The following is a 72,089-nucleotide window of genomic DNA, read 5'->3' as shown; positions in this document are numbered from 1 at the left end:
CAGAATTCGAACATGAAATGGTAATTAAAGGAAAAACTGAAGAACTATTAGTTAAACAACTCAAGACATATGAAAAGAAAATGAAAGAATTTACTGACTCCATTAAAAGACCAAACCTGAAAATTATGGACATTGAAAAGGGAGAAGAGATGCAAGCAAAAGGAATGCATAATATATTCAACAAAGTAAAAACAGAAAATTTCCCAAATCTAGAAAAAACTATGCCCATACAGAAGCAGGAAGAACTCCAAACAGACCTCACCAAAAGAGAACTATCCTACAACATAGTATCATTAAAACAACAAGTATAGAGACTAGAGAAAGAATACTGAAGGCTATAAGAAAGAAAACAAATAATATACAAAGGTAAACCCATCAAAATCACAGCAGATTTCTAAACAGAAACATTAAAAGCAAGAAGGGATTGGGGTGAGGTCTTCCAGGCACTGAATGAAAATAACTTCAATCCTAGGAAACTCTACCCAGCAAAACTATCATTCAAAATACATGGAGCAATAAAAATCTTCCATTATAAGCAGAAACTAAAACAATATATGACCACAAAGCCACCACTAGAAAAGATTCTTCAAGGGGTTCTGCAACAGAAAGTGAAACCCAACATAATCATGAAAGGTTAAGCAGTACCAAACTACAGAAAAAGAAAAAGCAAGAAATTAGAGAGTAACATCAATTTAGTTACACACAATCAAGCCCTCATAAAACTAAGACATCTAAATGACAGAAATCAACACATACCTATCAATACTAACACTTAATATAACAGACTTAATTCCCCCATCAAAAGGCACTGTTTGACAAACTGGATTACAAAGAAAGATCCAACAATTTGTTTCTTACAGGAGACCCATCTCACTGATAGAAATAATCATAGCATTAGGATGAAAGGATAGAAAAAGACTTATCAAGCCAATGGCTCCTGAAAACAGGCAGAAGTAGCAATGTTTATCTCAGACAAAGAAGATTTCAAATCTAAGTTGATCAAATGAGATAAAGGAGGATATTCCATACAAATAAAAGGGTAAGGAGACCAAAAGGAAATAACAATTATTAACATATATGCACCCAATGTCAACACACCCAATTTCATCAAAAATATCCTGAAGGACCTAAAAGCATATGTTAACTCCAATACAGTCAAGGAGTCTTTAACACCCCACTATCAACAACAAATAGGTCATTCAAATAAAAAATCAATAAGAAATTCTAGATCTAAAACATACCATGGATCAAATGGACCTAGTTGATGTCTACAGAACATTTAATCCAAATTTTACACAATATACATTCTTCTAAGCAGCCTATGGAACCTTCTGCAAAATAGATCATATCCTAGGGCACAAAGCAAGCCTCAGAAAATATAAGAAAATGGAAATTGTACCATGCATTGTATCTGATCACAATGCAATAAGACTAGAACTCAACAACAAAAATAAAGATAAAACATATGCAAAGAGCTGGAAACTGAATAACTCATTGTTTAATGAAAAATGGGGCATTGATGAAATAAAAGAGGAAATTAAAAAGTTCCTGGAAGTCAATGAAAATGAAAACACATCTACTGGAACCTATGGAACACAGCAAATGCAGTCCTGAGAGGAAAGTTTATAGCCATGAGTGTGTATATTAAAAAGACAAAAAGATCTCAAATCAATGACCTAATGTTACATCTCAAACTCCTAGAAAAACAAGAACAAGCAAATCCCAAAATAAAATAAATAGGAGAGAAATAATAAAAATAAGAGCTGAAAACAGTGAAAGAGAAACCAAAAAAACCATAGAAAGAATTAATGAAAAAAAAATTTGGTTCTTTGAGAAAGCAAACAAGATTGATAGACCCCTGGCAAACCTGACTAATATGAGGAGATAAAAAACCAGAATCAGTAAAATCAGGAATGCAAACGAGGAGATAACAACAAACACCATGGAATTCCTAGAAATCATCAAACTCTACTTTGAGAACTTATATTCAAATAAATTTGAAAATCTTGAAGAAATTAACAAACTTCTACATACTTATGAACATCCAAAACTGAAATAAGAGAATATTAATCACCTGAATAGATCTCTAACACAAAATAAATTGAAGCATCAATCAAGAGTCTCCCCAGAAAGAAAAGTCCAGGACTTGATGGATTCTCTAGTGAATTCTATCAGACCTTTAAAGAAGAACTAATACCAACCCTCCTTCACTGTTCCAAGAAATAGAAAGGGAAGGAATACTGCCTAACATATTTTATGAAGCCCATGTTATGCCTATCCCAAAAGCAGGCAAAGGCACCTCCGAAAAGGAGAACTATAGGCCAATCTCCTTAATGAACATTGATGCAACATCCTCAATAAAATAATGGCAAACTGATTTCAATGACACATCAAAAAGATCATTCACCATAACCAAGTAGGTTTCATCCCAGGAATGCAGGGGTGGTTCAACATATGAAATTCAATAAATGTAATATACTATATTAACAGAAGCAAAGACAAAAACCACTGGATCATCTCAATAGATGCAGAAAAAGCCTTTGATAAGATCCAAAACTATTTCATGATAAAAGCTCAAAGAAAACTAGGAATAGAAAGAACATTATAAAAGCTGTATATGACAAACTTACATCCAGCATTATACTTAATGGTGAAAAACTGAAATCATTCCCTCTAAAATTAGTAATGAGACAAGGATGTCCACTATCTCCACTACTATTCAACATAGCACTGGAATTCCTAGCCAGAGTGATTAGGCAAGAAGAAGGAATAAATGGAATACAAAAAGGTAAAGAAACTGTCAAAATATGCCTATTTGCAGATGATATGGTCCCACACCTTATAGACCCAAAGAACTCTACTCAAAAGCTCCTAGACACCATCAACAGCTATAGCAAGGTAGCAGGATATAAAATCAACATAGAAAATTCATTTCTATACACTAATAATTAACAAAGTGAGAAAGAATATATGAAAACAATTCCATTTGCAATAGTTAAAAAAAAAATCAAATGCTTAGATGTAAACTTAACAATGGATGTGAATGACCTCTACAAGGAAAACTATAACCTTCTGAAAAAAGAGATTGAGGAAGACTATAGAAAGTAGAGAGATCTCCCATGCTTATGGATTGGTAAAATCAACATAGTAAAAATATTTATACTCTCAAAAGAAATCTACATGTTTAATGCAATTCCCATCAAAATCCCCATGACATTAACCTAAGAGATTGAAAAATCTACCATTAAATTTATTTGGAAACAAAAGAGGCCTTGAATAACCAAGGCAATACTCAGTTAAAGGACAATGCTGGAGGTATCACAATACTGACTTCAAACTATATTACAAAGCAATAGAAATAAAAACAGCATGATACTGACACAAAAACAGACATGAAGACTAGTGGAACAGAATAGAGGACCTGGATATGAAGCCACACAACTATAACCAATTTATCTTTGACAAAGGCACTAAAAATATACAATGGAGAAAAGACAGCTTCTTCAAAAAAAATCTGCTTGGGAAACTGGCTAGCAGTCTGCAAAAAACTGAAACAAGATCCATGTTTCTCACACTACACCAATATTAACTCAAAATGGATCAAGCACCATAATATCAGACCCCAAACTCTAAAGTTGGTACAGGAAAGAGTATGAAATAGTCAAGGACTTTCTCAATGGAACCCCAGCAGTTCAGCAACGAAGAGATATCATAGACAAATGGGATTTCATAAAACTAAAAAGATTCTGCTCAAAAAAAGAAATGGTCTCCAAACTAAACAGAACACCCACAGACTGGGAGAAAATATTTGCCAGCTATAAATCTGAGAAAGGATTGATAATGAGAATATACAGGGACTGGAAAAAGCAAACTCTCCCAAAATTAATGAACCAATAAAGAAATGGCCAAGTGAACTAAATAGAATTTTCTCAAAAGAAGAAATTCAAATGGCTAAAAAAAGACATGAAAAAATTCTTCCTATCTCTAGTCTTAAAGGAAATGCAAATTAAAACCACACTAAGATTCCACCTCACCCCTGTTAGAATAGCCATCATTAGCAACACCACTAACAGCAGGTGTTGGCAAAGATGCAAGCAAAAAAGGAAGCATTTTACACTGCTGGTGGGAATGCAAACTAGTACAATCACTCTTGAAAAAAACTTGGAGGCTTCTTAAAAATCTAAACATAGACCTGCCATATGATCCAGCAATACCACTCTTGTGGATATACCCAAAAACTGTGACACAGGTTACTCCAGAGGCACTTGTACACCCATGTTTATTTCAGCACTATTCACAATAGCCAAAATTTGGAAACTTCCAAGATGCCCCACTACTGACAAATGAATTACAAAATGTGAAATTTATACCCAATGCAATTTTATGGAGCCAAGAAGAAGAATGAAATCTTATCATTGGCAAGTAAATGGATGGAACAGGAGAACATCATTCTGAGTGAGCTTACCTTGGTCCAAAAGTCCAAAAATCATATGTTCTCTGTATATGTGGACATTAGATCAAGGGTAAACAAAACAAAGGGATTGGACTTTGATCACATGATAAAGGGAGAGCACATAAAGGAGGTATGGAGATAGGTAATACACCCAAAAAACCAAATATCATTTGTTGCCCTCAATGCAGAGAAACTAATGCAGATACTTTAAAGTGACAGAGGCCAATAGGAGAAGAGGACCAGGACCTAGAGAAAAGGTTAGTTCGAGAAGAATTAATTTAGAATGTAACACATATGTACAGGAAAGTAATGTGAGTAAACTCCCTGTATAGCTATCATTATCTCAATTAGCACAAACCCTTGGTCCTTCCTATTTTTCTTTATACTCTCTCTTCAAAAAACTTAAAGATAAGGGAAAAATAGTTTCTGCCCGGTAGCAAAGGAGTAGGGGGGTAGAGGGAGAGTGCGGGGGTAAGGGAGTTGGTAGAAGTCAGGGATTGGAAGGTGGGTAAGGGTGGGGTAGGGGGGAAAGTGGCAGAAATGACCCAAACATTGAATGAACATATGAATAAAAGAAAAAAAAAAGAAAATACCCAATACAGAAAACAGCTGGTAGAGGGGCTCAAGTGGTAGAGCACTTGCTTAGCAAGTGTGAGGCACTAATTTAAACCCTTATATAGCCAAAAAAAGAAAAGGAATGAAAACCAAGAAATTTGCTAAAATCCCCATAGCTATGTGTATATATTTATGTAATTATAACTTCATATACATCTATATATTATATGAGTTATGTAGATATAATATACATAATATATATTGAATAATATATATGTATAAAATATATATTTATGTTGAATAAAACATGACTCTGCCATCGCAGGGCATGAGAGCAGTGGAGAACTTTCTCCTGGATTTGGAATTTCAGAGACATGTGACCTTGAGTGGTGCTTAGGAGAAATGAGCAGTCCTGCAGCTCCTTTGGCATGGAGTGAGGTGCATGGAGTGTATCAGTCCTGTCTCTGTCTGTCTCTCTGTCTCCCATCCCCACATCTCTCTCTGTTAGACACATACCTACATGTGCATGGACACATCACACAATGTTAAAATCTGTTTTCTGTATTGTTTGTCTCACAGCCAGGAAGATTCTGCTTATTTCTGTGATGGGACATTTTCTCAGTTCACACAGGTTTCCATATTATTCAGCTTCTGAAGAACTCATTTTACCCAGAGATAATGAAAATTTAAAAAGTAATCAGAAGAAAATAGACTGATGTTTGTGTGTGTGTGAAGGAAAATATTAAATGAATATTTAAAAAGTAAACATTACATAGAAGCATGACTATGACAAAAAATGAAAATTATCAACCACAAATTTTTAAGAATCATTTTGAAAAGCTAATATATATATGACCTCTTTATCACAAGGTCTGGATGCAACTGTAGAGGACTCAGGAAAAAAATCAGATAATAAAATGAGAGGAAGTACAATGCAAAATTCCAGAGAGTAATGCAGAGTAAAGTAAATTTGTTATTGAAATGTGGACTTCATGGAAAGTTAATAATAATAGTAAAATAATAATAAGTAATATTGAAATTTATAGGCTTATAGAGAACAGCTTGAGAATAACCAATAAAAGAGATTAGTAAAATAAAATATTCTTTAAAAAATACAAACAGGTTTGTAAACAGGCACAGAGGCATTCATATTCATAATTGTTAGCCCCCCAAAATAGAAAACTCTCATCCAAGAAATCTTTTCAAAAACTAAAGACATAAATCTAGAGACAAGAATGGGAATCCATGTTCAGTTAACATCAAAATAGTGACAAACATCAATCAAGAATGAAAATGCTCCCAGTAAAATTACTGAATTTCAAAGAAAAAAGTAAAAAGAAAATAGTCATAGGAAACAAATTTAGCCCATTCTCCAACTACACAAGATCAATTGATTCCAAGACTAAGAGACAATAAAATAATGCCAAGAAAGACTTTAAAAGAGGATATGGCTCTTTAGAATTTCACACCTACCAAGCAGAAAACTATTAGAGATCTAAGCAAATACATTTTGTCATGCACATTCTAAAATTCATAATTCTCATGAGTGACATTTCATTTCATTTTTTTACTGATGATAGTTGTGTATACTTGTAGGGTACACTGTGATTTTCTGATGTATGCTCACTTGGTGATTTGCAACAAGATAGACTGTGGCTCACTACTTTACTGATTAACATGCCATTCTTAGTAATTCATAAAATATAATGTTTATTTCTTCAACAATTCTCATTTATATGTATATATATATATATATACATACATGTGTAGATAGATATGTAGGTAGAGAGAGAGAGAGAGAGAGAGATTTCTTTTTTACTGGTATTGGGACTTCACATCAGGGCCTTCACCTTGAGCCACTGCACTAGCCCACTTTATTTGTGATAGGGTTTTTTTGAGATAGGGTATCGCTAACTATTTGCCCATGCTGCCTTTGAACTGTGATCTTTCTGATCTCTGCCTCCCAAGTAACTAGGATGATAGGTGTGAGCCATTGGTGCCAGCTCATTTTATTTTATTTTAATTTATTTGTTTATTCATTTAGCTGGCTCACTTTAGTAAAATTTTTGATGTTTCCATGGTGCCACATTTACCATTAAGGCCACAGAACATGTTCATATTGTTGATGATAATGGCTGCTGCAGCAACAAGTATTAGGCTGACTTTAATTGAAATAAACAAATTCTCTAAATTCTGTGCAATTGTAGTCTACTGTTTTTCCATTTTTATTGTATCCATAAGGTTTTCAGTAATAGAAAGAAGAAATATGGAGATCATTTGTAGGGACTTTTGTGTGCTTGTTTGTTTCTTCTATTTTTACACATATATCAATACAACATTTTAGAACTTAATGTAACATTGTTTATCATATTTATCTTTATATTCCATGTCAGTCTTTGTAGTTTTAATTTCAGATTATACATATGTAGCATAGAACTAGAAAAGCAGTGTAGTGTGATTGGTCAACTATATATAACCATTCTATTTACATCCTTACATAATGGATTTTATTCAGGTGTCTTCCATCTCTGTATTTCTACTACTAAATGGGAAGTTGTCCTGTGGCTAAGAAACTCACACCAGGGTTAGGTCTAATTGTTTAGACAGTGAATTTCAACTTTGGTTATTTCTAACTCCTGCTAGGTTGTAAAATTCCTGATTCTCGATCTGCACCACAAAACAGATTAAATTTGAATCTCGCAGGGATAGGATGCAAGCCTAAGAGTTTTCTTTTTTTTTTTTTCTTCAAGTTCTGAAGTTCTTTAATTTTCTGGTATTATATAAATCCCATTGAGTTACTGCTCAATAGGTTGGTTTTATTTTATTTATTTATTTATTTTTAAAATTTTATTTATTTATTTATTTTTCATTTTTCTTTTATTATTCATATGTGCATACAAGGCTTGGTTCATTTCTTCCCCCTGCCCCCACCCCCTCCCTTACCACCCATTCTAAGTGGTTACAGCAGGCAGCCAAGCTTCTGCATCTCCTTGCATTGTCAAGTTAAGGAACACAGGCCTAAACAGAATTGATTTGGCAACTTAAATCAAATAGATATTTGTTGAGTTCTTGTGAGAAATGCTGTTTCTCATTGTAATGTATTGGCTTTCAGAAGCAATACTCTTTTTCATTTAATGTGATGAATAATATGTATGAAGTAGGGATCACTAATTTCACTTTACCACAATGAGTTTTTTGGAACATTCACTGTACAAGAATATAGTAAAGTGAGGGGAGAGTCCAAACAAATGGGAACACTTACTGATGCAGCAGCTCACCTTATCTCTGGACTCTCAGTTAAATGACGTGGTGTTCTTATTAGCAATTAGAACAGTTTTAATCATATTTTCTTATACTTACATAGAACTCTCAATATTCACATGTACTTGTATAACTGGATATATCTATATGTCTATCTATCTATCTATGTGGATATATAAGGAAGATAAGATATTTATTTTTTATTTATTTTTTTAACTTTAAAAACATTTTTTTCTCATATATTCACATGGGCATACACTGCCATTTCTCCAACCTGCACCCCTCCCTCACTCTCTCTCCCCAACCCACCCTTGCTTCCAGGCAGAAACTGTTCTGCCCTTTTCTCCAATTTTGTTGAAGATAAGAGATAAGCAATAATAAGAGAGACTCAGAATTTTTGCTAAGGATAACTATACAGAGAGATTCCTAGCATCGCTTCCATGTATGAGTGTGTTATAACCCAAGTTGATTCATCTCTACCAGACCTTTTCACTAGTTCCTAATTCCTTTCCCATATTGACCTCTGTCACTTTAAGGTTTCTGTATTATTGCCTCTGCAGTGGTGACATCAGACAGTTTCATTTTTTGGGTTACCTACCTATCCCCATACCTCCCATATGTGCTCTCTTCTTAGCAGGTGACCCAAATCTAAGAACATTGCTATATTTGCTCTAGATCTAAACTCTGCATATGAGGAAGAACATATAATTTTTGGTTATCTAAGCCTGGCTAACCTTGCTCAAAATGATGATCTCCAGTTCCATCTATTTACTTGAATATAATAAGATTACATTATTCATGGCTGAGTAAAATTCCATTTTGTATAAATACCACATTTTATTAATCCATTCATCAGTAAAGGGCCTCTTTCCATAACCTGGCTATTGTGAATAGTGCCACAATAAACATGGGTGTGCAAGTGCCTCTGTGTCCCATTCCTTTGGGTATATCCCCAGGACTGGGATTCTGGATCATATGGCAGATCTACGTTTAGATTTTTAAGAAGCCTCCAAATTTTTTTCCAGAGTAGTTGCACTAGCTTGCATTCCCACCAGAAGTGTACTAGTGTTCCTTTTTCCCCAAATCCTCATCAATACATGGTGGTGGTGGTGTTTTTGATGATAGCTATTCTAACAGGGGTGAGGTGGAATCTTAGTGTGGTTTTGATTTGCATTTCCTTTATGGCTAGGAATGGTGAGCATTTTTTTATGTGTTTTTAGGCCATTTGAATTTCTTCTTTTGAGAAAGTTCTGTTTAGCTCAGTTGCCCATTTCTTTATTGGCTCATTGATTTTGGGAGAGTTTACTTTTTTCAGTTCCCTGTATATTCTCATATCAATCCTTTGTCTGGGGTATAGCTGACAAATATTTTCTCCCACTCTGTGGGTGTCCTGTTCAGTTTGGCAACCATTTCTTTTGTTGTGCAGAAGCTTTTTACTTTTACAAAGCCCCATTTGTCCATCCTTTTCTTAGTTGCTAAGTTGCTGGCATTCTATTGAGGAATCCTTGCAGATACCTATTACTTCCAGAGTATTCCTTGCTCTTTCCTGTACTTACTTCAGAGTTTTGGGTGTGATATTAATGTCTTTGATCCATTTTGAGTTGATAATAGTATAGCATTATAAACTTGGATCTAGTTTCAGTTTTTTGCCTACAGATAACCATTTTTCCCAGCAATATTTGTTGAAGAGGCTTCTTTTCTCCACAATATATTTTTGGCACCTTTGTCAAAAATAAGGTGGGCATAGATGTGTGGATTCATATCTGGGTCTTCTATTCTGTTCCACTGGTCATCATGTCTGTTTATGTGCCAATACCATACTGTTTTTATTGATATGGTTTGTAATAGAGTTTGAAGTTATGTATTATGATACCTCCCACATTGCTTTTTTGGCTGAGTACTGCCTTAGTTATTCGTGGTCTCTTGTGTATCCAAATGAACTTTATGTAAATTTTTCAATCTCTGTAATGAATGTCATTGGGATTTTTATGGGAATTGCATTAAACATGTAGATTGCTTTTGGTAGCTGTTTTGATAGCCATTTTTACTGTGTTGATTCTACTAATCCAAGAGCATGGAAGATCTTTCCCCCTTCTGTAGTCTTCCTAGATCTCTTTCTGCAGGGGTTTGTACTTCTCCTTGTAGAGACCATTCACATTCTTTGTTAACTTTACTCCTAGGTATTTTTTTTCTTTCTTTTTTTTTTTGAGGCTATTGTAAATGGAATTGTTTCCATATATTGTTTCTCAGTTTGTTCATTGTTGGTGTATAGAAAAGCTAAATTTTTAAAAGTTAATTTTTTTCTGCCACCTTGCTGTAGCTCTTTATGGTGTCTAGGAGTTTTGGAGTAGAGATTTTTGGGTCTTTAAGGTATAAGAATCATATCATCTGCAAGTATGAATATTTTGACAGTTTCTTTACCTATTTGTATTCTTTTCATTTCTTCTTCTTGCCTAATTGCTCTGGTTTGGAATTCCAATATTACGGTGAATAGGAGTGGCGATAGTGGGCACCCTTTCTCATTCCTGATTTTAAGGGAAATCATTTCAGTTTTTCACCATTACTTATGATGTTGATTGAGTCTAATTGGCTTTCTGACTTTTAATCATTCCATTACCTATCTCAGTATTATTAAAAATATGGTATTCCTAAATTATTTGAGTATCTTTATGAATTGTTCTTAGTTACGTTTCCTTTCCAAAGGAATCACTACACTGAAACTGGGATTATGATTCCCTAATATTTTTTTCACAATTATATCTGAGTATAAAACTTTAAACAATGTAAAGTTCTGTTGATTGAGAGTTTTGCTGTATCATAAAAATTCCTTATGTTTTTACATTTTGGCTCATATTCTCTTCAGTCTTTATGCATTTATTTTTTTAATTAATTTTCTGATATTATTATAGTAGCTTTTGTTTCACTATATTTAAGAAAACTATCTGTTTTCTGTATTTTCCAAAGTGAATCTTGATAAATTTTGATGCCATGACATGTTGACAGACTGACATTAGCGAGTGAGATTAAACTTCAATTCTAGTATATGTGATAGCAATCTAGCCAAATACTGTCTGACAATAAGCTGTGGCCTACTGGCAAGCAGTACTTGGGTTCTACCTCTGTCAGAATTTGTCTAAAAATTTCTTTAAAACCAAAGCAACTAATAAAGTCCATTATAAATACTGGGAAATAGCATCAGGGATAGAAATGTGGACAGAATTAATATTTGTAAATTGCTCCTGTGTTTAAACTATTTTATTCTTTACTTTATTTATGTTATTCAAAATAAGATTGAAAACTGAGAACTTCTGATCTTATTAAAAGTGAAGTGACAGAACTTCAAAGATTACTCCAAGAATGCTAGGCTAAAGAAGGGAAGGGTCCAAAATAGATAATAGACTTAATTTTAAATTCTAAAACAATATGAATTACAGGACAGCTTGGAAGTACATGAATGATTGGCATTTATTTTGTTTCAGTCCTTGAAATACATCATTTGATGCATTCCTTGTCTTAGAGCTTCTGCTGAGAAATCTACTGTTATTTTGAAAGATTTGCCTTTACACATAATTTGGAGATTTTCTCTTAAAGTTTTCATTATTGTTTCTTTGTTCTGCACTCTTGTAGTTTAACTGTAATGTTGTGCAGAGCGTTTTTTTTTTTTTCTTTTGGTAGCATCTATTTGGAGTTTTAAATGCCTCCTGTACTTGAATCTCCATATCATCCCCAAGACTTGGGAAGTTTTCTGAAATTATTCCACAGAATAGGTTTTCCTTTTTTGTTCCTTTCTTTCTTTTTTTCAGTACTGGGGTTTGAACTCAGGGCCTTACACTTGCTAGGCAGGTGCTCTACTACTTGAGTCACACACCCTGAACTTTGGAGATTTAGATATATTTTAGCTGGGTCTTACATAGTTGCTGGAGGCAGGTCTTGGGACTGAGATACTCCTACTTATGCCTAGTACATAGCTAGGATCATAGACATGTACCACCATACTGGCTTGTTGGTTGAGATAGGGTCTTGCCATTATTTTTCCCAAGCTAACCTGAAATTTTGATTTTCTCAATCCCCACTTCCTGAGTAGCTGGGTTTACAACTGTGATTGACCATGCTTGAACAAGTGAATTTCCTTTCTGTACATTTGTATAACTATTCTCCTTTATCTAGACTGAATAGTCTTAAGTTTGATCTCTTATTTATGTCTTGGAGGTCTTTCATATTCTGGTCTTACTTCTTATTACTATTTTAATTTGACAATTCATCAACCTTGTATTTAATCCCTGACATTCTGTCTTCCACTTGATCTCTTCCATGGGAGAAGCTTTCCACTCTGTATTTTGAGTTATTGATCTTTTCATTCTTGTTTGTTTGTTTGTTTCTGTTCGGTCCTTTTTCAAAATCTCTGTTTCCTTACTGAGTTTCTCATTTATATCCTGCATTATTTTCTGAGTTTTGATCAACTAATTTTCTGCATTCTCTTGGAATCTTAAAATCATCCTTTTGCATTCTATAGCATTTCATTCACTTCAATATCTTTGGAGTCAGTTACTAGAGTTCTAAACTTTTGGAGGAGACCATGGCATTCCTTTTTCATATTTCTTGAGTTTTTATGATGAGAATTCACATCTGTTGGTATGTATATCTCTTCTACTTTAAGAATCTTTTGTGGGATAGCCTTCACTTCACAGTGTGCCTTGGTATACTGGTTTGTTATGTAGTGTTGAATTCAATTCCAATTGGAATTCAAATGGTGTTTTTCCTGTCACTTCTTAGGCTGTGGTTAATGAGTCATGACTCTGAACACTGTGTCATAAGTTGGAGGACCTGCTTTCTCTATAGCACAAGTGTGAGTGGGGCTGCTTTGGTAGTTGAGGTAGTTATATTGTTGATAGCACAGTATATGAGGTTCATTTTCTGTGGTTATTCCTCCAGATTTATAAAGCACTCTGATCTCATAGAGTGTGGGAGGAAACTATACTAGGTTCCTCAATGGCTAGAGTGACTACAATAATTGTGCTAATTTTCTCTGCTGTTGCAAAGAGAGTAAAAACCAAGTTGTGGTAGTTCAGATCTCTTCTCTCTGTATCCTTTAGATTAAACCATGTGCTACAAGCTTTTCTCTCATGTATTCTGTAATGTTTAAGCAGGACCAGGTCATGGGTGGAATAGCATGTTTTTCCCAACTGGGATATGAGTGTATCTCAGACTCAATGCAAATACCCTATCTGTTCAAAGTCCTATCCTTGATTTCCAGAACCACTTTGGGAGAAGAATACAACCAACCATAACAGCAACAACTTAAAAGAAAATCAGATATAGATGTGCAAGAAAACCTATTGAAATACAAATACCTATCACAGCATTAAAAATAGAGTAGAAATAGAGAGAGATAACATAGAGTAAGCAAAATAGACATACATTAATGAAAGTAAACTTACTATAGGAAGATAGAAATCAGAAAGAAGATAAAAAGTTACAAATAATTAAAATATATGTAATTTTATAAAGGTATAAAAATAGGGGAAACAGAATAAATCAAAAGTATTTTTAGAAAGCTAAGTCTATCCTGCCCGTTTCCATTTCAGATGTCTGAAATGGAAAAAATGGAGCTGCTTCCTTCCATGGCTTCTGGTTTTGAATTCCATAGGTACTGGAATGGAAGTGAATTGCAGGTGCTGCAAATCAGGTGTGTCCTTTCTCAGTCCCAGTCAAATAAACCAAACCTGAAAGGCCAGTGAGGAGGCTGAAGCTCTATCTTAATTGCCAGCCAGAGTGCCTAATACAATATCTTTTGCAAGTTAGAAGTTTCTTGTTTATACATGGGAATGTAGCAATGATGAAAGCCACCTGGGAGACTAATTCACTGGCTGAGCCTATGGATGATTCATGCAGATATTCTCCTGCTCCTGATGCCCTCTGACAGTGGACATGTGAGGATGGCAAATATTCAAGCTACTGAGGTGGCCTGTCCTCAAAATATCCTATGTGTACAGGACATTACTAGAAAAATGTAATCTGTGTTTGAATCTGTTGACTATACAGGCCCAGCTAAGGTACACTCTACTCCAATCTCATGTAAATCCACACACAGCTTGTCTAATTACTCCTAAAAGAGCTTGAGCTGCTGGATGATACATATAACATGACAAAAGTGAACCAAGAAGATAGAAAAAAATAACTAAGCAAAACAATAGCAAGGAATGAGATTGAAGCAGAAATTAAAATTTTCCCAATAAAGAAAGACATGGGACCAGATAAAATCACTGCTGAATTTCATCAGAACTTTAAGGAAAAAGTAACACAATCCTTCTCAAAGTATTCCAAATAATAGAAAGACATGGAATGCTTCCAAACCCATTCCATGTAGTCAGTATCTCCCTTATATCAAAAAATGGACAAAAAAAAATAAAACAATAACTTCGATGAACATAGATACAAAAATCTTCAATAAAATATTTGCAACTAAATTCAACAACATTTTAAAAAGATCATACATGGTGACAAAGTTGGTTTCTTTCTGGTTATGGTTTAATATATGCAAATTAACAAATGTAATATAGCACGTAAATAGAATCATAAACAAAAATCACATGATTATCTCAACAGATGCAGAAAAATTTATTGATAAAATTCAATATCCCTTTACAATAAAAGCCCTGAAAAAATGAGAATAAAAGAAACATGCCTCAAAATAATAAAGGATACAAGTGATAAAACCTATAGCCAATATTATACTGAATAGGAAAATACTGAAATCATTTCCTCTGAAGCCAGGAATTAGACAAAATCATCCATCTTCACCACTCTTATTCAATATGATTTTTGAAGTCTTAGAAAGAATTTACACATTCAAGGATTAGCAGAAATAATACTGTAACAATGTCCATATGCCAAAGGTAACCTACAAATTCTATCTAATTCTAATCAAATAACCAATAATATTCTTCAAAGACTTAGAAAAGCCATCCAAAAATTAATGGAAAAGCAAACAACCATGAATCAATGTTGAGCAAAAAGGGCAACACCAGAAGTCTCACAATATCTTACTTCAAAATGTACTAAATAGTTACAGTATCAAAGGCCAACATGGTACATGCATAAAAACATTGAATAGCACAGAGGACCCAGAAGTAAATGTACACAGCTACAGTCATCTGATAATTGACAAAGCTGCCAAAAACATATATTAAAGAAGAAAACCTTGATCACAAATATTGTTGAGAAAACTGGCTCTACATATGCAGATGACTTAAGCTAGATTTCTACCTCTTACATCATACAAAAGTCAACTCAAAAATGAAACAAATGTTTTAATCACCTGAAGCATTGAAACTACCATAGGAAAACACCAAGGAATCACTTCAAGATGAAGATATAGGCAACAGCTTGCAGAATAGAACTCTAATAGATAAAGAAATAATTGCAAGAATGAATCAATTCAACAAACCAAGGGGATAATACACAGAATTGGAGAAAATCTTTGCCAGCTAATTATTTGACAAAGTACTAATATTCACAGTATACAATGAATTCAAATAATGAAGAGCAAAAAGTTTAAGCAACATAATCAATAATTGGGCAAATGGAATGAACAGGTACGTCTCAATAGAAGCACAAATGTCCAATATTATATGGAAAATTCTCAAAAATCTTTAAGCTTCAGGGAAATGTACGTCAAAACTAAACTGAGGTTCATTTACCACAGTCTAAATGGCAAGAATCAAGAATACAAAAGTAATAAATGCTGTCAAGGATACAGGGGAGAAACAAGAAATCTTTATCACTATGGGTGGGACTGTAAATTGGTAAAACCACAACTGGTATTAATATGGATATTACTGAAAAAACTAAAGACATAAGTGCTATATGACCCAGCTTTTACCACTCCTGGGTATATAACCAAAGGACTAGAAGTCAGCATAAATAAAGATACCTTCAAACCTTGGTTATCATGGTACTAGTCACAATAGCCAAATTATATACTCAGCATAGTGATAAATGGATAAAGAAAAGGGATGGATGTATATATATAATCCATCCAAAAAAAAAAAAAAGGATAAGCTGAAAGGATATTACTATTAGAAAAGAGGAAAGGTATCCACACAGGAATGTGGCAAGGGAGGGCAAAGGACAATGGAAGGATCAAATGATATGCATTCATTACAAATCACAATGAAACACATTACTCTACATAACTAAAGTGAACTAATAAAAAAGAAAAATTAACAATAAAAGAAATACACCACTGGACGTTCTCCTTTGGAAATTGAGGAGTGGGTAATGGCATTGTGTTTATTATTTTATGTAGGGAGCAAGTCCATATCTTGCTTCCAGGTTATCTGAAACAATGCATTTGAAATCATAGATGCCTTATTCTAAGAACTGACTTCACTACATTATAGTCTTGTGAATTTTGCATGTATCATTGAAAATGTATAAATGTTTGCTCTCTCATGTTTTAAATAGGCAAAAAGAAAACCTCATTATGAGATTTTTTTCCAACATAAAATGATATGCTAACTCAAAATGAATCAAGGACATTAATATCAGACCCCAAACTCTAAAGTTGGTACAGGAAAGAGTAGAAAATACTTTGGAACTAACAGGTATAGGAAAGGACTTTCTCAATGGAACCCCAGCAGCTCAGCAATTAAGAGATAAATAGATGAATGGGACCTCATAAAACTAAAAAGCTTCTGCTCAACACAAGAAATTATCTCCAAACTGAACTGCCCACTCACAGAGTGGGAGAAAATATTTGCCAGCTTCACATTAGACAAAAGACTGATAACCAGAATATGTAGGGAACTCAAAAAAATAAACTCTCCCAAAATTAATGAACCAATAAAGAAATGGGCAACTGAACTAAACAGAACTTTCTCAAAAGAAGAAATTCAAATGGCCAAAAAACACATGAAAAAATGCTCACAATCTCTAGCCATGAAGGAAATGCAAATCAAAACCTCACTAAGATTTCACCTCACCCCTGTTAAACTAGCCATCATTAGAAACAACACCAATAACAGGTGTTGGTGAGGATGTGGGGAAAGAGGAACCTTTATACACTGCTCATGGGAATGCAAATTAGTACAACCACTCTGGGAAAAAATATGGAGGTTTCTTAAAAATCTAAACATAGATCTGCCATATAATCCATCAATACCACTCTTGGGGATATAACCAAAGCAATGCAACACAGGTTACTCCAAAGGCACTTGCACAAACATGTTTACTGCAGCACTATTCACAATAGCCAAGTTAGGGAAACAGCCAAGATGCCCCAGTATCGATGAATGGATTAAGAAAATGTGATATTTATACGCAATGGAATACTACTCAGCCATGAAGAAGAATGAAATCTTATCATTTGCAGGTAAATCGATGGAACTGAAGAACATCATCCTGAACGAGGTTAGCCAGGACCAGAAGACCAAAAATCGTTTCGTCTCCCTCATATGCAGGCTTTAGATCAAGGGCAAACAGAACAAAGGGATTGGACTTTGATCACAAGATGAGGCCAGAGCACACAAGGGAGGTATGAGGATAGGCAAGAAATGCAAAAAAAAGATCGCATTTGATGTCCTCAATGCAAAGGAAATAATGCAGAAACTTTAAAGTGACAGAGGCCAATAGGAGAAAGGGACCAGGAACAAGAGAAAAGGTTAGTTTGAGAAGAATTAACTTAGAATGTAACACATAAGTACAGGAAAGCAATGTGAGTAAACTCCCTATATAGCTCTCCGTATCTCAACTAGCAAAAACCCTCATCCTTCCTATTATAGCTTATACTCTATTTTCAACAAAATTAGAGATGAGCAAAATAGTTTCTGCCTGGTAGTGAGAGAGTAGGAGGGGAGAAGGAGGGGGAGGGGTGAAGGAGGGAGAAATGATGCAAACATTGTATGCATATATGAATAAAAGAAATTAAAAAATAAAATAAAATAAAATAATCTATTCATATGGTATGCCTAGTCATATTAATTACTTCTCTGAATGATAAAAATCTTTCCAAGAAATAATTTGCTAAAAGGTATCCAAATCTTGAACATAGGTATAATCTGATTCAAAAATTTCATTTCCTGCTATTTGTTCTAGAAATATACACAGCTACATACATAGAGAAGCATACAAAACTAATTCAAAATCGGTTATAACTGCAAAATGTTAAAATTAACTATGTGCATAATATTATGTCTGTGAACTCAAGTATGATACAGTTTTCACAAAACATAAGAGTGAAAGATTTGCACGGCCACACATATTTTTCTAAACCTCTACTTTTGAATGGAAAATTCTTCTACTTGTTAAAAGTAGACGTTGTCCCATGGATTCCTTTTGCCTGAATTAAAACTTTATTATGAATTTGCCTTTATCATGTACCAGAATTTTCATAAGATATATAAAAATATGTAAATCATCATAGATTTTTATTCATGAAATTTCAGATATTTTCAGTTATAATGTCCATTAAAATATTTAAATACATCCTTATAATAAATGAGAAAAGTTTTGATGCACTGTGCTTCATAAATTAAGCCATCTAGTACAAAATCTCATAAATCATATAGTAAGAAAAAATTCTGAAGTCTCCTGGGTGCAAACCTCCATGTTGTCTGAAAATTTACTTTACAGTGTCTGTAAGAAACGCAGGCCAAGCATCAACATGAATGTCAATTACACAGGCAGCAAAGGAGCCAGAGAGTGTGGCATGTGAATCCAATAACTGCCATACAGATCCCCATCTGTAGCTAAAACTGTTAACTCTGCTTTGGGGGAGAAAAATCTGAAATAAAGAAGACAGTTAAATTCTAAACCATGCCAGGAATAGCAGAAGGCAGGTTACACTCAGTATTCAAATTACGTCCCTAGTCCAATTTGCTTTTAAACATCTTGAAACTATGTAAACACTGAACTATGTTAACTCCAGCTATTTAGAAAGATGAACACATGTAGGTAGGTCAGTATCTTTGGATACATAGATCACCTGAAGAAAGCTGATATTGCAGCAAAAGTTTAGTTCCCTAAGTTTTTTTATATTGAGGAATTAAGCATAATATCAGTGAAATGTATTGCTCCTTTGACCTCATATTGCTATTAGTATACATTATTCAATCATTCTTTATGGTACATGATTTTAGGTTCTTCAAATGTTTGAAATTTAAGAATCCTTTTTGAAATTTTAATATAATTTCTTTACAAGTTGTCACAAAATTAAATATTATATTTCCTATATCCTTCACTGATACTCCTGAAATTTTTGCCCAGCAGATATTTGTAGGAAAGTTACAGGGAGCACTAAACCTTTGCTAAGTATATTCTTCTTTATTTGCATATGAACAATTAAAGTAATAGCCTTTAAATCTTCTTCACTTGCTATACATACTATTTTGTAAATTGCAATACATTAACAAGTACATGATTAAAGGTTTCATCACTCACATGATGTTACTCTAGCCTTATCCATGCATATATATTTGAAAACAAGATAAATATATTAGAAAATAAAAAGTAATGAAATTAGAATGCACTACATATCAAGAACCAACCTCAATACTTTGTGGACAGAAATTATTTTGATTATTACTATGGCCCTAGGAGATATTGTCATTATTAATTGTATTTTGTATGTGAGAAAACTGGAAGTTTTCAAATGTAAAGTAAACTGGTTTACTGCAAATCACACCATTTCTAAGAGATAGAACCAAGCCTCGTATCCAGATGCTGTGAACATATAACTCTTTTCCTCTCCTTTTCTTTATCTTTCTCTCATTTCTTAATTTTCCATTACTCATATTACTCCCTCAATATGAATAATGTAAAATATAACTTTGTAGAATAATTTCTGTAACAGCAGATAAATAATTTCTGAAAATACTACTTTTCTGGTAAATAAAAATTCACAAGAACACTGGCAAATATAGTTGAAATAAGCTTAAGTGCAGAGGAGGTGAACTGAATATATTTAAGTAAAATGATTGAATCACATAAGCATAGCCACCTTTGTGATTGTTTCCCTCACACTATTTTCATTTTCCTCTCCCCACTTCTGTGATAGACTAGAAAACCAGCATTCTAACTATGGTGGTTGTGAAACCAGCAATCAAATAGCTACTAGCAGAAAGTATGGGTATGGAGCTCTTCCAAAAGACCCTTCACAAGGAATGTCACTGTTTCATTGGTAAGTAAAGAATTCCATTCTCAGGGATTGACTTTACTTCCCTTGACTCATAGCACATTCTGTCATTCTATTAAAGAAATCCTTATATCTAGGTGAAATGATCAGAGAAACTCTCCTCTTCCTGAAGAGCTGCAGCAGGGATTAAGCATTATTAAGCATTGTTAAATACTACTAAGTACTGTTGAATGCTGTTAGTCATATTAATTCTGTGTGGAGAATTCTTTAAGCCTTTATTATGAACACCTTTTTAATACTTTTGAAAATGATTAAACTTCCAAGAGTGGGGCTATTTCACCAGCTTCTCCCTTATTCCTGGTAGTTTTGAGCACAGAATTGTCAGCCAAGCAGATTCTCTACTGACATGTGATTGGGCTGCCTTCATGGTAGCTTGGATGTTGCGGACACTGTAGCAGCTACAGAAGACCACTGAAACCATGGCTGAAGACATTCTCCTACTGCAACCACTCCAGACTTCCTGAACCAGTCTTACAAAACAGAACTCTGACCCTGTTTACCCCACAACTATTCTGACTAGGGCCACAAGGGAGACATTTCCCTGTAGGTCCAGGAGAATGCCTACAATTGGCACAAACACAGTCCTTCATTTCCATGATTGGTGCAAAAAACTTGCCAAACCTTCCTCCTGGCTATAAGTATAGAATAGGACTTGAATCTAGTTTAAAAATTGTTGAAGGCATGCCTCCAAGCACCCACCCCAACACATCCACACACACAGAATTCCTCAATAAATTTTGAAACACATGCCAGTTTAAAGAATTTAATAAACACCTGTCAAATTATTCATCTTAGCTTACCATTAATTCAAGGAGAGACTTACCGTCTTCACCTTACAATTATTCCAGAAAAACACTAAACAAATTAATAGAAGTAACAGCACTAAAATAAATATCAACTGGTAAAAAGCATGATCTGATTTCCACACTTTTCCATATTGTATTATTTAACTTGTTGAATAATCATATAAAATTAAGGGCTATACAAAGACAGAAAAGTTTAATCTATGCACAGGAACAAATGAAGTCAGAGGAAACTGTCCATGGAGCCTGGATAGTTGAATACATTGACAATGACAGTATGTCAGCTGTACTAAGCTTGTACAGAGATAAACAGAAACCATATGCACATAATTAATGTAAGAATGAGGTACATGTCTTACGAAATAGACTATTAGTAAACAGAGAAGTTGGTAAAAACAATAAAAATTCTATATAGAAAAGTGAAAAACTGAAATAAAACACTTTGGTAAATTGAACTGTTCTCCACTTTTTCTTGAAACATGTGTCAGAGTTCTCCTGATTAACTACTGACTTGTAATTAGAAACCTAATAGAACAAATAGAATTTGGCAACATGAGAAAAAGAATTGTCTGCCTCAAGCACATTGGATTTATACTAAAAATGAAAAGTGGATCTAAAACTGGAAACTCAATGAATTAATTCCACCATACTATTAGCATGTAGGACAAAGAGCACATATCATTAGAGCCAATAAATCATATAGCAACATTGTTTTCATTAAAATCAATAATACTTGAAAAACTCAAAGTAGGAAAGAACTTCCAGATTTTGTGTAATATTATACACTAAATAAATGAAAAATTATGAGTTCTAAGTCCAATATTTCCCCACAAAATATCCTTGGGTAATACCATATTTTTTTTCTTTGTCTTTTTTTTGTTCTTGTAGTTGTTTTGTGGTCCTGATGCATGGTTGGCAAATTAATACTTAATGGTGAAAGACTGTACAATTTTTCCTTAAAATTAAGAACAATATAAGAATATTCATTCTTGTCCGTTTTATTCAACATTGTACTAAAAGTTGTCTGGGCCATTGGTAGAAACAAAAAAATGCACAATATTGGAAAAGTAGTAGCAAAGCTATCTCTACACTGGCAGATACACAGAATCATTCACAACCCATCAGAAAGTATTGTAACTTAGAAGTTCAACAAAATTGCAAAATACATGATTCACATTAAAAAATTATTAGTATTTTTATACATAAACAATAACAAACCAAAAATGAAATTAAGAGGAAAATCCACTTACAACATCATGTAAACAAATCAAATTCTTAAGAATAAATTTTTGAGGATTTAAGGAATGAATATAGAAGTTTTAAACCTGTTGAAATTGCAATGAAAATGGGACTAAGGTAGAAAGGAGAAAAATAGAGAAGAACCTATTCAGGTTATAATACATATAAACATGGAAATGTCACATGGAAAGTAATGTATAGCTATGTAAAGCAAACAAAAATAGAGAACAGGAGGGCAGAACAGGTCCTGTCTTGGGGGAGGGTACAAGTGGAAGGCAGGAGGAATATGGCAAAAGTGAATAGGAAGGTAACTATGGTTTAAATACTGAGTACACATGTATGTAAATAGATAAATGAGACCTGTTGAAACTATTCCAGGAATGGAAGAAGGGGAGTAAAGGGGAATAATGGAGGGGGTGAATGCAATTATGAGAAATTTTAAGAAATTTTGTAAATGTCACAATTTCCTCAGTAAAAAAATAATAAAATTAAAATACAAAAACAAAAAAGAAACTACTATAGTTTAACTGTAGTTAAACTAAAAAATACAAATGAAATACTTTGAGTAAGTCTTAAGTACATTGAAAGACATTTCATGAAAATGCATTTAAGGGACTGTTATTACCTTGGCTAATGTTTCCAAACAGAATTCTGTACTTAATGCAATTTCCATTAACGTCTCAGTTACCATTATTTTTCAGATACTGACAAGCTGTTAATAAAATTTGTATGGGAGTGTACAAATCCCAGCATATTTCACATAATTTTAAGATAGAAAAAGATATTGAAATTTCAGAGATAAGCCCTTGCATATTTCTTCAACTGATTTTCTTTTCTTCTCCTCCTCCTCCTGCTCTTCCTAATCCTTATCCTTTTTCTGAATTGATTTTATTTTCTCCTCTTCCTCCTTTTCCTTGTACTGGGGTTAGAACTCAAGACTTTCTGCTTGCTAGGCAGGTGCTCTACCACCTGAGCCATGCCTCAATCCTTTTGTCCCGTACCTATTTTTCAGATAGGGTCTTGTGTTCTTGTTCAAAGCTGGCCTCAGATGGCTACCCTCGTACATATAACCTCCCATGTAGCTGAGACCACAAATTCACACAACCATGCTCAGCTTGATTGAGATGTGTTCTTGCTAACATTTTGCCTGAGCTACCCTCAAACTTCAATCCTCCTGTTGTCTGCCTCCAGAGTAGATGGGATTACAGTTGTAAGCCACAATGCCCAGACTCTTCAATTCATTTTAAAATAGCATGCTAAGAAATGTTAATGTGGAAAGAATGGTCTTAAAAATAGCTGTGAATATCTTCATGCAGAGGAAAGAATTAGGACCTTTGCTTCATAGCATATGTCAAAAGAAAACTAAAATTTTATTATTGGACAACATCTGAACATAAGAGCTAAAATATAAAGTTCTCAAAAGAAAATCCAGAAATAACTCATTTTAAACTTAGATCAGGCAACAGATTATTAGGTATGACCATAAAAGAAAAACTGACAAAAGAAAACAGATCAGTTAGTCCTTATCAAAATAAAAAATTGCTTATCGCACACAGTATACCACCAAAAAAAAAAGACAAATGCAAAGAATGAGATGAAATAGTTGTAATAATATCTGATAAGGCAGTTGCATACAAAGCGTTAAAATTATTATAATTCAAAGCAAAAATATTGGTAACTCAATTCTCAAATAGACTAAGGATGTGCCGAAACATTGAGCAAGGAAGATATATGTATTTGTTAAACATCTTATCTTAAGGTAGTCAACCTTTTTAATTTTCAGGGAAATGGAAATCAAATGCATATTGAGACACTACTTTACACCTACTAGAAGAGTCAAAATAAAAAGACAGACATCAAATAAGTAAAGACAAGATGTGTAGAACTTGGAACTCTCATACATTTCTGTGGGATTGTGAAATAATATGTTCATTTTGGATATTTCCCTAAAAGTTTTGCAAAGAATTACCAGCACTTCTACACCTAACTTCATAATCAAAATACTTGAACATCTATGTATAATCAAATGCCTGGCTTGTGAATGTTTATAATATCATTATTCATAATCGAAAATAGAAATGCAAAGTAGCCATGCATTTCTGGAAAGAAATGAAGTATTAATATTTGTTACATCATAAATCTTGAAAATATGCTATGAGGGATAAACCAGTCAAAAGAGATCACAGGACAATTCCATTTAAATATAATGTCCAAAATATTCAAGTCCAGATAGTAAATTTGTGGTTTAGGGGAATCAGGGTAATAAAGAAGGGTAAGGGATGACTAATAGTTTTGGATTTCTTTTGGAGTGATGAAAATATTCTAAAGCTTCTGTGTAACAAAAGAAATGGTCTCTAAACTGAAGAGACCAAAAACAGAGTGGGAGAAGATATTTCCTAGCTATCCAGCAGGCAAAAGACTGAAAACCAGAATAGACAGGAAGCTCAAAAAACTAAACTTCCCCCAAATCAATGAACCAATAAAGAAGCAGACAACTGAACTAAACAGAATGTTTTCAAAGGAAGAAATCCAAATGGCCAAAAAACACATGAGAAAATGCTCAAAATCTTAGGCCATAAAGGAAATGCAAATCAAAACCACACTAAGATTCACCTCACTCCTGTTAGAATAACTATCCTTTAAAACTGGATAGTAGTAGTAGTTGTAGACTTTAAGAGTTTGAATCGTATTATATGTGAACTATGCCTTAAAATTAGTATGAAAAAAGATAAATCGGTAAGGGAATTCATGCATAATACATCATCACATTTATATATCGCATAAATAATATGTAAATAGATGACACAGTGAGCGCTCTTCTCTCCTCATAATTTACTAAAGTCCATGTAAGTATAATATTCACATAAAATACATGATATTTAAAACAAGAAAGAAGAAAAATATTCAAAAAATGTACTTCAGCAAAGACTTCTATTTCTATACTGCCTAAAACGCAACACGTCTCATAAATAACGTCAGTAATCTATCAGAACTCTCAGAAATGATGAAATGACTGAGAGTTTGTGCACAATTAAGTAACAAGTCTTCTGACACATCTGTAAATTGAAGTCTTTAAGAGTTTACAATTAGTGGTGTCACAGTTATCTAGAAAGTCTAATTATGCCTCATGAATATTAACATGAAGTGTATTTTAATTAAGCCTTATTGACTTATCTGCTATTTCCTTTTGAATCCTTAAGACCTTTGTATCAAAACAATGTTTTTGTTTAAATAAAAATTATACCATTGGATAATAAGTTGATAATTTACTGTTCTCATTCTATTTGATGTATATTTCTATTATTAGAATAACATTCTTGAATAAATATGACAAAGGTGAGTGATGTGTTAAACAAACATACACACATATCCTTAAACAACCTGGATTCGAATTGTGCAGGTCTATATACCTGGGTGTGGCTTTTGGAAAATTAGAACAATGTGAAACTACTTTTAGATGAACCATATACCCTATAAATATTCAAAAATTAAGCAAATCATAGGTATGGCTTATATGCCTAAAATATATAAAATGTTCTATTTTACAATTCACCACCATAAATATGAAAACATAAAGTTAAAATACATCAAATTTTATGCACGTACTTCCAGACTACATGGCACCATTTACAGAAGAAGGAAGTATAAATAAGCATAAAGCTGCAGTAATGAATCATAACTGTGTAATATTAGGGCTGGAGTATTACTCAAGTGGTAGAGCACCTGCCAAACAAATACAAGGGCCTGAGTTCAAACTCCAATACTGCAAATAAAAATTAAATGTACTACAAAGTGTACAACTGTGATACTTTCATAGTTACTTCCTTCTGCTAGTGTTGTGAAGTCAAGTGCTGTGAGTTTCTTCTTAAAACACTGTGTGGTATTGATTACCTTCATCTGGGCAATTTGTCTCTTCAAAAAAAATTGCATATATTTATGTTATTGATAAGACTTCTTGTGAACAGCAGGTTGTTAACAATTAAGTTTAAGAGATAAAATATTATATGATGATTTTCAACTGTGTATGGAGTTCAAGGTTCAAACATATATATCTCACACATGTGTACAAAACTATATTTGGGAAAAGTAATAATTCATTAGTGATACCTAGGATTCCAGAAGCTGTCCAGCTAGATTTACAGCTAGATCTTGGTATTTTGTTGAACATTTCAACCAACAAATTCTCAGAACAACAATGATAGAGTATAACAAAACTAAACTATACCATAATCATATGTGAATAGAGACAAAACCATAGACATCAACCAAATGGAAAAGGATAACCAAACCATCCCCTCACATGGCTACCATGAGTGATTGCTCCTTGTCAGAAATAATTGACTTTCTTGTTTGCCATCTTTGTAGATAAGATTTATTATGAACAGACTGCAGCATTCTACCTGTTGCCTGACAAGATCCTATCCAGCACAGTGTCCCATTTTCTTAAACAATTCACAAAAAGCACATGGCAGGCTCAAACCTACACCACCTTTCTAGCACACATTTCCTAAGATTCCTGCAGATCTCAAGGGTATGCTTTAGCCCTCACTGCAAGGAGTCATTAATTCAATTTCTTCAATCTCAAGTCTTCAAGAAGGGGATTGCTGATTAACAACAGCATCAACACACACACTCATAAATGATCTTTAAGAATTGAAGACAGCTAAGTGCTAGAAAGTACGCATCAACTTCTCAAAGAAACAGTGGAAATTTACTGTATGTATTAGAAATTGTGATTCATGAAGTTATTTAAGCAAAATAAAATACAGAAAAGTATGACATCTTTATTTATAAGCCATCAAAAGTTCATCATTTATCCTATTATGTAGATGAAGAGGCCATGTTACATCAATTTATGATAACATATCAACTTAAATAATTAATAATGTCAGAAAGATAGCCCTGTATGTTTTCATTTTTGTATATTTTAAATTAATATCAACTGTGGGAACTTGGATTTCTATTATAAAACTTATGCACCTATTTATTATTGTCATGAAAATGCCAATTTCACTATTGCCAGCTATGTCAAGAACTTCCTTTAATGAAGTAAATTACCAACTGCTGCCACTCTGTGTCTTATATCTCACTATGGTCACTCAAAATGAGGAACATTTGTGAAAATCTTTACATGTTTAACATAATCTAGAATTATAAACTATAGTCATTGGACAAAAAAGTACACGAGTAATTTTCCATATTCCTGGAAAATAATCATTTGAGAGTATTTAGATTTTATTGTTCTGCTTCTAGAACAAGAAAAAAAGATTCCTGTTACAGGGAAAAAGATTTTTCATCTACTTTAGAGATATAATATATACTAAACAAATTTTGAAATGAAGGTTAATGACAACACATGCCAAATTGCTATTTGGAGTTTCTTCAGACATCTCATCTAAATCCTACCTAATATAATTTAATTATGGGATATAATGATAACTAGTTTTAAAATTTATCAATAATTTTACTAAAATAATCCAAAGTCATTGTAACATCCAGTTAATAATTTGAATTTTTTAATTTAGGTGGCTGACTCTTTCCTTATCAAGTTGTGACACCTCTTATTTGGAATCAAATGGCCTAAAACAACATTTGGATTGATAAAAACATGTTTTGAAGAAGTAAATGCACCCACAACATGTGCCACATCTAAAAGTCAAATCCTATGTTAAATATCTCTATTCCTTTGTTGACTTAATGTCTGGAATTTGCTATTTGTAAATTTTAAATGACTGTGAAACTGTCTTGACAAGAAATGATTATTAATCTCTGGATGATTATTCAATTAAAAAAACAAACTAAAATATTATCTGGACATTGAGCAGTCCAACTAACTTCATGAAGAAAACTAAAAATGCATCACTAGTCACCAATGGCTTTTGTACAGGTCAGTAGAGTTGGAATTGTTCTTTCAAGAATTCATTTTGCACTCATTGGTTTCTTGTTCACGAAAAGCCCTTTCCCAACCAAATAGGCACACACATTGGTAGCTCTAAGGGAATATGAAAATTATAAATCTGTTAGGCTATTTTTTTCCTTTTAGGCCTGTAAGTATAATATTACCCTGACTCTTTTTGATCTATTTATAATTTTTTAGTTTTTATAAAATGCCCATATTCCTCCAAAATGGCTTTTCCTATAAACACTGTGTGAACTGTATTACTTAGTATCTAATTCAATAAAATATTGTACCTGTTAAATATTTTTAAAGAAAAATAGTGTCTTAGTAAAATGATGATAGTGATGTGATAAAAAGCTAGTGGAACAAACAGGCAACTTGGCAATTAGCTCACAATGTTAAAAAATGTGAACTAAAACAAAATAAACTTTCTGAATGCTATGTAGTATTCCTGACAATGTACCAAGTTCAGTGCTATGTATGGGTCAGCTGAAATTGTAAAATTTGGCATAATATTTTTCTAAAAGATAGAATTGACCTATAACAGTATTTTTTTCTCAAAATATTAAAGTAAACTTTTGCTTTTCCAGTTTGTGATAAACAAAACACCCCCTTGTACCAAGAAGCAATAGCATCTATAAAAAAAATAGAAAGGCTCTTGTAAAAAAATATGATTTAGATTCTTATGTTTAGAGCATATAAACATAGCATTATGAAAAATATTAAATTCAATGTTAACTGCTGTGTAGAGCTTTACTTTTTGATTAGCCATAGGGTCTTGAAAAGTGACTAGTACCAATCAAAGTGGCTGAAAATAAAAAATATCAATTGGGTTTTGAAGATTTGATATGAAAAAAGTAATGTGAAGTATCTCACTAATAGTTTTTATTACTTATATGCTAAAATGACAATAGTTAACATATACAGTATTGAACTGAATATATTATAAACATGAATTGCACCTGCTTATTTTAACTTTTCAAACTGTTGCTTCTAGAATAGATGAATTACACACCTGGATATCATTGCATTTCTGCTGGATAGAACAGTAGCAGATAACGTTGATCCAGTTTCTCCAATTGTGAAGAGTTAAAAAGACTATACAAAGGTGTGCACATACATGAGGAGTATGAGATCTATAAATTAGAGAAAACTCTCACCTAATACATCTAAGTGTCTTGAATAGTCCTGGCAACCTGCTCATGCTTAATTAATGTTTGAATTAAAAAAGAACAAATATGATAGGCATAATTATGTAAAGCATGAAGTTACTCTCAAAACAAATTTCAAAAGGATTCAGTAGTTTTACTAGATAAGAAAAGAAAATTTTTATCAATATTAAAGTGAAACAATGTATTAACCAGAAGAACAAGAAAATTTATGTTGCAGGTTTGTGCACTTAAATTGTGATAATTCAAATACATGAGAAGTTACCTACAATATTCTTTGATTAATGGCTCCAGTAAATTTTAATACCTTATGTACCTTATGAGCAGCTGTGAAGCTCAGGAACGAGACATGCACTGCTATCAACATTGGGCAGCAGTGATTTCCTTACAGTTATGCTCCTTACATTACTAACTTCATGCATGAGTATGTTACTATTTCTGGTTTTCACAAATTATTTTACATTTATTTTTTCTCTCTTCTGTTTTGTAAGCATTAGAAGAAGATGTACAAACATTATGTATCAAGATCATATTTTGGTTTGTGAATGTTTTATTTATGGTGAAAATAATTCTTCATCGGGTAAGGCAAGCTGAGGGGCCCCTATCATATGGTCTGAAATTCCACTTTTTAAGAGATATTTGTATTTTCTATAAAAATAAAAGCATAACACATAGCTGTTTTTTTATTTTAAAACAAACTTAGTGAGTCAAAAAGCCAATTAAATTTCATTCTCTACAAATCTATATAGTCCTTTAAGGTTAATAATCGTTAGCATTCTTAATTTCAATAATCAGTGGAACAGTTTCATCTACTTTAAGATGAATACTCATTAAAATATCACGCACCACAGCAGTGATCTCTAGATGCGATGAAATCTAGATATTTGACATACAAACATAGAACATTAAAGAATGAAGGAAATAGAATCGAAAGACCTTTAACCAACAAAAATGTTGAGCAGAACGGAAATGAGTACTAACTAGTACTAACTGCTACAAGTCGTTCTATTCATCAGTGCCTTACTTCATTAACAAGCACATTTCTGGATTTAGGAATTCTTTCTGCAAAGCAGTTTCCCAGACAACATTGAAAAGCTAATTCCAGTAATGCTAAATAATAATTAAAGCAAAATACTTTTTAAAAATTTCTTTTATAGTGGGTTAATGATAATAATTTTAGCAGTTTGGGAAGAAGAGGGAAATGTATTTAAAATATGTTTACTAAAGTGCATAAACTTTATAAGCTTTATGAAACTGGACTCTAATCATTTTTACCTTTTGTTACAAAGTAAACATTATTCTTCTTGCAAAATACAGAGAAAACCCTAATTGCAACTTAAAAATATGCACACAAGAAGGCAAAAGTGAATACAAAGATAATAAAAAGTGAACTATGCTTATTAAAGTGAACTTCATAGCCACTGGCACAAAAAAATAAAAGGCCTCCCGTTAGATTTGATTAGCTAGCAGTAGTACATTAGTGTCTGAGGTCAACAGCCAGACATTTGTAAATGTGTGCTGTGAGTAACAAACCTCACAAGGTAAGAAGGGCTGCATGATCACACGATGCACTTTGAAGTTAGAGAGTTTGCCATCTTTGCTGCCTTTTCTAATATTAGCTTTCTATCCATGAGTAACAATTACCACTCTTCAAACAACATAAAGGTACTGTCTCACAGTTTCTGGGTCAGTGTGCAGAGATAAGTAACTTACATCCTATGCTTAGGCACACAGCAGGCTGAAATAAAGGTCTTAACTGAGTTTGAGAGATCATTTGGGGATTGGTGTCTTTCAAGTTCAGTGTTTGCAAGTTTCATTTCATTGTGCCTGCAAGACTACTTCTCCATTTTCTTGTGAGGTGTCAGAGGAGGGAGGCACTCGGCATTCAGAACTGTTCTCAGGACCTTGCCTCCTCCTGTGACAGCAAGGCAGTTTGTTTCTTCAGGACCAACCTCGCCCATCCACTGATGCTTGGTTTCTCTTCAAATGCCACCAAATTAAGCCAGCAAAGTCCTGGGTAATCTCATGCTGATGAAATCAAAGTCACCCTTAATTGCATCTGTAAAATTTATTTCCCATATAATATAACATAGTTTGGAAGTAATTTCTCAAAATAGTCTCACACTTCACTCACACTTGAAGGGTGATTATAGGATAAAAGTAATAAGAGGTAGGAATCCTGGGGATCATCTTATAATTTTGGCTATCATAGTTGCTTAATTTCTTTAAATAAGTTACTCAGGTTCTCTAAGTGTCAGTTGTCTTCATATGTAAATCTTAATTTTGAGACTTATACATGGTAATGGCTATAATGTGCTTAAACAGTAACAAATAACTTCTACAAATCAATAGTAGCCACTATCTCTAGGCATAGCAGTCTATAATTGACAATGTCAAGAGAAAACTGACAGAAGGAAATGCAGCCATATCAGAACTATCCATCTATGCATTGCAGCAACAAACTTAACCACCAAATAAAGAATGAAGTTTATCAGGCTGGGAAAAAGGAAGAAGCAGAGAAAGCAACAGATTCCAGCAATGTGAAACTTACAAGGCATAAACTTAGGTGAAATGGACAAATGTGAGAAAATATAAATTGGTAGACATTATTCAAGAAAAAAAGAAACTCATGCTAAACTATGATCTCATAATGATCTAAAGTAGAAAGACAGGTGGTAGGTTCATGCGACTCTCTGAAAATTATGTCCAAGTTTTTACTTTTTCCCTATGCCACACTCAGATATACAGAAGAGAAGACAAGAGGAAACTCTTCACCTTATTTTTTAAGACTAGGGAAACCTCACTATCAAAGTCTGTCAAACATAAAACAAGCAATGAAAACTCAATCTTAGTCCTGATTTTAAAAGTAAGATATAATATTTATTTATATAGTTAAATCAAATAATGTTTTTAAACTACATTTCAAAATGAGCTAATATATTTTTCAGAGAAATAGAAGTATATATCAAAACAAGTAAATCTGTTATGGAAAGAAAAATGATTTGCTCATTTCTGATAAAGAAAATTATTTTACATAATTCAACAAAATCACATGAAAATTATATTAGCAAAGGAGAACATAAAAATGGGAGTATCCAAATCTTAATAAAATTATGTAAAAGATAACCATACAAGACAAAAAACATGCCACATATCAACTTATGAAAAGCAACTAAAGAAATCAAATAAAATATCTAAAGCAAATGTTCAATTCCAGGATAACCAAGGCAGAGTAGATCTAAGTTTTAGAAAGAAGAGAAAGTAATGGAAGACCACACTTGACTCTGCTTTTCATGCCAAGGCATTTGCTGATTTGCATCCACATAAATATAAGGTACAAAAAATAGCTAGAGTTTGCTGCAGTCTCTGAATGGAAAATAAATAGGAGCATTCAATTTGGTCAGGGAGACAGGTCCAAGAAGAGAAGAGCAAAGAAATTTGCTCAAAATGTAGTGCAACAGATACTAAGACATCTGTCCCCTTTAATTTTGTATTTATATGTCGAAAATTACTCAGAAGCAAAGCTTCTGAATCCAGTGCTGCTCAGAAGACAGAAACTGGAGTTTAGGGCCAGGAAGACAAAATGATCGTATTAGATATATTTGACTTTCACTTGAGATCCTCAGGGTTACAGACTAAAAGAAAAGATAAATCCACTGCTGTGGTTGCAAACTGAAATGTCTCCCAGAGTCTCATTCTTCAATGTAGCAATGATCAGAGGTGGGACTTCCGAGAAATTAATGGATCATGAGGGCTCTGACCTCATCATGGATTAATTCATTGATGAGTTCATAAATTTGAAGGGTTATTTATAGGTGTTGGAAACTCAGGATGTGGGACCTAGTTGAAGGCAATGGGTCCTTGGCAACATGCCTTTGGAGAATATACTTTGGTCCTTGCTGCTGCCCCATTCTCTCTCTACCTTCCCCTGTCCATACTACTCCTCTCTCTCTCTCTCTATCTCTCTCTCTCTCTCTCTCTCTCTGTCTCTTTTTCTCTCTCTACTAATTCCCTCCATCCTTTCCTGCCTTCCTATCCCCCTCTGTCCTTCTCCCCCTCTCTTCCTCTCTCTCCCAATCTCTGTCTCTCCCTGTCTCCTTCCTGGTTCCCATGTAGAAAACAAGCCCCTTCAGGAGATACTCCATACCTTGATGCTCTGCATTGCTATAGGCCTAAAAGAAATGAAGACATTTTATTATGGACTGTAACCTCTGAAATTGTGTCAAAATAAATGTTTCCTAATTTAACTTGATTCTCTAAAGTTATTTTGTTACAGTGATGAACTGAATAAAGTGTACCCACATGTTAATTGACTCAAAGGAAGTAACTGTTAACCTAGAAGTCTCTATCTAGAAAAAATACCCTTTAATTATGAGAGAAATGTTAAACACATTTTCAGGAAAACAAAACCTGATAATTTTCTGCAATACACAACATTGTAGGAGTTTTGTAACAGCTTAGATTTAAATCATATTCCACAAATTTTTACCTATACACTGTTAAACATGCTACTTATCTCAAGGAACTTCAGAAACAACAGCATATGGCTGATGAATGTGTAAAGACTAGAGCACTTAGTGTGTAGAACTTAATATGTCCTCTGAATTAAAGTAAGGTAACAGTGAAGTTCAAAGTATTCTGGTGTATTCTGGCCTTTCACAGCAAACCAATGATTTCTCAGTCTTTTGATATTTCTTCCTCATTGACTTTCCTCTTCCTGGACTAACTTTATCTACTTCCACAAATCCCTGTCCAACCCTACCCAATTTTAGTCATTAATAAAAGTCAGAATACATTCAGGTACTCACTGTGTCTGAAACCTTAATCATTTCCTTAGATATACTTCCTCACAATTACTATTTTTTCTTTTATGGTACTTTTAAAAGATATTAATTACCTTAAAACCTGTATAACTGCTTAGTACTTAATTATACTTTAAAAATTTTGCTCAATTTATTATGTACTTTTCTCATTAAATTTTAAGATTAAAATTCTAAGATCCTCTGCTTTGATCACCAATTATTGATATCTTGAAAACATTTTTAATTTGGCTAAAATAATGTATGTTGGTGCTTGAATAATTTATAATATTATTTGACAATATTATAGATATTGGGAATATTTTGTTTATGATTTCTAGATGCTTAGTAATCTTTTTCCTACCAAGACAAAGTACTTTTCAACCATTTCTTTTAAAAAGTCTTACATTACAATCAAATAAAAAGTTTTACAAATGAGGATATAAAATACCAATGAAAGAAAAATTGCAATTATTTCACTTTGAAAATGTATTTACAAGTTATGCTAATTATATTTGGTTTGGTTCTCGTCACATTCATCTTACTAAAATATATGCTTTGTGAAACTTAGTATAGGTTTTCTAAAGTTTAGCTATATACTTAAATAACACAAGTGAAAACTTCAAATTGTAATCTTTTTCTGATCCATTATTTGTATGATTGTTGACAGGACATGTAAGGTTTATGCTTTCTTTAAAGAAAGAAAAAACTGAGTTAAATGCTTAATGAATTCAATCCATGCAAGAATAATACGCACTGTTAACTTATTGCTTTCTTCAAATGTTATTGTAAAAACAATATGAAAGTATGAAATACTTTCATATGAAAATATGAAAGTATGAAAGGCTTACAGAACTGACCATAGACAAAGAAGTCCAAATAGTAAAAAAATGATACTCAGGATAAGTCATAAATACAGTAATCTTTATTCTTGGAAACAAACAAATAAAACTTTGTTAATATAGTTTCATTCAACCAAAGAAAGTGATTTATATTGGTGCTCTACATCTAAAGTGAAATAATATGCACATTTCTGACAGGAAGTTAATGGAATATTTAAAAAACAATTTCTTCAAGAGTTATAAATGATGAATTTGAACATATTTTTATAAATTGCAGTGGAAATGCAAGTTATGCTGAGTGATAATTTCAGGGAAAATGTATGTAAAAAATTATAATTTTTTTAACTTGGAAAAATGTAGTGTAAACATGAACATTACAAAAAGCAACACAGTTGATATGATATTAGGGGTTAGGAGTGAAGTTACAGTAACTTAAAGATATTTTTTGAAGGAAATATAAAGCTATAAGAAACGTATTGTTATGATGTGATTATATTTTAGTAATAAAAAAGAAAAACAGTATTTTAGGACATTTTATTCTAAACGAGGAAACCAGCATCAAGTCAAACTTTCTCTAGCTTTATTTCATATACCCTATTCAATTTAGTAATGAACTTCATGTTATAGTGGAGAAAATAAATCACAGTTTGTCTACTATGCTACTTTTGACATATAGTTATTATTAGTAACCATCTTTCATAATTTGGTTCTCTTACAGGATGTTCTACATTCATAGAACATTTGTAATTTTAAAAAAGTAATTCCCTTACATTTGACAGTGGTAAAAGAAAAGAAAGCATTTGAATAAAGTGATTTAGACTACCAGTTCAAGAACACAGGAAAATAATGTATTTGCCATTGGTGAGTGCTGTCCAAACACATATTTTATGTCTTGACTACTACTCTCCTTATTGACTCAATTTTACAATTGCAGATTTAGTATATTACCTTAACCTTTATCCTCAGGACACACAATGTATTTAGGAACAGAGAAAATATCATCTTCTGAGTGACTATCACAAACATAAAGATGCAAAAATATGAAAGCAATTGTGTAATAGATACTTTAGATGGGACCATTACTATTTCAGTTTGAAAGCCAAATGACAATAATAATGACTGCATACCAGGGATTGACATTCACTTTTGTTCCCACCAGGCATTTTCCAAAATATTTCGCAGAAGAACAACACATGGGTTCTTTTCTCATATTCACGTTTCTAGCACATTAGTAACCCCATATAATTTTATATCTGGTATTGCTGGAAGGTGTCTTTTGCATTATATCTATGGTCTAGTGGTTTTTAAATTTTGTGTGTTATCTTAAAATAATAAATCTTTATATAAACACATTATAGACCTATGGTATATAAATAAATGCAGCAGTAAAAGCAGAGTGCTCTGACTGAAAGAGCAAAGGGACCCACAGCCTTGCCTGTTTAGTTGTGCCACTCTCCTTGACCTTTAGCCCATAAGGACACCATTGTCCATTCCCCTCTGTGTCTCAGAAGACAGATTGAAATCATACTGATTTATCCAATCAATTTCATTTTACAGTTGGACAGCTGAATTTAAGGTTAAGTTAACTGCTCAAAGTTACTCTTAGTAGTTGATGACAGAGGCAAAATTAGAACTCAAGTCTCTTGATTCATTTGTCCTCTATTCATAGATGCAGCTTTAAAAATTAATACAAAGTACATTGCAAGTTAACAAATTAAAAAAATATATGTTCTGGAATATCCCATATAGAAAAGCTGAAAATTTTGTTCCATTTACAATGACCTGCAGTTGCCCTTGGTGTCTGTGGAGAATTGTTTCTTTGAACTCTTGTGGATACTAAATATTTTATGCTCAAATCTCTTATGTAAAGGAGTACAGTATTTGCCTGCATAGAAATCCTCTCACATACTTCAGATTGTTTTTAGATTGTCTATAATACTCAATAGGAAGCAGGTGCTATATAAATAGTTGCAGGACTGTGTTACTCAGGGAGTAATGACAAAGCAATGTCCTGGAAGTCCAATTCAGATGCAACATCACAGGACTCACATTACAGTTCACAAAGAAGACACAAGGTGAAACAGTGCTGAAAGGAGTGTTGGACACTCTGAAGAGCAGTGAAATGGCAGGCTGCTAGAGCAGAATATTTCTACACACCACTTCATTTACATGGGCTCAGTGTGGTTCTTGGAACAGGGCAGAAGCAAGTTTCGCTTTTTAGAACATTCTGGTATTGTTTTACTTCTGAGTTTTGATCACCAATTGGTCAAATCCACTGATGTATCACTGTGGGTACAGAGAGCCTAGTTCTCTTAAACATATTCATTGTTTCCTCTGTATTTCGTGAAGTTTCTAGATGATATAGTTGAAAACGAAATGACATCCTAACAACAGGTGCTACCAATTGTCATCATCCTTACCATCACTATGGGGATAGCAATGAAGAAAGCCCCTACATTACCCTGAGTTCATATAAACATTGAAGTTTAATTGTACACATGCGGAAATAAAGAGACCTGTGTTGATAACACAGATTATTTTTACATTAAATATTGACTGCATCCTTACTGAGCTTGGCAAAGTTGGAACAATCAAAATCACTGCTTCGATTGAAAAATGCAGTCATGGAATATTTTCAGCCCTTACATATAGATAAATTGGTGCGTCTGTAAGTTTTTAAAGCACTACTACAAAACTAGTTTCTTGCATAGTGACTCTAAGGAAAATGAGCATCTGTAAAAGAAAATAAGCGAGGCCTTTTCAGAGCAACACTAGAGTCAAATACCAAACAAATAATAAAACCTGGGCTTCTTATTTTTACATACTTTTCTGTATCTTCTTATGAGAGCACATCTTAGCCTATGCTAAGATAAAGTGAAATGATACAAGATAATGTAAAGATATTTTCAACTCTAGTCAAACTATTTTATTTTATGGCCATAAAACTTTTTGTTACTGGCAATATTTTACATTTAATAGGATTTAATTTTAATTTCTGTATGATTAGGTAAAAGTATTCTTTAAGTTTATACATGTAGCATTTACATATAATTTTACATATTAGTGCACCCACCATATATTAGATGTAATTTATATAATTATGTTTGTTATTACATATGATTAACGATATATCATGCATATAATATACATCATACATACTGGATACATTACATATATATAAAACAAACATAAAAATGTTACATATATGTTACATACAAAGATATTTCAGTCAGTGATGGGCAAAATATAAAATGATGATATCTTGAGAATATAATGGAGCTGACAAAATTGCTGAGTGACACATTCTCATAATATAGCTTCATGGTTAAGTACCATGTGTCTCTGGATACATATTTAAATTGGCTGTATCTGTATTCCTGTTTAAAATGCTTAGTATACCTATGTTGTTTATCTTCCAGACATTAAGCTGGGAAAGGTGTTTTTTCAAAAATAAAATCCCTTTATATTATTAATGTCTGCTAATTCAAAGATAAAATAAAATTTTGAAAAATAATATTTTGAACAGCAAATTTTAAAGATAAAAATCCATGCTTGTTCAGTACATCTCATTAATACAAGACATCTCATTATATTCCTTGTTACCTCATCAATCCTCTCCCAGCTTTCAAACAGAAGCATTGAATTGTACTCCAACTTCTGTTTTCAGCCCATATACTACTGAACAATTCATCTTCTTAAAATTAAACTGGGATAAGAATAGGTATATTGGGTTTGACATTTTAAAGAAATTTCCCTGTACTGACATATTAATAATTCACTAAGTTTATGTATTTCAACCATACTTCTTATTCATCATCTCTATTGATGTCATCCATAGCATAAACACATCCTAGGTCTGTTCTCCTAACAGACTTTCTACCCAAGAAGCTTCATATCATTATATTCTGCCCTTTGGCCCAAATTTCACTGTCTTATCTCTCCTAAGTCTTCACTTATGTTCAGCCTGTTTTATCAATACTGCTCATTTAGTACTCTTGATTTCAACATGAGGTCTTTTGCTTTTCTTTCAAGTTTATCCATCTATACATTCTTCCCTAAAATGATAAATCTGCACCACTATTGTTCTATCAGATAATCTGAAAATCACAGTTTAAATGTATTTCAAAATTTACATCTTTATCATTAATTTAAATTTTATTAAAAAACTAGGAGAAATATATCAAATTCCAAATATAGTACTTAGGAATAAATTTCATAAAAACTGGTTTGAGTGGTATAAAAATTTGCATAAAGAACACATATTTCTTTTATCTTACTCAATTGATAAAGCTAAAAGCACTTTTGTTATCAATACAATGTTAAGTCAAAAATAGAAATTCACTAATGAAATTATGATTCAGGATAAATTGGCTGATTAAATATTACAGAACTATCCTATGCTCCTTTTAGCCTAGGTGTAGTGATGTGACTTTGAAAGATGATAAGCTGAATCCAATGACTGTAATATTGTCACAGTGGGCAAATGTGAAACTTCATGCAAACAGTTTCTGAGACCACCAATATAATGAGCAGGAACTAAACCGATGTACTAAATGCTTGTATAGTATCAAAATTTGGCCTATGACTAGTTTGTGTGATACTCTAGAACAGAAGTAGTAGAAGTAGGGAAGTAGTTGAAAAAGTGGATAAATCACACCTATTTCTAACTCCAGCCTGGATGATAATTTCTGAATTAAAACAGGTTTTAGTTTCATTTTGCAATTACCTGAGTTCTATTCCTTTTTATTGTGTCAGCAGGCTTCTTTCCCTTAATTGCACAGTTTCTCTGTGTAACTGAAAATTTACGTGAAATACCAGTGATCAAGTGTAAAATACTCCTCCAGAAGACAAAATACATCTTTTAAAAGTACTAATTATGTACAATCCAATACTATACTGTGAAATTTTCGTATTAACTAAATTGTGCATAAGCACACTGCATATTATTATACAAAAGGAATTAATATGCTCTGTCAAAAGCTTAAGAAGTATTGTTTACTAACTAGATTTTAGTAACATCTCAATAAATCATGTCTTTTGTCTGCAACCTGCCTGAGTATTTTACATGAACCTAACCAATGTTTACTAACTAGATTTTAGTAACATCTCAATAAATCATGTCTTTTGTCTGCAACCTGCCTGAGTATGTTACATGAACCTAACCAAATGCAGCTGGGAATGAGAAATAAAACACACACAGACATACAGACATACAACAGAAAAGCAGGGGATGGAAGGGCTGCACATTCCTGATGGGAAACATGAGTGCCTACCTGAGCCAGAGTCTTTATTTTATAGCTCAATACAAGGGAAAAACTCAGGTAAAAATCAAGCTTTAACAATTCTTGATGCAAGGTGAAAGGAATGAGGTTTGGTGGGTGAATTTTCCTAAAGCTAATGAAGCTTAAATACACACATCAGTTCTAGAATCATCAAGGCACACAGGACACGTTATCTAAGGTATTGATTTATCTGGCATCAGGGAGTCTCCTAAGAGTTCTGGTACATTATCTTGTTTTGCATCAAGGGGCTGGTATGCATGTGGACAGAGCAGGTTGTTTCCTTCAAGGAGATGTGGGAACAAAGGTCAACACACCAGGTTCTGGGAAAAATATGGTAGAAGAGGCTGGCAAACTTCTACATGAAGAGGCTGTATAAACTCCTTTATATCTCAGTCCAGGTTTTATGCCTGGTCCCCAACATCTCCCCCTACTCTATTTCTTAAAAACTCCCAGTGAATTTCTAGGTTTAATCTGAGGAGTTGTCTTTTGATCTTTCTAGTTCTGATTAAAAGTAAGCAAAAACAACACATCAATAATAATAATACAATGCCAATGAAATACCAAAAGGAATATTTCAGAGTACTAAAAGGGTTAAATCCTTGTAATTCATCTAATATAGTTTTTGCTTCATCTGCAGGAGCAGACACCTGATCGCTGCTTGGCTAAAACTTGTTGTCTTAAGTTTTGTAGGTTAAGAGAATCATTGTTATTTTCCCACGCTTCCATGTCATGTGCTTTAATAAGTTTCTATGGGAAGTCTGTTGCATTGTAGAGTGCTGCAGTACAAATATGTTGGAAACCTGTGTGGCACAGTAAATCTTGATGGAATTTCAGTGTTTGAACTTCATCTCCCATAGCCAGCAGAGCAGCTTCTAGCAAATTTAAGAAGATATTAATTTTTTCATATATAGCGACTTGTTGTTGAAAGGCATAACTGACATTTTGTGTTGAGGTATTAATGTGATAAGCATTTTGAATGCTTTGGGAAAGGGCTACTGCAGCAGTAGCCATTATGGCAATAGCAGTGATGGCTACCACAATGCATGATATCAAGAGCCCTACAAATTTTTTTCTCTTACTAATAATTATTTTATTTCTTTGACAATCTATAGTCCTCTATCAAGATACAATGGTCCTGTGAAATTTGTAAGTACCAAGATATAGGGGTTTTGTTTTACTATAAGTAGGCTGCCATTTATGTGTAATTGTCCACATATGAAGTAAAATTAGAATTAGAACAAGAGATATCCAAAAATAGTTGTTCTATTTTTAGAAATGTTAACTGATCCAGCCAATAAAGCAAAATGATAATGAACACAAGCTTGCAATCCTTTAATAACAGAGCTTCCTGAATGGCTAGTTAGATTGATATTAGCAGTAACAGCTCCGAGCTTCTATACATCTGATTGAATGGTTACTCTGTGTAGCCCAACCAGAGGAGTGGTCCAGTACCCCATAATATTAGTTTCACAAGTGCCATTAAAAGACCAATACATAAGCTTATGGTCTGTAACTTTAATAGCCATTGGAGAAGCAAATATACATTGTTCCCATGAGGCTGCCTAATGGGGGCACCAGGGATTGCATTTGTCCTGATAGCAGGGAATGTGAGACCAATGTGTAGCATTATATGGCTCAGTGGCATTAAAGCCTAAAAATTCAAGTTTTTTATCAAGAAATTGAATACCATTTCATAACAGAGAACTTTTCCAAATAGGCATGAGAAGGAGACAGTAAGACAAATTCCCCAGACATATGGGTAAAGCAACAGCTTGTCCTGTAAAATTATAATTAGTGAAAGTAGGAACCAGGTGTCCACTGGAGTGACCTCCTACCAGCTCAGAGTCATTAGTAAAAACTGATATAGAAGTACTTTTCCAAGTAACAGTATGAAGCAGAGGTGGATGAGGCACAATAGCCCAATGTACTGAGTTCTGGGCTTCTGCAGCATTTACTTGTTTACTAATGATGGGAACCATAGCTAGCAGGACAGCAGGAGTTTCTTCCTGTCCCCACCTCTTAATGGCATTCTTGGGCACATCAACCAAGCATTTTATTTGACCCCAAGTTGGGGGAGTAGATCCCTGGGTTGTTTTACTGTGTTTGTCAAGGTAATGATGTTGCCTTTTGTAGGACCAGTAAAGGTGGTTCCTTATCACTTTCAGGGATAGGATCCCCATTGGTTTGGTTTCAGCAGGCTTGGGCTCCTCTCCTCCTCCATCAGGTGGAGCTTCTGCATCTGATGGCTGATGTGTTCCATACATCTTCACAAACCCTGAGGGTACCCAAATTGGAATTTTCACACCTCCAGGAAAAACGCAAGCATGGCTTTGGCTCCATAACAAGACCGGGCCAAGGCTTTGCCAGGCCCCAGTCATTATATCTTTCCACAATACCTGTGGCAAATGTTGTTTATTGAAATTTTCCCAATGTTTTTCAGGTGGAATAAAGACAGATTCAGAGCAATTAAAAAAATTTAAAGTAAAAAGAGCTTTGTTATTTGAGTGGCTGGGGAGCTGCCTCCCCTTCTTGTCTTTGAAATCGAACTTTTAAAGTTTGGTGAGCTCATTCCACTATAGCTTGTCCTTGGGTTATGCTTGTGTTATGAAGAACTTTGTAGGAGTAACAAAAAGTCTTGAAGGCAGTAGATGTATAGCCTTGGCCATTATCAGTTTTAATATGGAGTGGCTTGCCCATCACAGCATAGGTGGCTAAATAGTGATCTATGACATGGCTTGTTGCTTCTCCTGATCTTGGAGAGGCAAAAACAAAACCAGAGTAAGTATCAATAACAACCATGGACATAACACTGTCATCCAAATGATGGAATGTGAGTAATATCCATCTGTTATAATGTTAAAGGATGAAGACTATGAGGATTAACTCTCTCACTGGGCACAGGCAAATGAGAAGCACAGTTTGAACATGGCTTAACAATTTGATGAGCTCGTTCTCAGGTGATATGAAAATGTTTAAGATGAGCTCTGGAATTTTGGTGGAACTGAGAATGACTTTGTATGGCCTGGTTTACTTGTTATGAGCAATCCACCTGTAAAATTAATGGAGAACCAAGGCATCTGCCTGGCAATTGCCCTCTGCCAATGGCCCAGGAAAGCCAGAGTGGGATGAGAGATGGCACACAAAGTAGGGATGTTGGCATTGTTATAATAAAGCCCTTAACTAAAGGAAGAGTTGAAAAATCTGTTCATCATTAGTAGGTTCTGTATAAGCAGTTTCAGTATTCTTAAGTACACCATAAACATGCACTGTCTGCATACAAATTAAAAGGAACAGAGCAAAGTCCTGACAAGCCAATATAACTGCCTGAAGCTCAACAGGCTGAGCAGGGGAAAAACCTGTTTGTAGAACCTTTTGTCCTTGAGAGAAAAGTAAGCAGCACTTCCAGAACCTGAAGCATCAGAAAAAATCACAAGAGCCTGAGGCAGGGATCCTCTTGGATATTGTGAGGAAATATAAATACATGTTGAGAAGCAAAATTAAGAAGTTTAGAGGAAGGCAAATTTTCTCAAAGCTGTCCTGTAAAATTTGTCAATGCATTTTGCCACCTGGTATTAGTACACCATAACCAAGCCTGTTGTTCCTTGGTAAATGGGACAATAATAAGAGACAGTTCTAGTCCTCACAGTTTTACCATGCAAAAGCATCCCATGGCTATTAATTTTGCTACAATATTATGGTAAAGAGTGATGACTCTAGTAGGGGAGTGAGGTAAATGTAACCACTGTAGTACTCCCTGAGTCTGCCAAAGAATTCCTGTGGGTAGACTTGTAGTAGATAAAATAAGAAGCTGTTTTAGATGACAATAATCAACATGAGTTCTTGTAGAATTATGAATAGCTTGCTCAACCTTAGCTAGGGCCATACAACCCTCTGTTGTAAGATATGCAGGAGAAGATGTTTGAGTATCTCCCTGTCAAATTTTAAAGAGAAGAGACAGTTCACAGTTAGTAAATTTTAAGGCAGAACATAGCCAGTTTATACTACCTAAAAATTTTTGAAAATCATTTAAAGTTTTTAAATTATCTTTACGTATTTCTATTTTTTTTTCTGGGAGATATTCCATCCCTCAATAAACTGTCCCAAATATGAAAAGGAAGATTGTTTTTGTACTTTATCTGGAGTTCCAGTAAGACCCATTTCACTAAATTATAAAGAACAAAAGAAGTTTAGAAGAAGTGGGCTTACCTGGCATCCATTTTTAGCTCTGTCTGGACTATTGCTGATATCCTGACAACTTAAAAATGCTGGACAATGTCAACAGATGACTATTAAAGGTTTTGAAAAAAAACAACAAAAGTAAATATTTGGAGGAAAGGCTCAATTGAAAATAGGTACTGGGTAATTGCAAATGCTCTGAAGAAGGACCCAGACTGAGAATGAAAGGACTTAGAATGGCCAAGGTTAAAATACTGAAAAGTACTTTGGGAATAGTCAGAACATTTAGTTATTTTCATTGCAGACTGAATTTTTAGGAAAATAAGTATGACTGGTAGTATTAAAACAGCAGCACTAATGCTCCTTGATATAATTAGGAACATGTGGACACAAGCTTATAAAAGTCTAGCATCATTAACTTTAGATGTTTTTAAGTTTGGGAGCCAATGCCTGTGATGCAAAATAGCCTTTTTTTTTGATGTACAGTTGCATTCTATACATAGAGTAATACTATTTGACTAAAACTAATATAAGCCAGAGTTTAAGTAGCAGGATTGCTCAAATGGCAAGGCTTTTCTGAATGTTACTGATTATAAAGAGCACAACTGCCAAAGATTTCATTAAGCATTTTATATGTCAAAGTTTTAGATGCAATGCTTTTGGATAAAAGAGAGCTTTAGCTTATTTATTTATTATTTATTTAGTTTATTTTAAATAAACTGACACTTTAACTTTGCAAATGTTAAAGTATAGATAAAGTATAGACACAGAACACAGTTATAAGGTGGTCATTTAAGAGAGGATTGCATGAGCAAATATGTAAATGAACTGTGATTTAGCAGTACTTACAGCTTTATAAGATCAATAGAAAACACAAGGAATTACTTTGATCAAAACTTTACAATAAAATTTTCTGCAGATGTTACTAAGAGTAGAATAATATTAAGATAGCTTTGTCATTTTATGGACATGGAGAATTAAATTTTGGTTTCACATGACCTTAAAAAATCTTTTAGGCAACTTTTAGATTACAGTCACCTTTAACTTTATCACAAACCAAAGCTTTTTATTATACACTTTTAAAACTTACTCAGACCTTCATACAACATACTAAACCTTCTCAGAGTTTGTCCTTATCCCTCCTCTCCACATTTGAAACACTCTTTAGGACAAACAATTCTTTTATTTATTTACTTGTTCATTTAATTATTTTTTTTATTATTCATATGTGCATACAATGCTTGGGTCATCTCTCCCCCCTGCCCCCACCCCCTCCCTTACCACCCACTCCGCCCCCTCCCTCTCCCTCCTACCCCCTCAATACCCGGCAGAAACTATTTTGCCCTTATCTCTAATTTTGTTGAAGAGAGAGTATAAGCAATAATAGGAAGGAACAAGGGGTTTTGCTAGCTGAGATAAGGATAGCTATACAGGGAGTTGACTTACATTAATTTCCTGTGCATGTGTGTTACATTCTAGGTTAATTCTTTTTGATCTAACCTTTTCTCTAGTTCCTTGTCCCCTTCTCCTATTGGCCTCAGTTGCTTTTAAGGTATCTGCTTTAATTTCTCTGCGTTGAGTGCAACAAATGCTAGCTAATTTTTTAGGTGTCTTATCTATCTTCATATCTCCCTTATGTGCTCTCGCTTTTATCTTGTGATCAAAGTTCAATCCTCTTGCTATGTTTGCCCTTGATCTAATGTCCACATATGAGGGAGAACATACAATTTTTGGTCTTTTGGGCCAGGCTAATCTCACTTAGAATGATGTTCTCCAGTTCCATCCATTTACCAGCAAATGATAAGAGTTCGCTCTTCTTCATGGCTGAATAAAAATCCATTTTGTATAGATACCACATTTTCTTGATCCATTCATCAGCAGTGGGGCATCTTGGCTGTTTCCATACCTTGGCTATTGTGAATAGTGCTGCAATAAACATGGGTGTGCAGGTGCCTCTGGAATAACCTGTGTCACAGTCTTTTGGGTATATCCTCAAGAGTGGTATTGCACTCTTGGGGATATACCCAAAATACTGTTACTCCAGAGGCACCTGCACATCCATGTTTATTGCGGCACTATTCACAATAGCCAAGGTATGGAAACAGCCAAGATGCCCCACCACTGACGAATGGATTAAGAAAATGTGGTATCTATACACAACGGAATTTTATGCAGCCATGAAGAAGAACGAAATGTTATCATTCGCTGGTAAATGGATGGAATTGGAGAACATCATTCTGAGTGAGGTTAGCCTGGCTCAAAAAACCAAAAATCGTATGTTTTCCCTCATATGTGGACATTAGATCAAGGGCAAACACAACAAGGGGATTGGACTATGAGCACATGATAAAAGCAAGAGCACACAAGGGAGGGGTGAGGATAGGTAAGACACCTAAAAAACTAACTAGCATTTGTTGCCCTTAACACAGAGAAACTAAAGCAGATACCTTAAAGCAACTGAGGCCAATAGAAAAAGGGGAACAGGTACTAGAGAAAAGGTTAGATGAAAAAGAATTAACCTAGAAGGTAACACACACGCACAGGAAATCAATGTGAGTCAATGCCCTGTATAGCTATCCTTATCTCAACCAGCAAAAACCCTTGTTCCTTCCTATTATTGCTTATGCTCTCTCTACAACAAAATTAGAAATAAGGGCAAAATAGTTTCTGCTGGGTATTGAGTGGGGGGAGAGGGAGGGGGTAGAGTGGGTGGTAAGGGAGGGGGTGGGGGCAGGGGGGAGAAATGAACCAAGCCTTGTAGCACATATGAATAATAAAAGAAAAATGAAAAAAAAAGAGTGGTATTGCTGGATCAAATGGTTGATCAATGTTTAGCCTTTTAAATAGCCTCTAAATTTTTTTTCAGAGTAGTTTTACTAGTTTACATTCCCACCAGCAGTGTAAGAGTGTTCCTTTTTCCCGCATCCTTGCCAACACCTGTTGTTGGTGGTGTTGCTAATGATGGCCATTCTATCTGGGGTGAGGTGGAATCTTAGTGTGGTTTTAATTTGTACTTCCTTTATTGCTAGATATGGTGAGCATTTTTTCATGTGTTTTTTGGCCATTTGAATTTCTTCTTTTGAGAAAGTTCTGTTTAGTTCACTTGCCCATTTCTTTATTGGTTCATTAGTTTTGGGAGAATTTAGTTTTTTAAGTTCCCTATATATTCTGGTTATCAGTCCTTTGTATGATGTGTAGCTGGCAAACATTTTCTCCCACTCTGTGGATGTTCTCTTCAGTTTAGAGACCATTTCTTTTGATGAGCAGAAGCTTTTTAGTTTCATGAAAATTCTTTACAAACTCCTTTCTCATCTAAAAACCATTCCCTTTTTCCTTTAACTTTTTTCCCAAAATATACATTCAACAGCTATCTCTATTCTTTCTGCTTGTTCACTTTGTAACTTGTATTTTAAAATAACTTTGATAAGAATATTAAATTTAAATAAATTGTGTTTTCATTTAGCCTTATTTTTTAAGATACTTTTTTAATAGATATAATTATAAAAGAACTGAATGTAAATTCCACCTATGAAAAAATGAAACTGATTAAGGTTACTGTCCATAAAATGCTGCCTATAATTAGTTAGACCTGATTGACATAGCCTTTAAAAACTGGTTCTTCTTAAAAGTTATAGCAGAAGAGTTAGGAGAGAAGACAACAGAAGTTATTGTCTTTCTTTACAACAATTTTATTATTGTATATATTTAAAGATATTTAAATATATGTGTATGTAAAAAAAATTTTAATTAGGCATGCCATAATTTCACTTTAATCACGCACATATTCAAGAGCTCAAGAACATGTAAAAATTAACTAACTGGCCACAGTACATTGATCACATATTTTTTTTTAATTGTTTTAGGAGCAGATTGAGAAGTGCCCTATTCTGTTCTTTTAGGACTCATATTTGGGCAGCTTAATAGCTGAGGCAAGAATCAATTTTGGAAGTGTTTTAGGTCAGTCTCAGTTTTTAATAAGAGAGTTGTCATAGCTATTAGTTTTTTGTCTCTAATATGTTAATAATAAAATAGACATACACAAAATTTACAACAAAATACAAAACAAATACATTAACACATACAAAATTTACACAATGAAACATAAAATTATTACATGAATTTTGAGTGCACTCTTAGACATCGAAGACTTTAGATTTACCTTCAGTTTTAAACATATGTACATAGCGATCTCTTTCTTTTTTAAAATTTTTTTATTTTTTTCTTCATATGTGCATGCAGTGTTTGGGTCATTTCTCCCCCCTTCCCCTGTCCCCACCCTCACCCCCTCCCCTCACTCCCTCCCTTACCCCCACTTAACCCTCGCTACCTGGCAGAAATTTTTCTGCCCTTATCTCTAATTTTGTTGAAGAGAGAGTATAAGCAATAATAGGAAGGAACAATTGTTTTTACTAGTTGAAATAAGGATAGCTATACAGGGAGTTGACTCTCATTGATTTCTTGTGCATGTGTGTTACCTTCTAAGTTAATTCTTCTTGAACTAACCTTCTCTCTAGTTCCTGGTCCCCTTCTCCTATTGGCCTCAATTGCTTTAAAATATCTGCTTTAGTTTCTCTGCATGGAGGGCAACAAATGCTATCTAGTTTTTTAGGTGTGTTACTATCCTTATACCTCCCTTGTGTGCTCAAGGCGATCTCTTTCTTTAGATCTGCTTTCTCCCATATTTACTACTCCCAAATATTTTCTGAATTTCGCTCTCCCCTTTCCTTATTTTCCTTGTGGACACGTCCTCACCTTATCCAATGAGTTCTCTTGAAGTCAGGTCCCAAGGATGGGCACCACTTGCCTGCAACCTGCATGGTTATGCTGGGTGAACCTGACTAACAGTGACTGGGAATGAGACATAAAACATACACAGACATACAGACATACAACAGAAAAGCTGGGGATGGAAGGGCTGCGCATTCATGATGAGAAATGTGAGTCCCTACTTGAGCCAGTGTTTATTTTATAGGTCAATACAAGACAAAAACTCAGGTAAAAATCAAGCTTTAACTACTCTTGGTGCAAGGTGAAAGGAATGAAGTTTGGTGGGCAAATTTTTCTAAGGCTAATGATGCTTAATTACAACACATCAGTTCTAGAATCATCAAAGCATGCAGGATACCTTATCTAAGGTATTGATTAATCTGGCATCAGGGAGTCTCCTAAGAGTTCTGGGACTTTATCTTGTTTTGCATCAGGGGGCTGATAATGCAGACACAGCAGGTTGTCTTCTTCAAGGCGATGTGGGAACAAAGGTCAAGATCCAGGTGCTGGGAAAAATATGGTAGAAAAGGCTGTGCAAATTCTAACATAGAGAGGTTGTGCAAACTCCATTATATCCCAGTCCAGGGTTCATGCCTGGTCCCCAACAATGTTTTATATATACATATGCCTCAATCAACACATACTTTTCAAGCAATTTGAAAAAAAGATCATTTGGGGCTTAAAATGAAAACTTTCTTAAGTGAGTTTTTATATAAGTACCCATAAACAGTATGTGATCATGTAAATTGTAAAGGAGTTATTTCCATCATTTATCGTGGGAGCAATTAGTATTCTAACACTCTCTTTTCTTTTCTTCTTTTATTTTATCATTTCTACATTTATTTATATGTGCATACTTTGTTTGTGCCACTTGCCCCCAAGCCTCCACATCATCTCCAACCCCCCTCTTCCAGGCAGAACCTGTTCTCCCCTCTTTGATTTTGTTGAAGAGAAAACATAAGAGATAATAAGAAAGACATACTGTTTTTGCTAGTTTGGGTTAAAGATAGCTACAAAGAGAGATTTGTATCATTGCTTCCATGCACTTGTGTATTGCTACCTCAATTGATTCATTTCTACCAGATCTCTTTGCTACTTCCTAGTCCCCTTCCCATAGCAGCCCCTGCCAATTTAAGATTACATTATTTGCCCAACAGGGAGCACATTAGCCAAATTAAGTTTTAGGTTTCCTTTTCTTTCCCTATTCCTCCCATGTGTGTTTTCCCCTTAGCATATGACCCATGCATAATAATATTCTGCATTTGTTGTGGGACTCTAATCTTCATATACATTCTGACTTTCTTCATGCTGCAAAAATTTGGAAACTATTTTTATGAACAAGTATTTAAAATGTATCACTTTTTGATAGAACCCCCCCTTTTTAATTCATATATTCATATATGAATACATTGTTTGGGTCATTTCTCCCCATAGCCCCTGCCTCCACAATCTCCCCCACACCCCCCCCTCACTTCCAGCAGAACTTGTTCTGCCCTTATTTCTAATTTTGTTGAAGAGAAGACATAAGCACAATAAGGAAGACAAAGCATTTTTGCTAGTTGAGTTAAGGACACCTATACAGAAAGATTCCTAGCATTGCTTTCATGTACAAATGTGTTATAACCCAAGTTGATTCTTCCCTAACTGGTCTTTACACTGGTTCCTGATCCCCTTCTCATGATCACCTCTGTTGCTTTAAGGTTTCTATGTTAGTTCCTCAGGAGTGGAGACATCAAACACTTTCATGTGAAATGTGCTTTTTGAATTAATTTTATTTAATTGTTTGACATTTTTAGAGATTTGTATTAACAGTATTCTGTGTCAAATTGAAAGGGTCTTACAATAAATCTTAATATATTTAGTCTTTTTTTTTCCACTGAGGTTATGAGTTCACTATTTGCATGGTAATTATTTTTCAGCATTTGTTGATAAAGTTGTTTTTATTTATTAAGATAAGTATTTGGAAATTTTTCTATCACTGTTGCTGCTGCTAAACATTTCACAAAATGTGAAAATTTATCCTAGATATTATTATTATTTTCATATAGGAAGATCATAGTCATGACCAAAAAACATAAAAATTCACTGTTTCTAGACTTCTTTGTCCAACATTGTACAGCCATGAAAGGAAATGCACTGATATTTTAATAAATATCTTACTTAGCTAAACACAAGTTGAAGAATCATGGGATAAAAGAGTAAAATTCAAATTTGGGTTCTTGGATTTAAATAAGTAAGGCAAAATTTGGAAACCAAAGAGGAAACTGAAAAAAGTTAAGTTATTTAAATCTAAATAACTTTTGGGTATCCACATGACTTTTTGTTTTTAAGTACAATTATACTATTTTTTCCACATTTATGTTGCTACCAGCCCCTTAAAAAGTCTATAGACAATCCAAACAATTTTATGTCCACTTTGATTATTTTGTTTTTCACTTTATTGGAAATATTATTAAAAAAATTTGTACCAGGACACAGCTATGACAAATAGATTTCAACAAATCTATTTTAATAAATCTAAAATAGGACCTATGACACTTATTAGAAATGTACAAATTGTGCAGTGGTTTATGGCTTGGAATTTGTTACTGCAAATTCTTTCCTTTTTAAAAACCAGAGACTTTAAAAAGTGTTTGATATTTTACTGTCAGCTCTCTGACAGTTCCTACACAGATATAATATATTTCAATATTATTCACTATCATTCTTTTCTTCTTTTCCCTTTCCCTTAGTCTCCTCTGACAGTGCCTTTCTGCATATATATGTATACATAACATATATTTATTCATATATATGTAATATATTCATTTATAATGATCATTTTTTATTTGGAGTTGTTTTCCAGACATGAAAGAAAATATGCAAACTTTGTTTTTCTGAACCTGGTTAAGTTCACTTAACATGATATTCTCCACTTCCATTCAATTAGCTGTTAAAGTCAAAATTTCATTCTTCTTCATGGCTGAATAATATTCCATTGATTTTATTCATCACATTCTCTTAATTTATTCATTAATTGTAGGTCATCTGAGCAATTGATGTACATTGGTGAATAATTCTTCAATAAGTATGTGAAGAAAGTGTCTATATTGTAACCTGACTTACATTCCTTGGGTGTATCCTGAGGAGTGATATTGTTGAATCATATGGCAGTTCTAATTTTAGTTTTTCTATTGTTGAGCTGGGTGGGGGTACATCATGGCATTAATGAGTGTTCTTACAATATATCAAATATATCCTACTTGAATTCACCCCTTGATAATTTTCCTTTACCACCCTGCCCATGCCAATCCTGCAACATTTTCAGCAGATATCATTTTCCATTTACATACATGTATACACAGTATTAACAATATTTTCACCCTCCCACACACGTTCCCCAAGTCCTACCCATCTTACCAAAGCCCACAGGCTGGGTCTGTTCTACATTCCTATTCTGTGATTCTGTAAATGAAAAAAAATGACATTTTTGTTTAAGATAATTATGGATATATGTGACATATCCATATATATATATATATATATATATATATATATATATATATATACATATATATAAAACATAACCTGGATAGATTCATCTCTTCTATTTTACTTCTTTCTGTTTTAGTCTTCTTTTTATGGTGGCTTGAACAGGTTTAAACAGGTTTAAAAATTCTATACTCATTCTTATACAGAGAGTTTATTCAGTATCTTAACTTCATTCTTTTACATTCTCCCCTCATATGTGACTTCTCTTTATTGTGACCTGTTTTTCATAATATTGCTCTGTTTGTATTAGTTCTGTATTCCACATATGAGAAAAATTATGCTGCTTATGCCCTTCTGAACCCGATAACTTCACTTACAATGATGTCTGAGGAGCCTTCATACTGTTTTCCATAGTAGTTGAAGTAATTTACATCCCCACAAGCAGAGTATGAGGATTCTTTTTTCCCTGCATCCTCACTGACATTTGTTATTATTTGTGTTCTTGATGATAGCCATTCTAACAGTGAGGTGTAAATTTAATGTGGTTTTGATTACAAATGTTACTGCCAGAGAAGTTAAGCATTTCTTTACATGTTTTTTAGCCACTTATAATTATTATGAAGTGATTTCTTTTTTTTATACTATATTACTGTTGTTCTTGGTGTACATTGTGACATTTGCAAACTTTTTTACAGTATATCATAGTTGAATTCAACTTCTTCACCACTCTCTTTTACCTTCCTTTCCCCCATTCCTGGAATAGTTTCAACATGCCCACTTTTCCATTTACATACATGTGAACCCAGTATTTGCACCATTTTTACCCTCTGACCCCCTTGTTACGAGCAGAGTTTATTCCTAATATTTTCTTCATATTCACATAAAGAATTCTCCAGGAGATGATGGAGTCATTTGATCTCCCCAGTATATAATAGAGTGACAGATTGTTTTACTTTTGGAAAATCAGACCCACAATTGTTTTGTTAGTAAATTCTGTCAAAATCTTGCAAGAAAGAGAAGTATGCTTTAATATCCTAAAGGTTTTAGATTTGTTATATATTTGACAGCCCTGATTCTTTTTCAGAAGGGAAATACAGCATGTTCTATTAATGTTCTAGTCCCATATGTAAAAGAGACTAGAAAGAGAAGTCAAATATCATTTCCTCTTTGTGTCATGATGCAAAGCGATCATGGGGTCATCATCAATAAAACAAATATCTATGACATGTACCTTTCAGAAGGCTTTGGGGGAAGTCTGTTTCCTTTCCTTTTTCATCTCCTACAACTACATTCTTGTAGTACTTGATTCATGCCTCTCTTTTGTTTCATCTGTAATGCTCACAGTGTATCACTGCTACTTCAGTCTTGGCAATGTCTTCACATGTCTTCAAATATCTCTGTCTTCATCTCATCAGAACACCTGTGATTACAAGTAGGGGTTATCAAGATAATCAAGGATAATCTGCTCAGAGGTTTAATTTATTCACCACTGGAAAGTCCCTCATAAGCTACTTCCACTGATTCTATGGATTAGGACTTTAATTTTATTATCATTGTTCAGTATACCCCTTGTCTGCTTGGGTACTCTCTGGTCTTGTATTCACAAAGTCAGCTCTCTCATTAACACATCAAAAAGTCATGATTTTCTAATTAAATTTCATTATGTGCTTAAATTTTATCTTAATAATTATGTCAAATTCTTTTATTTTCCTTAGAAATTTCTTTCTACTGCTCTATTATATTTATTCCCAGTTATAGCACATACATTGTCAGCATGTCTCTGATCATAATCATTCATATTTCATAGCAGTGCAAATTACTTTTCTAAAAATCAAATAAAGTCATGTTACTCAGCTCCTGTAAAACTCTCCTTATGTAGTAATAAACACAGAATTGACTATACAGTTTATACTTTAGAAAACTTATATATTCTAACACAGTCTGAAATAAAACACATTGTGTTTCTTTAGCACCTGATATTATGTTATAAAGAAGATGTGGTATATATATACAATGGAATATTAATCAACTGTAAAGAAGAATGAAATTTGGTTTGCAGATAAATGTATAGGCCTGGAGAACATAATCTTAATTGAAGTTAGCCTGGTTAAGAAAGCCAAAACCCACATATTTTCTCTCATATGTGAAATATAGACCTAATACAATTATAGCAATATTATGAAAAACAGGTCATGCTAAGGGAGGGTCACACATAAGAGAAGGAGTTTACAAGAATGAAGTTAAGAAGGTGAATATAATTGATGTACCAAAATTTTTAAACCTGTTGAAATAACCATAAGAAGGGGACTAAGGTAAAAAGGAGAAAAGGGGAATTAATGAACCAATTTGACTTATAATACATAGACACATGGAAATTTCACAAGAAAACTCCCTGTATAACAATCTTAAAAAAACAAAAATGTCTTTCTTCAAAAACAGATGGAAAAGAGATAAAACAGGTCCTGTCTGGGAGTTGGTGCCAGTGAGAGGGGGGAAGGTATAAGGAAAGCGTGAAGATGGTGAACATATTATGTACACATGTATGAAAATAGAAAAATTAGATCTATTGAAACTATTCCAGGAATAGGGGGAGGGGACAAAAGAGAATGATGGAAGGGGTGAATTTAATTATGATATATTGTAAGCACTTTTGTAAATCACAATGTACTCCCTGTATGAAAATAATATGAAAATAAATTATTTTAAATAGTAAAGTACGCCATATACTCCAACTACACTAAAAATTATCACTATTTTACAATTCGTAGTGTAGAATCCACTCTGTTTTCCTATTGTGATGCTCCTTTTTCTCCTTCAAGAATCCAGACTATATTTCATGAAGGTTTTCATGCCTTCTATAGTAGTCTCTTTTGAGACTCCATAATTACTTTTACATTTCCTTAATAGTATTTTTTGTGTGACTGCAAAGTGAAAATTTGCATTTTCTTCTCAGCATGTGGCAAGTACTGAGTCAACATTTTCTATGTATCCCAGGGGCCTGGAGCTTGGAAGGAAAAAGACACATCACAAATGTCATTAGTGTAGTTGAATGAATGAGGCCTTCAGAGGCAAGTATAAAGGGTAAATCTCTTTCTAGAAATAATCTTCCACTGAACATGAAATTAAATTCTATATCTGGATTTTAAATGAATTCATGTTTTACTCCATATTCATTTCAGAGACAGTAAAAGTTACATAAAAAACATATGTCAAAACATTCATTTTACTGATGATTTGCCTGGCTGGAGTTTTAAAAGTACCCTATGAATCAATAAGTTTATACATTTTCCACTGCCTTGTAAACTGTCTTAAATGTCAAATATTCAAACTATGCACTGTAATATAAATGCAGAGACCAATTGTAGAAATTATTGTGTTGAAATCAGTATACTGCTAAATTGTATTATTCTGTCAAAATATAGTCACGTGAATTCCTTTATTTATTGCCTATTAAATAAACATGCTTACCAATTTCTCTGAATTTATAACTTCTGGATACTTACACAAATATATCTCTCTCAATAAGAGGAATATAGTTATTCAAACAGAATAAATCCTTTTTGAAATATTACAAGCAAACAGAAGACCTAATTGTCTTCCACAGTGGTTTGATGCAGTATTTTTTCTGAAAATAAAATCATCATATCATGAAGGCTACTTAGTTTGACTTCCCAAATCTATTCACCAAAAGTTGATTTGCTTAGTCAGTATTTATTTTCTTTACTGTTCAATAGCACTGTAGGCTCTGGTGGGTGCTGTGGTGTGCCAATCAGATTCTCCTCCATACCTGAGGCTCCCTTAGCTCAGCTACCAGGAGAGTTGAAGAATTATGCCTGAGTCCTTCCCTAGAACTTTTCTTTACCTGGCAGTCTTTCTTACCCAGTGTTGTTGTACTCTCTCCAACATCAGTCCATATCCAATTTATGAAGTTCTACAAAGACTCTTTTGCTTCAAGGCATCTCTGACTGGGTACCCCAGCTCAAGCATTATCTGTGGTCTCTGCTCAAAAATATTATAGTTTAAACCATTTATTTTCACATTTATTTTCCTTTTTTCACTCACCAATATTGTTCTCAGAGTATTTCACAGAAAATTATGAAAAAAAATCTCATTCCTTAAAAAGTATCAAGGGAACTTTGCCCTACAAGAGTTACACCCAGGTGTGGCCCAGGCTGTGGATTGTAAAGTGGAGTTTTGGAACTGAGTTTTCTTCTAGCTACTGGGAAACAACATTCTGTCAGTAATTTTAGGTAGGTGTGGATAATCCAGAGCATGGTGTAGTTGTACAGCTATTAAAACATTGTACTACATGGGAACCGTTAAAAAATTACACCACCTGTGCACATTACACCATTATGTAATGAAGGTGGGTGAATTCATTTGGGAAAGGCAATATTTTCATTTGGAAGATACAGTGAAAGTAGAAATTAATAATGATGGAATCAGCTGGCTCTTATTTAGTGCTGGTGAAGCACTGAAAAAGACAAGGGAACATTGAGGGTGAATAGGTACCACATTAAAGAGTGAGGTTAGGAGTTATCTACAGAAGTTTATAAAAAATATTCTCATCTCTGTAGCAGGAGAACTGTAAAAACTGAGCAGCGAGTTCAGAATTTACATGTAAAGGCAACAGAGCTTGAGTTTTCTAGAACCTTCTAGGATTATAAGAGAACCCACTCCTTCCCTTTGTTTAAAAATGATGCAGAAGTCCATGATTTGCAAGGTCTCATGCAATTACTCTACTCTAGGATTTAGCCCCATCTATACAGCAGCTTGAAGATCATGACAAGATTTCCAGATCAAGTCTACTTTCATACAGAAGTCCTTTTTCTGTCTCCATAATTACAGAGGAAGTAAAGGATCTAAAAATTTATACCAAATGTCTCATAGAATCTCATGCTGGTATTGTTCATTTTGTTACCCTCTATGTTACATTAAGCCTCCAAGTTTCTTAGTATGTAAAATTACTATAGATTGTGCAATAATTAAGTGATATATAATTCATCTGTGACTTGAGTGCAGTTGCTATATTCAACACATGTTAAATATAAGTATTAACATTACATAATTACTTTATACTCAGAAACCTACTTTACCAATTCCCTTCTGATTACATATAGCAAAGTTAACTTAATGTATGATTAAGAAAAATTATCAGTAGAAAAATCTTCAGAAAGTTTAGTTTTAAATATCTTCCGCCATTGCAAGTACTATTTAAAAAATATGGTATGAAAATTTCAATATAAATCAAAATTAACTATTATTTTATATTTTATACATGTGTATTATATATGGCTACAGACACTATTTTTATAGAAAGCAAGAAAGATGAAAAGCCTCAATTACCTTTGATTTCATAACCCACTTATGAAAATTTTAGAATTTCAGAAAAAAACCTTAGGAGATATATATTGGTTAAGCACTAAATAGTAGGTATACAATGATCGACACATTATTTAACTTTATTGATCTGAGACCACAATATCCTGAAGGTTATAGTCTATTAGAAAGAAAAAGAGAAAGGAAACATGCCTGCACACACACATGCACTGACACACAATAACACACAGATCAGAAAGCAAGCGGCATTTATTTAAAGATTTATTACAGTGGACTGGATGTGTGTCTCAAGGTGTAAAGCACTGAGTTGATACCCCAGTACTGCCAAAACAGTAAAATAAAATAAAGATTGTATACAGACTAAAGCATAGGAAAAAAACAGGCCAGTAATGTCAAGCAAAAGAAAGAAATATGTGGCAGAGGATAGGATATATTCAAAGAATAGTGAGTTAATTTACATAATTAACATATATTTTTTTTGTGTGTGGATGTGTATAAAGTTACCACAGTCCATGCTATAAGGGGAAAGTGGTTCTAGAAGTTAAGAGTGCTGTACCACATATCCAACAAGAACAAATGGTTTCGTTGGATGACTCACAGGTTTATTTTTATAACTTTGTAATAAGGACAGTTTATTCCTCTATAAGTCAGAGACCTGAGGGAAGGGAAATGATATTTCTCACCATTATATGTCAATTGCAGAGCACAACATTTGAAGCATCTGTTATTTTGGAATAAGTACACAACTCAACCTTGAGATGCAAACTGTGATCACAGAACATGAGTGCTTCCAAAACATCTACTGAGTAAAGACAGTAAGAAGTGCTGTGTCTGCTCTTGAAGACTCAAACTGAACACAGCACAATCCAAATGATAAAAAGTTATTACTTTTAAATATTGCCTGACTATATCATAGGTTATACATTGATTAGTTCTTATATTTATAATGAGCTTTACTGTCATTTCCAAGTCAAAATGGTAAAATATCTATTTTATCAATTCATGGAAATGAAAAATTAAGTATAGCAGAAAAAAGAGAGAGAAATAATGCTTTTCTAATCACAACCAAAGGAATTTATATAAGTAAAAAAAATCAGAGAACAAACATACACTGAGGAGAGAGACATAAATAGTAGTGTAGACATACTTTCCATTTAGTTCAATCGAAATTTTATGCAGCCATGAAGAACGAAATGTTATCATGCGCTGGTAAATGGATGAAATTGAAGAACATCATTCTGAGTGATGTTAGCCTGGCCCAAAAGGCCAAAAATTGTATGTTCTCCCTCATATGTGGACATTAGATCAAGGGCAAACACAGCAAGAGGATTGAACTTTGATCACAAGATAAAAGCGAGAGCACATAAGGGAGATATGAAGATAGATAAGACACCTAAAAAATTAGCTAGCATTTGTTGCACTCAATGCAGAGAAATTAAAGCAGATACCTTAAAAGCAACTGAGGCCAATAGGAGAAGGGGACAAGGAACTAGAGAAAAGGTTAGATCAAAAAGAATTAACCTAGAATGTAATACACATGCACAGGAAATTAATGTGAGTCAACTCCCCGTATAGCTATCCTTATCTCAACAGCAAAAACACTTGTTCCTTCCTATTATTGCTTATACTCTCTCTACAACAAAATTAGAGATAAGGGCAAAATAGTTTCTGCTGGGTATTGAGGGGGTGGGGGGAGAGGGAGGGGGCAGAGTGGGTGGTAAGGGAAGGGGTGGGGGCAGGGGGGAGAAATGACCCAAGCCTTGTATGCACATATGTATAAAAAAAATATATATATATATCTATATAGATATATCTATATAGATATATATAGATATATATATATATGGGGGTAGATGGTGATAAGAGAGAGTGTTTGCGAGTTGAATTCAAGTATATAAATTTGACACATTTGTGAGAACTTTTGTAAATGTCATAATGTACCCCAACCCAGCACAACAATGACAACAAAAAAATTCACAGGTTATATGCACATTAGCAACACATTTAACTTCTAAAGAGCACTTACTTAAATTATTTAAAAGTGGCCTAAGTGGGCACCAGTAGCTTGCTTCTGTAATACTAGCTACTTGGGAGCTGAAATCCAGGTGAACACAATCACAATTTCAGGTCAGCCTATTCAATAGGTGGTGAGACCCCATCTCCAAAATAATCAGAGCAAAGTCGATGGGAGGCATCGCTCAAGTGGTAGAGCACCTACCCTGCTTTGCAAATGCGAAGCCCGGAGTTCAGTCATCCCACCCCTAAAAAAATGTGGCTTTACTGGAAATCCAGTGATGCTGATTTAAAAATTGTATGCAACCTGAGAATAAGATCAGAACCAGGTTTTGGTTAAGTCAACCAAAAATTAGAAACATGCAAGAGAAGACAGAATGTTTTGAAAAACATTAGGTTGATTTACACAAAATAAGGAAAACCAAAAAGCTTCATAAGGTAAAATCCCAGGCAATTCTTATTTTTCAAAAGGTATCTTCAGCTCTTTGATCTGAATCACCTGAAGCACTTGTTGAAAATGAATGATTCTTGAGCAACAGCTCACTGTCAGGTGATCTGAATTATTTAGTGAATGCCTCCAGATTGTGAATTTTGACATCATCATCAAGGATACATAAGTCTTTTAATATTTGCCCTTAGAAGGACTCTGCTGCAAAATTTCCAAATGTTATGCTTTAAACAATAGTAAAAGATTTCTGGTAGACTAAACTGTGTTTACTGAAACCTGCCCAACCATCTTTGTACTCATTGTTCTTCTTAAATAATATGGAAAAAATTGTAATTTCAATGGCGTTATTTATGTTTACATATCTCCCTTAATGTTTGCAAATTTCATAAGCTCCTTGAGAAAAATAATATTCCTTATTAGTTTCTACATTCCATAGCACAAAGACCTTTAGCATATAAATCTATAAATAATTATGAGTTGAGTAGAATTGACTTAAAATACTTGTATGCTTGATTATTGGTAAAAACACTACATTGAAAAGGTTTTTGCTGCATATATGTAGCTTTAAAATTGTTAAACTTAACTCACTTAATTCATTTATGGAAAAGAAGAACAGAATACCAATCATTTTAACTTATTAGAAATCTCAGTGTCCCAGAAAATAAGTGTCAAAATCAATGATTTTTTTTATTTCTCATGTATATTAAGAAAATATATCAAGTACTCAAATCTTTATATTTAGTAGAAAATTGCATTTCAGATTGATTAGGTCAGGAGTCACAAACATTCCAATATCATTTAACTGCTCATCTATTTTTCTGAGAATCTCTAAGGCTGATTTAAAAAATATACCAAGTATTAAATAAGGCATGGCAGTTACAATTTGGTTTCTGGCAATGCCCACCTGTATTAGTTTGATGTAGAAAAATCAGCTTTCCTTTAAAAAAGTCTATATAAATAATATACAATTCAGAACTCAAAGCAAAAATTGCTCCTCAAAGCAAAAAATTCTATGATTTAAGAAATATTCCTCAGGAGAAAATGCCATTTGTTCAGATAATACACATTTTTATGAGGCATGTATATATCTGTTCGAACATTTTTTTTGCTTTAAAAATATTTTTCATCTCTTGTATTTTCCCCTTTCTACCATCCCCTTCATATGGTGATTTCAAAATTTTATATTCATTCTTGTACACAATATTCACATTCTTAACTTCTTTCTTTTAAACAACCTCTCTCATATGTGACCTTCCTTTACTGTGATGTGTTTATTCATATTGATGTATTTGTATTAGGTCTATATCCCACACATGAGAGAAAACATGCAGCCTTTGTCTTTCTGAACCTGGCTAACCTCACTTAAGATGATGTTCTCCACCTCAATCCATTTACCTGCAAATGTCATTTCATTCTTCTTTATGGCCAAATAAAATTCCATTGTATGTAAATAACACATTTTCTTAATCCATTCTTCAATAGTGGGGCATCTTTGCTGTTTCCATAGCTCAGCTACTATAAATAATGCTACAATAAACATGAGTGTGCAGGAGCCTTTATTGTAACCTGGCATACATTCCTTCAGGCATATCCCTGGGAGTATTATTAGCCTCCATAATGTTTTCCACAGTGATTGTACTAATTTACATTAACACCAGCAGTGTATAAATGTTCCTTTTTGGCACATCCTTGCCAACATTTGTTGTTGTTTGTGCTCTTGTTAATAGCCATTCTAACAGGAGTAAGGTGGAATCCTACAGTGGTTTTGATTTACATTTCCTTTATGGCCAGGAATGTTGAGCAATTTTTCTTGTGTTTTTCGACCATTTTGATTTCTTCCACTGAAAAAAATGATTCAATTCATTTGCCCATATCTTCATTGGGTCATTGATTTTTTTTGGAGTTAAGTTTCTTGAGCAAAATATATATTCTACTTATTAATCCATTGTCAGATGTATAGATGTCAAAGATTTTCTCCTTTTTGGGCAACCTCTTATATTTGGTAAACATTTCTTTACTTGTACAGAAACTTTTTTATTTCATGTAGTCCCATTTTTAAAAATGTTTTATACATTTGTTCACATGTGCATACATTGGGACATTTCTCCCTGCTGCCCTGAACCCTCTTCCTCTCCGCCCCCACACTCCTTGGCTTCCAGGCAGAAGCTGTTCTGCCCTTTTCCCCAATTTTATTGAAGAGAATACATAAGCAATAATAAGAAAGACAAAGCCATTTTGGGAATTGAGATAAGGATAGCTATACAGAGAGATTCTTAGCATTGCATCTATGCACAAGTATGCTAAGATCCAAGTTGTATCCATCTGTACCTAACCTTTGCACTAGTTCCTGATCCCCTTTCAATATTGACCTCTGTCACTTTAAGGTTTCTGTGTCAGATCTTCTGTAGTGGACACATCAGACACTTTCTTGTTTTGTGTTTCCTACCTATCCCCATAGCTCCTGTATGTGCTCTCCCCTTAACATGTGACCAAAGTCCAATATCAATGATGTATTTGCCTTAGATATAAAGTCTGCGTATGAGAGAGAACATATAATATTTTATCTTCTGAACATGGATAACCTTCCTCAGAATGATGTTCTCCAGTTCCGTCCATTCACGTGAGAATGGTAAGATTTCATTTTTCTTCATGACTGAGTAAAAATCCATTGTGTATAAGCACCACATTTTCTTAATCCATTTGTCAGTAATGGGACATTTTGGTTGTTTCCATAACTTGGCTATTGTGAATAGTGCTGCAATAAACATGGATGTACAAGTGCCTCTGGAGTAACCTGTGTTTCATTCCTTCATGTATATCCTCAGGAATGGGATTGCTGGGTCATATGGCAGATCTAAGTTTCAATTTTTAAGGATCCTCCATATTTTTTCCAGAGTTGTTTCACTAATTTGAATTCCCATCAGAAATATATGAGGGCTCCTTTTCCCCACATCTTAGCCAAAACCTGTTGGTGGATTTTTCATGGTAGCTATTTTAACAGGGATGAGGTGGACTCTTACTGTGGTTTTGATTTGCATTTCCTTTATGGCTAGAGATGGTGATCAGTTTTTCATGTGTTCATTGGGCATTTGAATTTCTCCTTTTGAAAAAGATCTGTTTAGTTCAGTTGCCCATTTCTTTATTTGTTCATTGAGTTTTGGAAGAGTTTAATTTTTTTAAGTTCCCTGTATATTCTGGTTATCAGTCCTTTGTCTGATGTATAGCTGGCAAATGTTTTCTCCCACTCTGTGGATGATCTCTTCAGTTTAGAGACCATTTCTTTTGTTGTGCAGAAGCTTTTTAATTTTATGTAGTCCCATTTGTCTACCCTTTTCTTAGTTACTGTGCTGATGGGTTTCTATTGAGGAAGTCCTTGCCTATACCTATTATTTCCAGAGTAATCCCAGCTCTTTCCTGTACTAACTTCAGAGTTTCAGGTCTGATAAGGTTCTTGATCCATTTTGAGCTGATATTAGTATTGGGTGATAAATATGGATCTAATTTCAGTTTTTTGCAGATGGATAACCATTTTTCCCAGCAACATTTGTTGAAGAGGCTGTCTTTTCTCCATTGTATGTTTTTGATGCCTTGGTCAAAAATAAGGTGAGCATAGCTGTGTGGATTCATATCCAGACCTCTCTTATGTTCCACTGGTCTTCATGTCACTTTTTGTATCAATACCATGCTGCTTTTAATGCTATGGCTTTGTAATATAGTTTGAAATCAGGTATTGTGATACCTGCAGCATTGATCTTTTTGCTGAGTACTGCCTTGGCTATTTGTGGTCTCTTCTGTATCCAAATGAACTTTGGGATAGATTTTTCAATCTCTGTGATGAATGACACTGGGATTTTGATGGGACTTGCATTAAACATGCAGATTGCTTTTGGGAGTATAGCCATTTTTACTATACTGATTCTACCAATCCATGAACAGGGATGCTCTTTCCACCTTCTGTAGTCTTCCTAGATCTCTTTCTGCAGGGGTTTGTAGTTCTCCTTGTAGGGGTCATTCACATCCTTTGTTAAGTTTACCCCTAGGTATTTCTTTTTTATTTTTTTGAGGCTCTTGTAAATGGAATTTTTTCCATATATTCTCTCTCAGTTTGTTTGTTATTGGTGTATAGAAAAGCTAATGATTTTTGTAAGTTGATTTTGTATCCTGCCAACTTGCTGTAGATGTTTATTGTGTATAGGAGTTTTTGAGTAGAGTTTTTGGGGTCATTAAGGTATAGGATCATATAATCTGCAAATAGGGATATTTTGACAGTTTCTGTACCTATTTGTGTTCCTTTTATTTTTTTCTTCTTGCCTAATTGCTCTAGCTAGGAATGCCAATACTATATTGAATAGGAGTGGGGATAGTGGGCACCCTTGTCTCATTCCTGTTTTTATGGGAAATTGTTTCAGTTTTTCACCACTAAATATGATGTTGTCTGTACATTTGTCATATGCAGCCTTTTCAATGCTGAGGTACTTTCCTTCTATTCCTAGTTTTCTTAGAGCTTTTATCATGAAGTAGTGTTGGATCCGGTTGAAGGGTTTTTCTGCATCTATTGAGATGGTCAAGTGGTTTTTGTCTTTGCTTCTATTAGTGTACCATATTATATTTACAGATTTGTGTATGTTGAACCATCCCTGCATCCCTGGGATGAAGCTGACTTGATCATGTTGAATGATCTTTCTCATGTGTTGTTGGATTTAGTTTGGAATTATTTTATTGAGGATTTTTGCATCAATGTTCATTAAGGAGACTGGCCTATAGTTCTCCTTTTTGGAGATATCTTTGTATGGTTTGGGATGGGTGTAATACTGGCTTCATAAAATGTGTTAGCTAATGTTCCTTTCCTTTCTATTTCATGGAACATTTTAAGGAAGGTTGGTATTAATTCTTCTTTAAAGGTCTGGTAGAATTCAGCAGAGAATCCATCAGGTCCTGGACTTTTCTTCTTTGGGAGACTCCTTATTGCTGCTTCAATTTCACTTTGTGTTATAGATCTATTCAGGTGATTAATATCTTCTTTGTTCAATTTTAAATAGCCATATGTATGTAGAAATCTGTACATTTCTTTATTTTCAAATTTATTAGAATATAGGTTCTCAACGTAGTCTCTGATGAGTTCCTGGATTTTCATGGTGTTTGTAGTTATCTCCCCTTTTGCATTTCTGATTTTACTTATTAAGGATTTTTCTTTCATCAGTCAGTTTTGCCAGGGTCTGTCAATCTTATTTATTTCTTCAAAGAACCATCTTTTTGTTTCACTGATTCTTTCTATGTTTTTTTTTTGTTGTTGTTTCTGTTTCATTGATTTCAGCCCTTACTTTTATTATTTCTCTGCCTCTGTTTTTTTGGAGATTTACTTTTTTGTGTTTTTCTAGGAGTTTCAGATGAAGCATTAAGTCATTGATTTGAGATTTTTCTATCATTTTAGTATATGCACTAATGGCTATGAACTTTTCTCTTAGGATTGCCTTTGCTGTGTCCCATAGGTTCGTGTATATCGTGTTTTCATTTTCATTAACTTCCTGAACCTTTTAATTTTTTCTTTTATTTCATCAATGATCCATTGATCATTGAGCAATGTGTTGTTCATCTTCCAGTGGTTTGTATGTTTTTTACTGTTGATTTTGTTGTTGAGTTCTCGTTTTAATGCATTGTGATCAGATAGAGTGCATGGGATTATTTCTATTTTATTATATTTGCTGAGGCTTGCTTTGTGACCTACGATATAATCAATTTTGAAGAAGGTTCCATGGGCTGTTGAGAAGAATGTATATTGTGGAGCAGTTGGGTGAAATATTCTGTAGACATTAGCTAGGTGCATTTGATCTATGGTGTGATTTAGTTCTAGAATTTCTTTATTGATTTTTTTTGTTTGAATGACTTATCTATTAGTGATGGTGTGGGTATTACAATCTCCCACTACCACTGTGTTGCAGTCTATATACATTTTTAGGTGCTTCAAAGTACAGTTGATGAAATTGGGTGCATTGATGTTGGGTTCTCATAGCTTGATAATTCTTATTTCCTTTTGATGTATTTCCTCTATTGTTAGTATGGAGAATTCTTCATCATGTTTCATCAATATAAGATTCAAGTCTTCTTTGTCTGGCATAAGTATTGCTACTTCTGCCTGTTTTGGGGGTCCATTGCCTTGGTAAATCTTCTTCCAACCTTTCACCCTAAGACAGTGCTTGTTTCTGTCAATGAGATGGGTCTCCTGTAAGCAACAGATTCTTGGATCTTCCTTTTTACTGCAGTTTGCCAAACAGTGTTTTTTTATGTGGATTTTAAGTCCATTAACATTCACTTTCAGTATTCATAGGTATGTGTTGATTCCTGTCTTTTAATTGTCTTTATTGTTTAAGGGTTTGATTGTGTGCAGCTGAATAAATGTTACTCTCTGATTCCTTGTCTTTTCTTCTGTGGTTTGGTAGTGCCTGTCCTTTCATGGTTTTGTTTGTTTTCATTTTCTGTGTGCAGAATTCCTTGGAGAATCTTTGGTAGTGGTGGCTTTGTGGTCATGTATTGATTTAGTTTCTGCTTATCATGGAAAACTTTTATTGCTCCATCTATTTTGAATGATATTTTTGCTTGGTAGAGTGTCCTAGGATTCATGTTATTTTCATTCACTGCCCGGAATACCTCATTCCTTGCTTTTCTTGCTGTTAAGGATTCTGTTGTGAAATCTGGTGTGATTTTAATGGGTTTACATTTATATGTTATTTGTTTTTTCTCTCTTACAGACTTGAATATTCTTTCTCTATTCTCTACTTGTTTTTGTAATGATGAGATGTTGTGGCATAGTTATATTTTGGTCAACACTGTTTAGTGTCCTGGAGGCTTACTGTAGCTTAATAGCATAGTTTTTTCTAGATTTGGGAAATTTCCTGTTATTATTTTGTTGAATATATTATGAATTCCTTTGCTTGCACCTCTTCTCCTTTTTCAATAACCATGAGTCTTAGGTTTGGTCTTTTGATGGAGTTGGTGAATTCTTTCATGTTCCTTTCACAGGTCTTGAGTTGTTTGACTAATAGTTTCTCTGTTTTTGCTTTTATTTCCATTTTGTCTTCAAGTTCTGAAATTCTGTCTTCTGCATGTTCTTGTCTGCTGCAATGGAAATCCATTGTTTTTTAATTCTGTTTTATTCTTATTTCTGAGGTTTTTCCATATCATTGGTCATTTCCTCTTTAATATTGTCAATTTTTGTCCTTAATTCATTTATCTCTTTATGTATGGTATTCTCTGTTTTACTTTGGTGCTTATTTAGGTCTCCTATGAGTTCTTTTATTTGTTTTTGTGTCTTCTCACATTATTTATTTGCTTTGATAGAATTTCTTCAGTGCCTCTTATATGTTTTTTTTTGACCATGTCTAGTAGCCTCTCCATGAAATTCTTAGTGATTACTTACAGGATTTCTTTTTTCTGGTTGTTCTTGTGGTGCTTGTTGGGTTCCTTAGAATAGCCTGTCTTTGTTTTGTTGAAGTCTGAAAATGAGTATCCATTTTCTTCATTTCCCTCTGAATACTGCATTAATTTATTTTTCGGGGGAGAACTGTTTCATACATTTTCCATTTTCCCATCATTCCACTTGTGTTGCTCTGTGCCTGGTCTGTTTGTAATTTAGTATTAACTAACTTACAACAGTAAAACTCACAAAACAAAGAAAAGAGGAGAAAAAGAGAAAATAATAATAATAAAAAAGAAAACCCAAGAAATCAACAGGTAGATTGGTGGACAAAAATAACAGGGAACAAAAAAAACTAACACATAAAACTATTCCAACTTCAGGAACAATAGAATTTCATTCTTGGTACTTCTGGTGTTACACCTTCAGCATGCAGTCCTGGGTTGTTATTTAAGCAGAAGTTGTGTCTTAGTCTCATCAGGTGGTTGGGGTGACTCACCAGTTTTTTTCCAATCTTTCAGCAGCAGCTGCTTAGTCAGCTCCTCCCTCAGTGAGGTTTGGCTTGTCCTTAGTTTCTGGAGTTCAGCTCTGCATTTCATCAGCCATACTGCTTTTGCCTCACCCTCTTCCTCTTAGTCAAGGTCAGAGATCCATCATTTGGCTCCCTGCCATCAGGGTGTTATGCTAGTTGCTGATTATTTTTCAGTTTTGAAATGTCGTTTGATTTTAGATGTGGCTCACTGGCTCAGGAGATGAAGTTTTTGGACTGCTATCTGCCCTGTTTCAGCCGGTGGCTTATCACCTGCTCTCTGTCAGCCCATCTTCCTTTCCAGTCTTTGTTTACTGAAAGTTTGAATAGAGGTCAGCTCCTTGCCATTTCACTCTTCTCTGGTGCACATAGTGCCCCCCACCCCCTCTGTTGCCTGTTCTTTTTCAGTTCCCTGTTCACTATTCAGTTTTTGTTTTGTCTTGTTTTGTTTTGTTTGAGGGACAGGGAGTCAGTCTGTCCAGGGGGCTATGCTGATTTATTCCAACGGTAGCTGTGGGAATAGCACATGCAACTTATTTGTCACCTGTTGGTCTGCTGGATGTCTCCTCAGCAGGTTTGGAGCTGTTGTCTGTCAGCATAGGAACCCTCTTGTTTTCTCAGTGCATCATGGTGTAGAGAAACTGTACAGGCTGGAGGTTCAGGGTGTCTGTGGGAAACCATCAAGACCCCCAAAGCCTCTTGGAAAAAAGTGGAGTCACTGTATCTTTTAGGCAACAGTCCTAAGAGAGAATGCAACAGTCCAAGAGGACAGTTGCTGAACTCCCCTGTTCTCTCTCTGCATTGGACCAGGAAAACCCAGTCCCAAGAACATGATATTCCAAACTTGAACTTATAGCCATAGCAATGTGACAGCCAATCCTAATACAGATGCCAAGGGAAACCTGGACACTGCCAAGTACTCCTTCCTCCTTTTCTGCACTGCTTAAGTACACACTTCAAAAAATAAACCACAACATTGCTGCTCAGCACAGCCCTGAGTTCGTGTCATTAATTGCTGCTTGAGCACTGAAGGCCAGCGTTGGAGCCCCCCACTGCAGCTGGACCACAGAAGGTGTCAAAGCCCTGATTCCTCTTGGTGCTTTTGTTCTGCCAAGTGTGTTGGCAGTATCTCAGCAAATTTTTTTTCTTTATTTACGGAGATCATGCTGTCTGCTTCTGCATTCTAGTCACCATCTTTTCATGTAGTCCCATTTGTAAACACTTTCTCTTCAATGTTGAGCCATTTAAGTTATATTTAGGAAGTCATTGCCTATGCCTGTTATTTCCATGTGTTCCCTGCTTTTTTCTGCACCAGCTTCAAAGTTCCATGTCTTATATACATGGGAATGTCATGAGGAAACTCCTTGTATATTTATCTTAAACAAAACTGTTATTTCTTTCTTTTTTAACAAATTGGAGATTTGAGGGAAAGCTAGGTCCTTTCTGGGGGAATTGGTAACAGTGGGAGGGGTCAGGATGTGGGAAAAGGGTTTAGGAGGGTGAATATGTTGCAAGTACTGTGTACACATGTATATAAATGAAAAATTGAAACCTGTGGAAACTATTCCAGGAATGAGGGGAGTAAAGAAGAATGACAGAGGGAGTGAATTCAGCTGTGCAATATTTGATATAAGAACTTTTGTAAACACCACAATGTGCCCCCAGCACAACAATAAAATAAATAAAATAAAATAAAATGAAGGTGCAATCAAAAATGATTTTCATTTTCAGTAGCAATTCCAGCCTCATTAGAATATATCATATTCACATGAATAGCTTTCATTCCAAAGATAAATAAGTAAAACCTTGACAGGTGATCATTAGGTGATTATGTATGGAAAGGTGGGATAACTAAAGTAGTTATATGTGCATGAGTCACAGAGGCCTCTGCAGCAGCATTGTACCTTTCTTTTGCTGGATGAGCTGGATCTTTGAAAAAATTACTGTGACTGAATGCATAAATTTCCTGTTAATCCAGTAAGTAAAACATTATCATTTTGTAATACTTATGTTAAAAATACTTTATGTTAAGAAAATGTCTACTTTATTATAACTAAATGTTATAGTTTAAAATTGGGGGAATATTTTCATGTGATTAAAACATTCCAAAATGCACTTTAATATCTGTACATAAACAGCTATAGTGAGTTCAAGGAACAGTAAAGAATAAATCAAAGTGAAAATAATTTTGCTAATATTTATTTTTACTCAAAGAATTTCTCATGATACACATATATTTCTAAAAGTAAAAGAAATTAGCTGATAATACAAAGAGTTATTACTGAGAAGCAGGTGACACTAAAAAAAAAAACTCCTCAGCAGACATGCTGAGCTATATGGAACACCCTCTTTGGGGGAGCCATTTTGTGGCAGGAATTCACTGATCATCAGGTGATGCACATAAAATGAAGAATAATTCATCTTTGCAACAATAGAAATATACAAGAGCATTGCTGGTAAAGTCTGGGACACTGGAAACCCAGAATCATCACCCACTGACACATCAGGGTATGTGCATGAACTGAAGGCAGGAACATGTTCATAGTAGGTCATATATACATCAAAGCCATGTCCAGTTAGGTTGAAAAAAGAAATCCATAATCCTAGATGACACAAAATCTTTGGGACCATGATTTTCAAAGTTAATGTGACCAGAGTCACATGTGGGGTTGGTTAATATTTTGGAGTACTACCTATATTTCTGATTAAAAAGGTATGGACGAGACCCAAGAATTTATAATTTAAAATGCTCCTTAGTGATGATTATCAAGTTGGTTCAAGTATCCATTTTGATTTGTGGGTTTATAATCATTAAAGAAAAAAGTAGCACACAATCACTATTTAGGGAAATTAGCTACAAAATATATACCACTAAGTATCAAAGAAGCTGGAAAAAGAAAGCAGAAAAAGGTGTTTGCTCTTGGGAAAGAAAGTCCATGGTTGTTTCTCCCATTTCCTTCCTTCCTTCCTTCCTTCCTTCCTTCCTTCCTTCCTTCCTTCAATCATTTCTTTCTTTCTTTCTTTCTTTCTTTCTTTCTTTCTTTCTTTCTTTCTTTCTTTCTTTCTTTCTTTCTTTCTTTCTTTCTCTTTTCTTTTCCAATAAGCAGAAGCTAGAGCATCATCAGAATCAAACTCTGTAACATCCTGGACCCCTGACCCATAGAAAGCCTACCTGTGGCCCACTGCACTAAACCCAGTCCCAGTAAGTGCCTTGAGAAACTGGCATGCCTTTCTCTCCCCGCTCCAGCTGGCCCCCTGTGGCCTGTTTTAAAACTGCCTGTATAAATCCTCAGACCAAACAATTAACAAAATCACAGCACATGACTCCCTTACCCATCTCCTGGGAACATAATCCAGCACAACCCCTGGCAGACTGAATCCCTCTGAACAAAACTGAAATGCATAAACAGGGAAGTGTAATCTAGCACAGACAGTTGGG

This window comes from Castor canadensis, chromosome 1 (assembly GCF_047511655.1).
Source record: "Castor canadensis chromosome 1, mCasCan1.hap1v2, whole genome shotgun sequence".
Taxonomy (NCBI): domain Eukaryota; kingdom Metazoa; phylum Chordata; class Mammalia; order Rodentia; family Castoridae; genus Castor; species Castor canadensis.
This window is presented reverse-complemented; position numbering follows the sequence as displayed.